We start from the raw sequence: 72,089 nt of genomic DNA on the forward strand, positions 1-72,089 counted from the left end.
ATGAAACTCAGCAAGTCCTAGTTCACAAAGGAGTACTCTAGTGTAAGCCTGTGTGAAGGTTGTTTGCCCAGGCGTTTTGTGCATCCTTGTACAGACAGCCGTGCACTTGCACAGCCCTGAACACCCTAACCACTGTCAAATTGAGACCAACAGCTGTATGTGTGCAGCAGCTGCATCCCAACTAACATGAATTGGGAAAACGCCTGTATGTCCACTGCATGGTTAACCACTCCAGCACCGGAAGATCTGGCTGCTCAATGACCAGAGCACTTTTTGCGATACTGCACTGCGTCCCTTTAACTGATAATTGCGCGGTCGTGCGACGCTGTACCCAAGCAAAACTAACATCCTTTTTTTCCCACAAATAGAGCTTTCTTTTGGTGGTATTTGATTATCTCTGTGGTTTTTATTTTTTGCGCTATAAACAAAAAAAAAGCGACAAAAAAACAAAAAAAAAAAAAACAAAAAAAAACTATTTTGTACTTTTTGCTATAATATCCCCAAATTTTGTTTAAAAAAAAAAAAAAAAGCCAATTTTTTTTTTCTCAGTTTAGGCCGATCTGTATTCTTCTACATATTTTTGGTAAAAAAAAAATAATTTACAAATCTACAAAATAGGGGATAGATTTATGGAATTTTATTTTTTTTTTTTTACTAGTAATGGCGGCGATCTGCAATTTTTATTGTGACTGCGACATTACGGCGGACACATTTTTGGGAAGATTGACAATTATACAGCGATCAGTGCTATAAAAATGCACAGATTACTGTATAAATGTCACTGGCAGGGAAGGGGTTAACACTAGGGGGCAATCATGGGGTTAACGGTGTTCCATCTGTAGGGGGAGGGGACTGACTAGAGGAGATGACAGATCATGGTTCCTAGCCATTAGGAACTCGCGATCTATTCTGTGAGGAGATGCAGAACACGTCCCTGTTCTGCCTCTCGTGCCCGCAGATTATAAGCATCGGCAACCCCCTGAGTGCAGGGGCTGTGTACGCGCACCTGCTATCCCGCTTAAAGGAGCCAACATATAGCTACGACGGCTCCTGCAGACTTGCCGCAGTATAATGACAGCAAGTGGTTAAACACAGCCCTTACATGGGTGTACACTTAATCTGTGTCAACAAGGCCTTAGACTGAACAGACTTGTGACTCATGTGTAGCTAGAAGATGATCTGGGATTTCCAGGTATAATTTGATAAGAAAAACACTAACCATACATGTTACGATTCTTGAGGATCTGAAGTTGGTTACAAAAAATAATTTGTATGCTGGATGAACATTCACAGCCTGGAGAGCAACTATAGGAAGGGACACAAGCCTGGCATTATGTGCAAAAAGATCAATAAAATGCTGGATACATTTCTTTAAGAATGTGAAGCCATCTATGGAAAGCAGGCCAGTTTACTTCACACAGCAATTCTGAATTACAGCTGTATTATAGCATAACATTCTAAAACAAGGCATGAAGACTGATGCAGAATTACAATGTATTATAAGTCGGCAGTATGAACAGAGCAAGCAAAAAAAAAAAAAAAAAACACAAGAGTCAAGAAAATATACTTACAGCTAGCAGGCTGTTCTCCATATCGTCGCATAATCTGATCATGAGTGAACTTCACAAAAGCATCATATTGCTCTAGAGAAAAAAAAAAAAAAGTAATTTGCCACTAAGATACAATTTGATGTGCTTTTCAAAAGAAGCAAAGCAAAATGGACATGTTATGTTATATGAACCATCTCCTACAGCAAGCAGGCAACTTCAACAAATGTTGAGGAAAAAAAAAAAATGATTTTTTTTGTCATACTTACCTGTAAAATCCTTTTCTTTGAGTACATCATGGGACACAAAGTCAGGCTAATGTTCATTACCTACTGGGACGTGCCAGAGCAATAGCCTTGAGGGGAGGGAGACACTCTGCCAAACAATAGCCATCAGAACTTACACAGGAGCCCGCAGTACACTGTGGCCAAAATCCGAATCCTTGGCTGCTCGAACATCCACTTGATAAAATTTTGTGAACCTATGCACCGAAGACCAGGTAGCAGCCTTACAAATCTGAGCCACAGATACCTGATGGCAAAAAGCCCAGGGGTTCCTACACCCCTGGTAGAATGAGCCCTCACCCTAAAGGGAGGAGCTTTAAGTTTCAGACCGTAGGCCTGAGTGACCAATTGACGGACCCAATTGGCCATGGAAGCTGCCTGTTCTTTCTTGGGTCCTTTTGGTAAAACAAAAAAATGAGTCTGATTCTCGGATCTCCGCTGATCTAGACAAATAAACCTTGACTGCCCGGACAACGTCCAAGGAGTTCAGTCATCTCTCTTCCGCTGAATGAGGCGGAGAAAAAAAAAGGCAAAATAACGTCCTGATTTAAATGAAAGGCCAACACCACTTTTGGCAAAGAGGATGGAACAGGTCGTAACACAACCATGTCGTGGTTAAGGATCAAGTACGGTTCCCTGCATGAAAGGGCTGCCAACTTTGACACCCTTCTAGCCATGGTGATAGCCATAAGGAAGGCTAGCTTGGGTGACAGCAAGTCTAATGAAATTTCCTTGATAGGTTCAAATAGTTGTTTCTGTAACACAGACAGCACCAAGTTAAAGTCCCAAGGACACATAGGTGACCTAATGGGGGAAGAGAGTTGCCCCCTGCATAAAGGTTCAGACCAGTAAAATGGGAGGCTAAAGGCCTTTGGAAGAATACTGATAGGGCCGAAACTTGACCTCTGATTGTACTCAAAGCCAATTTGATTTTCACAGCTGACTGTAAAAAAGAGAATTCTCCCAATCATGTATTTCCGAGGATGCCATTTTTTTGGCTTCACACCAAGCAATACAAGTCTTCCAGACCTTATGACAGATCTTCCTAGTGACAGCTTTTCTAGCATTCACTAGGGTAGACACCACTGGTCCCGAGATGCCACTGTCCTTTAACACCCTGGCTTCAATAGCCATGCCGGCAAATTTAGAGACTGTAAATTGGGGTGGAATATAGGACCATGAGACAGTAGATAGGGGTGATAGGAAGAGTCCATGGCCCATCTATTGTCAGTCTCACAATCTCCGGGAACCAGGGCATTCTGGGCCAGGCTGGTGCCACCATAATGACTGGAACTCCCTCTCTCCAAATCCTGCGCAACAAATGTGGAAGGAGAGGGATCGGAGGGAAAGCATAAACCAGGGGAGTACTGGCTCCATGGAACTACCAGAGCATCTGCTCCGATTGCCAGAGGATCTCTTGTTCAGGACACAAACTTCTGTAACTTCTTGTTGAACCTGGATGCCAGTAGGTCGACCTCTGGCCATCCCCAATGCTGGCAAATTTCCTGGAACACTCCCTGGGTGTAGGGACAATTACCCTGGGCAGATCTGCTGGTGGCTGAGATAATCTGCCTTCCAGTTCTCTACTCCCGGGATATGGACTGCCAAAAATATTGGCACGTGTCACTCTGCCCAGGCTAGTATGCGATTCACCTCCTTCAGAGCTGAACGACTCCTGGTACCTCCTTGGTGGTTTATATAGGCCACTGCAGTGGCATTGTCAGAGTGAACACCAATAGGGCAGTCCTGAAGCTCCACCGTCCATGACCGTGGGGCCAGTCGTGTACTGCCCGTAATTCCAGGACGTTGATGGGCAGGATCTGTTCTATCCTTGACCATTTCCCTTGAGCTGTGAGCCCCTCTAGGGTCACTCCCCAGCCTGAGAGACTGGCATCTGTAGTCAGTACTCTCCAAGTTACCGAGAGAAAGGGTCTTCCCTTTCACAGGTTCTGATCCTGGAACCACCAGTTTAGGCTTAAGCGTGCCCGAGGAGATAAGAACATTGGATAATCCAGGGCTTGTCCTCTCCTGTTCCAAGCCAACAAGATGTCCTGTTGTAGAGGCCTGGAATGGAACTGGGCATAGGGCACCACCTCGAAAGAGGATACCATCCTCCCTAGAAGACTCATACAGTGCCGAATGGAGGGTTGTCTGGTGCCCCCGATTCTTCAGGGCACAGATCCTTGCAGTTGGCAAGAACACTGTTGCTTGGACCCTATCTAGGATCAGACGTAAATCCTTTAGACCCTGAACTGGTTTCAAGGCTGACTTTTCGGTATTTATGAACCAGCCTAAGCTTTTCAAAGACTGCACTGTATTGTGCTCTGTTCTAGAGCCTGTAATGAGTGATCTGTGAGCAGGAGGTCATCCAGATACCCAAGCACCTGGATCCCTTTGGCCCTTAAAAGACCCAGTACTGGTGCTAGGACCTTTCTGAACACCCAGAGAGCTGTAGCAAGCCTGAAGAGTAGAGCCACAAACTGAAAATGATGTTCCTTTACTGCAAATCGCAGGAACCTCTGATAAGGCTGAAAGATAGGTACTTGTAAATATGCATCCTTTATATCGATGGAGGCTAAAAATTAATCCACCTGGAGCGAGGCTACAACTGAGCGGACAGACTCCACCCGAAAGGACTGGATTAGTAGATACTGGTTCAGGGATCTTGGGTCCAAAACTGGGCCCTGTGACCCAGTTTGGTTTTTAACTGTAAAACAGGTTCGCTCCTTCGTATACAGGAACCTGTACAATCACTCCTTGATGCACTAAATGATGTAGTGCCTGAAGCAATAAGTCTTTTGGAGGATCCAAGGGAATGCTGGTTCTTAAAAACCTGAGGGCCCAGAATTTCAGAACCAGGGCTTTTTCTGGCCCTGGCCTTGCAGCTTGCCCCTGGCCCTAGCGTCCTGTTGGCGGCTGAGACATTTGAGGAAGCAGTCCCTGAAGTTTTAAACGAGGGACACCTGGTGCTTTTCTTCACAGGAAGTAAAGAACTCTTCCCTCTGGAAATCTTTTGGATATATTCGTCCAAACTATCACCAATAAACGTTCCCCATGAAAAGGGAAACCTGTCAATAACGTTTCACTAGGAAGCTCGGCTGACCAGTTCATAAGCCACAAAAGTCGGTGCATATGTACAGACAAGAGAGCCAAATGAGAAACCTGCTGTGTAGAATCCTTTAAAGGTGTCAACAGCAAAACAAAGCTCTCGAGGAATATCAGTCTTATTTTCAGGCAGATCATCCTCCTGGTTAGGCCTATCAGACCGTTTGACCTGATCCTTTATGGACTGGCAGATACCAATTGCTGCAACAGCTGGCTGAATAGTTTAACTGGCCAAAGAAAAGGAAGCATTTACTAATGACTCCGATTTCTTGTCAACAGGGTCTTTCAAGCCATGTGCTTTATCTACCTGACAAGTTAAGTTCTCGTTTAAGGAAGAGATTGCTGCATCTATGGCTGGCATGCTCCTATTTTCTAATGAACTTTTCATCCATGGGATATAAAAAAGGGAAACCTCTTAAGAGGAACAAAATCCTGTCAGGATGTTCCCAATCAGCATGCACCGCCTGTTCCAGCAGGGGGTGTAGGGGGAAAGCCTGTGCGGCCTCAGGGATCCCAAGAGCACCAGGGGGGCTCAGTCACCTGTTAAAGCGGTTGTATACCCGCTGTCTTTTTTTTTTTCCTACACCTGCAAGGGAAAAGGCATAATGAGCTAGTATGCACCGCGAGGTTAGTCCAGCGATCTTCCCTGCTGAGCTATTGTGTTCTGACAGGGGACACTACGAACAGCGCTCTCTACTATTGGCTGAGAGCGCTGATCGGGAGTTGGTCGGTTGCTGGTTTTCCAGCATGCATGGCCAGCTTCTGTCGGACAGACCCACATACACACAGTCAGAATGTCGGTCGGTATTTTTTTGTACCAGAAAATGTCTCCCGACATTCTGCCCGTGTTTATGGGGCTTTAGTGTCATTTCTCTCTGGTGCTTTGCTCCTCTTATCAGGAGTCACTCCTGACATGTTTTCCCAACACAAGATCAATTTTCCACAAGGAGGAGAGCTTAGCACACAGCTTGTCTGGTCAGAACAAAGTTCTGCATGTTCCTTCTTGTGCGATGTGTGGAGGGGGTGTGTCCCTCCAATCACCTCTCATAGAGTATAAAAGCTGCAACTGCAGGTCTCCACCCTCTCCTAACAGATGCAGATGGATTTTTATCACAACTGTGCACTTTTGAAGGGATGTAGGGAAAAGATTTTCTGCAGATAAACAAGTAAAACCTATGTAGGAGGATTTATTTCATCTCTCCATCATGAGGCATGATAGACATATGTGGGGGTTTACAACCACTTTACTACCAAATGAAAGCTCTGTCTCAAAAAAAAAAAAATGATAAAAATTTCATTTGGGTACAGTGTTATATTACTGAGTAAATATCATACAAAAGTATGAGCACTGAAAAGCTGAATATTGGCCTGCACAGGATGGGGGTGCAAGTGTCCAGTCTTGAGATGGTTAAAAGGTTAAGGACACAAGTTCAGACACCGCTCTAAACCGGGTAATAGCAACAAGAAAGGCAACCTTACGGGAAGGGGGAGGGGAATAGGTTCAAAGGGCAGCTTTTGAAGAACTGATAACACCAGGTTGAGGTCCTGCAGAGTCAACAGAGCTAGCATAAGTAGTACTATGTGAGCAACCCTGTGAATAAAAAAACAAAAAGCAGCTCTGACCAAGGAAAGAGTAGTAGTTTCTGAAAAAGTACAGCCAAGGTGGAAACCTGACCCTTAAAAGATAAAAATTCATGGGAAAAAATTTTTTTTGCATGTGTATTTATAATAAAAAAATAAATTATATAAATGCGTTGATCGCCACCAAATAGTATATTAAAAATATAATATAATAGAAAATATATATATATATATATATATATATACACACACACACACATACACACACACATACATACCTAGTGTGTACACAAAACTTTCACGTAAACCAATCAATATACACTTATTGGGTTTTTGTTTTTATCAAAAACCATGTAACATGTACATTTTGGCCAAAATTTATGAAGAAATTAGATTTTTTAAAAAATAAATTGGATAGGTTTTATGGCAGAAACTTGTGGAAAAAAAAGGCACCCAAATGTTCATAACTACAAACTTTACATTAAAAACTAGAATTTTAACAATGATAACATTGACGTAGGCAGATCTTTCACAAGCAAACTAAAACGTACAGAAAGAGAACATACCCGCCAGTTTTGTGGTCAATATTTCTTCATATTCTTCACGAACTTTATCTTCCCTTTCTTTCAGAAGACGTTCACATATCATTCCAACTTGTCTTAGAGTAAACAAAGGCTGTTCTTTACGCAACTGTGATGACGATGTGGATGTGCCTACAAGACATTTTGATATTGAAAGTTTGAACATCATTTACTGAAACCGATAGAGTAAGTGATTGTTATAGCCAGTCAGATCCCCTCCCCCCCCTTTATCTTTGCTCCATTACAGAGATTTCCCTTCGCTTCCTGTCCCATAGCCAAGCTGGAGGGGGAGGGGATCCCTGCAAAATTAAAGCAAAGTTCCATCGAAAAGTGAAGCTCCACTGATCCCAAAATTTGGGATTTTCTTTTACTTTCATTAAATTATGGTAAACAGGACAAATGGAGAGAATTAAACTAAAAAGAAAAAAAGTTTGGTCTTTGGTTATACTTTAGGTTAGGGCCCCTACATGTACGTCCAGAAGTGAGCCAATCAGTTATTGGCCAATATGGATTAACACTGTTCATTTCTCATCAAGCAGAACTGTTGAGGGGAAAAAAAAAAAAAAACACACACAACAACCTACTTTTGCAATGTAATAATGAGGTTCCACTAATTTTTTGCCTCATGTGTAACTACTGCAAAGTAAATCTGTTCATTACTCCTGTATACTACAGTAAGAGCTAAAAGATCGGGTGCTGAAATTTTTCTGTAGTTTTCATAGCAGGTCACACACTCCGCCTCATCTCTTCATACATTTTGTATTTTCTTTTTCCCACTGAATAAAAGATGTTCTGTGATTTCATGAGGGAAGAACATGACCTTCATCCACCTCTCCAATCACAAACACCTTGTACTTCACTAAAGGTAATTAAAGCTTAAAGTAGAGTAGCAAAACTTTTTTTTTAGTTTAAGATAGAGTACAGAGGGAATTGAATGTTTGTCAGGTTTTTTTTTTTGCAGTCTGTGCCCCCATTAAGGAGAGTTACCCTTTGTTTTTCCTGTTTACTATTATCATTAAAAGTGAAAAAAGAACAAAATCGCAAATTTTGGGTTGCCACTAGAAAAGTAAGAGGGGAAATCTTCCAATGGGAACACTGGTTCTGGTGACTTAGGGGTCCACAAGGAATTGCCTTAAAGCAGAACTTCAGTCATTTTTCCATCTATTAAATCTTCTGCCCTTGTTGTTTTAACTTAGTGGTTCTCAACCTGGGGGTCGGGACCCCCTCGGGGGTCAAATGATGATTTGCCAGGGGTCACCAAATCCTTGGCTGTTCCTGAAGCCTGCACTGCTCTCCAAGCCTTTTTGCAGCCGCCCAGCAGGGCTGTCCCTGGAGCCCGCAGCTGCCCACTCAGTCTCATTGCAGCTGCCCATTCAGTTCACGGCATGACTGGGGGGCAGAGACTAGAGGGCAGCTGACTGGCGAGGAATGTGAAGTGGGAGGGGCTGGAAGAGACCCTATCTCCTGATTTCGGCATAGGTGTCACTGCTACGAGACACTACAAAGTCGGAGACACATTGAGTAACACTACCTGGGATTATAGTTGCCATTAAAACGGTCCCCACTACAGTTCTCAGATCAGCAGATGACCTTGATCAAGAGCACCTAAGTTGGCTGATCAGAACTCCCCGCTAACACTGCCACTTATCCCATTCCCCCTACCCCCCCCCCCCCCCCACCAAGGAGTAAGAGAAGGAATAAAAATAGAGAATACATGGAAGGAAGAGGAAAAGAGGGGAAGGAGAAAGAACAAGAAAGATGGCTAGAAAGGTAGGGGGGGGAGACAAGAAATTATGATAGTGAGAAATAAAAGGGAAAGAAAGGAGAACAAAGAGAAAGAGTGGTACATCCTAAAATGTACCATAAGGGGTTTTAATATTGTACGAGTTTTTAGGGACTCAGGGAGTGCTAAATGTCCATGTGTTAGGGGCGCAAATTACTTGTCTTGCCTTGGGTGCTGACAACCCACGCTATGAAAATAATTTTATGGTTGGGGGTCTTTATGAAAGGTTCACGGCACTAGAGAGGTTGAGAACCACTGTTTTAACTGGTTCCGGACCAGCCTCCGCAGTTATACTGCGGCAGGTTCGTCTGGGTGTGCGAAAAGTCGTAGCTATACATCGCGCTCGCAGCTGGCGGGTGGGCACGCGTGTCCCCGCCCCCCCTCCCCCACGACGATCGGATTTGATCCAGAACAGATCAATCTCAAGGCCCAGGCCAATGGTATCTGGCCTGGACCTGGTGATCGCTCCTGGTGAGTGAGATCCTTCCCCTGTCTGTGTAAGTGTAAACACTGACAGGGGAAGTGATGTCATCTCTCGTGTCAGTCTCTTCGTTCCAGACCGAGGAGGGGAGACATCTAATAGTAAGTGCACCAACACTACACTGACACCAATCCACGTAGGTACACTTGCCTCCCCCCAATCACCACCCCCCCCCAGTTAACCCCTTCACACTGTGTCACCCAGTGCAGCATTCAGATTTTTATTGTCATCGCTGTACTGGTGTCATTAGTGACAAAAATCAGTGTTAGGGTAATTAGTATTAGGCCCAGATAGTTCTAGGGACCCCCCCCCATAAAGGTTTAACCCTTTGATCACTGTATAAGTGTCACGGGTGACGCAGGTTAACTAGTTTATTTTTATTCTTTTATAGTGTCAGGGCACCCGCCGTATATTACCTACAGGTTTATAACCCCCTGATCACCCAGCGGGTGATAGAAGTTAGGTTTTAGCGTCAGTAAGGGTCTGCGTCGCCCCTGGCAGCGTCAGATTAGTGCCAGTAGCGCTAACACCCACGCACACACCATACAGGTCCCTTAGTAGTATAGTGTCTGAACGGATCAATATCTGATAGGAACCATATTAGCGTCCCCAGCAGTTTAGGCTTCCCAAAAACGCAACGTTAGCGGGATCAGGAAAAATACCTGCTAGCACCTGCGTTTAGCCCCTCAGCCCAGCCCACCCAAGTGCAGTATCAAATCGATCACTGTCACTTACAAAAACACGAAACCCATAACTGCAGTGTTTGCAGAGTCAGGCCTGATCCCTGCGAACGCTAATTTTTTTTTGGTAGCCTTTGAATCAGTCGCCGACAGTCAGGAGCTTTTTTTTCCTGTGAATCTCACTAGTGTACCAGTAAATTTAGAGACCAAAATGTCAAAAATCGAAGGTACACTAGTGAAGAGGCCTACATGTTTCTGCACATGACAGATAGTGAAGAGGAAGTCACTCATCTGTCAGATTCAGGCTCAGAATACGATCCTGTAGACAGATAGCTCTGACGACGGAGTTGTGGTCCCTGCCAAGGTCAGGTGTACCAGACCCCGATCTTCTACTGTCGTTGAGGTGCAAGAACCACAGGGTTCTTGTATGGAGCAGAGAGCCAGTACTAGTGCTACTCATCCTGGTGAACTGGCAGGCACCAGCGGCCTAATACATCCTGGTCATACATCCAGCACTGCAGTAATACTTGGTGACGTGGCGAGTCCCATAAGTGCAGTTCAAGCTGGCGAGGTGGCTAGCACGAGTAGTGTCCCGCTGCCACCAAGAAGAAGACAAACACAGGCCCGTCGAGCCCATAGTGCCTTTCCTGCTGCATTTGCCAATCTTAATTGGGAGCCCACCACTTCCCCCATTCGCTGGCCAACCTGGAATGCAGGTGGAAACAGTCGATTTTACGTCACTTGATTTTTATTTGCTGTTTTTCACCGACGATCACTATAGAACTATTGTGGACCAAAGCAATTTATATGCTGGCCAATTCATTGTGCATCTGACACCATGTGAAATTGCAACTGTGCAAAATAAAATAAAAAACGGAAATATGACATAAAAAATTGCGCAAAATCACTCAATGGATAAATTGCTAGAAAGTGCAAATAAGTGTAAAAGTTCCTAAACAATTGTTCAATACTGATAAATACCAGAAATCCCCATGGTGATCAGTACACAATCAGTGATAATAGTAATAAGAAGGAAATAATAAATGCCGATCTAGTGAATATATAATACAAATAAAATACAAATTATTAGGGAAATTGTTCAGCGGAGATAGACTAGTCCAGGAAATTAGCAAGATTAGCCCAGCATCCTTGAGAAAGTCACGTGGTCAGTGACGCAACGCGTGGGAGGAGCCTGGGGCGTTCACTGCTGTCTGACACATCGAGCTGAGCAGCAGCGGCTTTTTCAATAAGCCTCGTCCACAGCGGCTGACTGCGATCTGCATGCCTGTATGCCTTAATCAAACCGGGCACACGTGAGTGTATCACTGTGCTGTTTGCTTTTGTCCTTTTTTTCCCAGTTCATCACGCAATGATCTATTTCTTTGTTTTTCATAAATTATCCTGTGTTGAGAACCAAACTATCAACATTATGTCGGCTGAAACTGGATGTAGTTAAAGTCATGAGCAATAATTACTACAGAAATTAAATCGCCTTATTGCAATTAGGAATGAACTGCTGGGCTAATCTTACTAATTTCCTGGACTAGTCTATCTCCGCTGAACAATTTCCCTAATAATTGTATTTTATTTGTATTATATATTCACTAGATCGACATTTATTATTTCCTTCTTATTACTATTATCACTGATTGTGTACTGATCACCACGGGGATTTCTGGTATTTATCAGTATTGAACAATTGTTTAGGAACTTTTACACTTATTTGCACTTTCTAGCAATTTATCCATTGAGTGATTTTGCGCAATTTTTTATGTCATATTTCCATTTTTTATTTTATTTTGCACAGTTGCAATTTCACATGGTGTCAGATGCACATTGACTATTTATTAGAGCGCATCAATATATTTATATTTCTTTTATAATTTTATGGGATTCTGATCACTTTTTTAATTGATAGCAGCCTAATCTACATTGTTCAATCATTTTTTACATTCACAACATTTGTTTATATCACGTTTTATCCATTTCAGCGCTTGGTTTTATATTTATCACTGGCCAATTCATTGCTGCTAATCCCCAGCTGACCCTTGCCAGAGATTGGAAACCAATTACGGTTTCCAAATTTAAGACCTTCCTGGGCAGAACTAAAAAGAGTGAGTTGCGGTCATATTGGTCCACTGACCCAATTCACCATATGCCCATGTTCTCTGCCTCCATGACCAGGACACGATACAAACAGATCTTGCGGTTCATGAACTTCAGCGACAATGAACTCTGTCGTCCTCGGGGTGACCCCGGATTTGATCAGCCCTACAAAACTCGGCCCCCCTAAACCACTTCAACCAACACTTTGCAGCCTTGTTTACTCCCGATCAAGAGGTCTGCATTGATGAGTCCCTGATTAAGTTTTCTGGCCGCTTGTCTATCAAACAGCATCTTCCCAGCAAGCGTGCCAGATATGAGGTCAAGATGTATAAGTTCTGTGACAGGGCCACAGGCTATACATCTAGTTTTATGGTTTATGAGGGAAAAGATAGTCATGTAGAGCCGGAGAACTACCCAGACTACATAGGGAGCGCTGGTAAGGTTGTGTGGGACTTGGTGTCACCCTTATTTGGAAAGGGGTACCACTTGTATGTGGACATTGCATGAGCATACCACTTTTTAGTCATGGAATTGGCGCATGTGGCACCGTGCGATCTAATCACCAGGGCTTCCCCCAACGGCTTGTAGAATACAGACTTAGATGGGGGGAGAGAGCCTGCTTGAAGTGTAATAATTTGTTAGCAGTGAAGTGGAGGGATTCACAGAATGTTTTCGTTCTGTCATCCCTTCAAGCAGATACGACAGTCCAAATTCCTACGGCGACTGGTGTTGTGGAGAAACCCCTGAGTCCATAAATACAACCTTAATATGGTAGGGATGGACCTCAACAACCAGTTATTGGCGCCGTACCCAATTGCCCATAAGGCCAGACGCTGGTACAAAAAAAAAAGCGTCTGTATATTTATTTCAATTGACTCTGCTATACAAAGCTTCAGGAGGGACTGGGGCCTTATATACCCTATACGGCCCACTTCCTGTTTCTTGTCTGGAAAAAAGCCTGGGGGAGGGGGGTGAAGTCATGAGAGGGCCAATGAGAGCTGCAGAGCTGGAGGTGTGCCTCTGTGTAAATCCAGGAAGTGAACAGGCAGCAGCTTCAGCTACCCACAGTTAAAATGATTGCAGCCAGACTCAGTGGATGGAGATGTCTACAGCATATTTGGCAAGTACAGAATCACAGTATATATAAAATATGCAAAGTGGTTGGAGGGAAGCTTCAGAATGGCAAAGATGTTTTTATTACAAATTGTGTGCGCAGACTGTAGTTCCCCTTTCATTTGCAGGGGATTTCCTCACTTCCTGTTTTGCCATGGTACAGGAAGTGAAGGTAAATCTCCACAATGAGACCCAGCTGGCAGGAAACTATGTATGTATGATAGAATATATATATATATATATATATATTTATTTATTTTCACATATATACACACACACACACACACACACATAATACACCCCTCACATTTTGGTAAATACTTTCTTATATCTTTTCAGTGGTTTAGACATTAATGGCCGTGTGTTGAGTTATTTTGAGGGGGCAGCAAATTTAACCACTTGCTGCCCGCCTGCCATCATATGACGGCGGGACGGTGCAGCTGTTGTTCTGGGTCGCCGTCATATGATGGGCACAGCCTTCCAGGCAGCCCAGGGGGCGCGCATCGCTCGGGTCCCGGTGTCCGCCGGGCACCCGCGATTGCCCGGTAACCGAGCAGGACCGTGGATCTGTGTGTGTAAACACACAGATCCACGTCCTGTCAGATGGAAGGAGACCGATGGTGTGTTCCTTGTACAGAGGAACACCGATCGGTCTCCTCCCCCCACAGTTAGAATCACTCCCTAGCAACACATTAACCCCTACAGCGCCCCCCTACTGGTTAACCCCTTCATTGCCAGTCACATTTATACAGTAATCAATGCATTTTTATAGCACGGATCGCTGTATAAATGTGAATGGTCCCAAAAATGTGTCAAAATTGTCCGATGTGTCCGCCGCAATATCGCAGTCACGATAAAAATCGCAGATCGTCACCATTACTACTTAAAAAAAATAAAATAATAAAAATGCTATAAATCTATCCCCTTATTTTGTAGACGCTATAAGTTTTGCGCAAACCAATAAATATACGCTTATTGCGATATTTTTTACAAAAAATATGTAGAAGAATACGTATTGGCCTAAAATGAGGAAAAAATTTGTTTAAAAAAAAAAAATTTGGATTTTTATTATAGCAAAAAGTAAAACAGTGTTTTTTCAAACTTGTCACTCTTGTTTTGTTTATAGCACAAGAAATAAAAAACGCAGGGGTGATCATATACCACCAAAAGAAAGCTCTATTAGTGGGGAAAAAATGATAAAAATTTCATTTGGGTACAGTGTAGTATGACCGCGCAATTGTTATTCAAAGTGTGACAGCGCTGAAAGCTGAAAATTGGCTTGGGCAGGAAGGGGGTGAAAATGCCCGGTATGGAAGTAGTTAAACTATTAAACAAGCTGTACACTCACTACTTTACATTGTAGCAAAGTGTCATTTCTTCAGTGTTGTCACATGAAAAGATATAGTAAAATATTTACAAAAACGTGAGGGGTGTACTCACTTTTGTGAGATACTGTATAATATCACACAGGGATTACAAGCCTCCCTTGCTCCATCTAAATAGAAGTTTTACCTATAGTTCTACTTTGAGGATTATGCCCTAAAGGATAGGCATCCTCCTTTCCCTGTTAAGGACTCATTCACAAAGGATGTACAATATCATACACCCATACAGAATAGTGTTTACCAGCACAGGAATGAACATGTGTTCCATGCAGGCAATCCCACAGACACCGTGCCACAATAGGACATCCATGCTTGTGCAAGTTCCCAAATGCAGACAGCGTGTGTTCGACAACACGCAAATTACATTCACCGACATGGATGTCATATTGGGACAGCGTGTGCAGCTACTGTGTCCCAATAGACAATGGGGCTGTGGGGATTCACAGCCCTGCAGTGTCGTATGGTACTGTATGGAATGAAGCCTTAACAGGGAAAGGAAGATTCCCATTAAGGCATAAGCCTTAAAGTAAAACTTTAGTCAGAAAATTAAGGCCTGCTAGATTTGTTGAGGCTGGCCCCTTTTGCAAGTATAGCTATGTATTAAAACATTAAAAAATAAGTGTCTATACTGTTCAAAATCCAGTAATACATGGTCTCGCCCTGCTCTGCACATGCCAGTTTATCTCTAAATTTTAGGTACTGTACCAAAATTTGTAGAGGACAATCTGCTGAGAGCCTAAAGATTTACGGTTAAGAAGCTCTGGGATTCAGCAAAATGGCAGCTTCCAGCAAGAAGGAACAATGCTGGATGCAATTTACAGCACACCAATTATGGTAGCATAAATATTAACCACTTACGGACCGCAACACGCCGATATGTCCTAACATTGAAGAGGAATATCGTTATGGCAGCAGCTAGCTTAACCCTGGTATCCTCTTCTTCGTCCGGCGGTCCGCTTTCCAATAATAGTGGTCTCTACGGCGAATTCACCGCAAGATAATTTTTAATCGGCGGCGAGAGAGGGCCCACCCCCCTCACGCCGCTCTCCAGTGCCCTCCGCCGGAGGAGGCGATGGGATCTTCTCATTTGCTGGGTATGGAGACGAGCGAGGGGGAAGATGGCGTCCCCCACCGGTCTCCATACCATTGATGTCGCTTCCGCCCTGCAAAACGTCACTTCCACTCATAACTCTTAAAGGGCCATTTTTCTTTTTTTAAAATGACAAATTTTTTAATTTATTTTTTATTGCATTTTAGTGTAAAATACGATATCCAGAAACCTAATATTTAAAAGGTCCTGTCATGCTTTTTTTCTATTACAAGGGATGTTTACATTCCTTGTACAGTGGAACCTCGGATTACGAGCATAATGGGGAGGGGGGGGGGCGCGCCGGAGAGCCTCGGAAACGGCTGAAAGGGCCCAAAGACACTTCGGCTGACCTCGGCAAACCTCGGAAAGACTTCCTACTCGAGATTTGCTGAGGTCAGCCGTGCTGTCCTCGGGCCTTTCCGTGCCTTTGGCCTGAATCGTGCTCGTTTTGCAAACCGAGTTACGATTTTTAAAAATACTCGTATTGTGAAACGCTCGTTAACCGCGTTACTCGCAATCCGAAGTTCCACTGTAATAGGAATAAAAAAAGTGACAATTTTTTTTTTTAAAGAACAGTGTAAAAATAAAGAAAGGTTTAAAAAAAAAAAAAAATAATAATAATAATAATTTGGGCTAACTTTACTGTTGTCTTATTTTGTATTTTTTTTCTCCAAAAAAAAGTGCACTTGTAAGACCGCTGCGCAAATACGGTGTGACAAAGTATTGCAACGATCGCCATTTTATTCTCTAGGGTGTTAGGAAGAACAAAAAAAAGTATAATGTTTGGGGGTTCCAAGTCATTTTCTAGCAAAAAAAAAAAAAAAAAAACAAAAAAAACAAAACTGTTTTTAACTTGTAAACAAGTCTCCAAAAGAGGCTCGTTCCTTAAGTGGTTAATGTGGAATGCACGTTTCTTGCTAAAGAGCAAATTTTTATCAAGTTGATTTCTGAACAAACATTTATACGAACATTCTGATGGAGTACATTTGAGATCTTGATGAATTTCATTCAAAAGTACTTCAAAATGCAAAACCTATGCAGGTTGCAGTTTGCGGTTTTCAATACACGCTTTTGATCCATTGAAGTCTATGGGACCAAAAACCAGAAAAAAAGTTTCCATAAAATGCACAGATGTGAACCACACCCATAGGAAACCATGTTAAGTGGACTGTAATTTCTGCAAAACTGAAAACGCACCAAAAAAATGCATAGGTGTGAACCAGGCCTGAAAGGCATATGTATTTGGCGATTTGTGTATCCTAAGGGTGAGGAAATTGCTGCGGTGCACTAAGAGGTGATAGCTGGAAGATTAGCATGAAAATGCATGAAGACATTGTTTGCACTTTTGATTCATGGACACTTTTATATGTTCTTTCACATTGGTGGAGCACGTACAATTAATTTGTGGGTGGTGAGTATAATTCATTTAATTTTGTTTATTATTTATTTGTGCAGCCTAGAGGTTAAATTAACACTTAAAAGGAGAAGATTAGCCTGAGCTCGTTTGGCTGGGCTTCTCCTATGGGTCACAGGAGTGCAATTTGTTTTGCACTCCTGTGACCAGTTTCCGTCACAGAAATCAGTCCAGGCACTGCGTCATCACTACAATGAAGTCTGGCTCTGCCAGGTGCCTGGACTGATGCCCTTCTCAGCCAGCCACTGAGAGACAGACAGCCGGTCCTCACCCCTCCACAGCTCAGAGCTCCAATGAGCGTGGAGGAGCAGAGAGGAGAGCTGCCCATTGACAGTTAGCAGCTCTCCGCTCGGGGATCTGTGAGAACTAAGCCATTGGCGATGTTCGATCGCTTGGTTCTCAGTGCAGAGGCGGCGGGGAACCGATGCTGCATTCACCTAGGCAAGTATAAATGGGCCAAAAAAAAAAAAAAAAAAAAAAAACACCCATACTTTTCTTAAGATTTATTTTTTGGTTAACATAGGTTTGTCAACTTTAGTGAGGGTAGAATGACATGCAGGAGGGCCTTGCAAGAGCCCACAGGCAGGAAATCCAAAACGTGGAGTTTGGATGGATGCAGTGGCAGAGAAAACCCTAAAGAATGTCCTAAAGTGGATGTAAACCCTCACATATACCCAGTGAACAGCCTCAGATGATACACAGATGAAACAAATCCTCACAAGTTACACTTGTATATCTGCTGTCTTCAGCTTTCTACACTGTTTAGAAAGTGCACAGTGTTAAAATCTTGTTTCCTCATTCAGCAGTGGGAGGGGAGTCTGGGCATACACGGTGTGTGAGCTGATTGGAGAAAAGGCACAACCCCCCCCCCCCCCACACACACACACACACACACACACACACACACACAGGAATGAAGAAACTTACAGAGCTGCAAACTAAAAAGACAAGATCTCTGCTTATCTAGCTCTAAGCTTCCTCCCTCAGGCAAATTTCCAGCTGCTTTTATCTCTTGTGTCAGAGAACTTGTCAGAGGTTATGCTGATAACAGAGCAGCAGAAAGACATGACACAGAGCTTTGGAGAGAGATAAGTGAACACTACAGATATATGTGACTGGTCAGTTTTCATGAATGGGGTTTACAACCACTTTAAGGACGGAGGCTCGGGGATTCAAACCCACCTTGTCTTTATGAAGAACAAAAAATGTATTTACAGGATAAAACTGCTAGTTCTAATACTCTAAAGATGACCAGGAGATGTTGACAGGATGAAGGCGACTGAGTTAAATACATTATCCTCAGTTTATAGAAATGGAAAGGAAGTGGTATAATAAACAAGGCAGCAAGGTTAATAACCGACACCGAATGGAAATTTTGGTGGCGAAATCGAAAATGCAGGATGCACTTAGCCAAAAATTACAGTTTTTAAAAAATATTTTTTATAATTGTATTATATTCGAATTAATATCATCAAATTAAATATGAATTTATTTGTGGCCATTATTGGCACCTTTAGTGCAAGAAAAGCTCAAGAAAAATGCAGTCTCTGACCATCTCTTATATCATGTCTGCAATCTCTTACTTAACCACTACATGCCAGTGCTATAGCCGAAAGATGGCTACAGCACGGCGCTCAATTGCCGGGAGGGCATCCCTGGACGTCCTCCTGTTTACTTCCTCCCTGCGTGCCACCACGGGTGAGCATCGGGGGAAATCTGTGTTGACCATGTCCCTTGGACACAACCAATCACAGATTGTGCTAAATGGCCAATCACAGCGGCCATTTAGCACTCGATCTGAGTGTCCAATGGGAGATGATCTCATATGTAAGCATATGAGATCATCTCTCATTGCCGACTCTCCCTACTCATACAGAGACCGCGTGTGAGGAGGGAGAGCGACCTGCAGCGTAAGTGTTTGAACACTAACAGTGCCACACACACACACACACACAAACAAAGCCCACCCGTCCCCAGTGCCACCTGTTATCAGTGTCAGGTGTCTCAGTGCCAAGTATCAGTGCCACATCACTTTCACATGCCAACAGTGCCACGTGCCAAGTATCAGTGTCACGTGTCATTGTGCTCTAGGGCCTTCAAAAGTGTAATAGGTAGTCAACAAGTTAGATCTGTAATTTATGCTCCTAGAACACGTGATGGTGCTCCCTGCATGTTGGGCCTCTCTATGTGGCCAGGCTGTGAAAAAGTCCCACACATGTGGTATCGTAATACTCAGAAGTAGCAGAATGTATTTTGGGGCGTCATTTGTATACACATGCCATGTGAGAGCAATAACCTATTACAATGACAATTGTGGATAAAAAAAATCATTTTGCAAAGAATTGTGGGGAAAAAATATGACATCAAAAACCTCACCATGCCTCTTACTAAATACCTTGGAATGTCTACTTTCAAAAAAAAGGGGTAATTTGGGGGGTATTTGTACTTTTCTGGCTTGTTAGGGTAGCAAGAAATGATAGGCCACCAGTACATCAGGTGTGATCATTTTTTTTATGATTTGCACCATAGCTTGTAGACTCTAACGTTCACAAAGACCAAATATCCACTAATTTGGGTTATTTTTACCAAAGATATGTAAGCAGTATAAAATCGTGGCCAAAATTTATGAAGGAAAAAAAAATAAATAAAATTTGCAAAATTTTATCACAGAAACAAAGAAAAATACGTTTTTCTTCAAAATTTTCTGTCTTTTTTCATTTATAGAGCTAAAAAATAAAAACCCAGAGGTGATCATATACCACCAAAAGAAAGCTCTTTGTACGGAAAAAAAAAAAAAAGTCATTGTCAAAGTGTGAGAGCACTGAAAGCTTAAAATTGGTCTGGGCTGGAGGGGGGTTTAAGTGCCCAGTAGGGCAAGTGGTTAAAACACACTGCTAAAAGTATTAGCAAAATTTCCATTCAGTGCACCTCTAGCAGACATGATACCGGAGATGATCAGAGATTGCAGACATGATACAGATCGCTGCAGCCCCACCAGTGCCCGGGTCAATGCGGTGATCTCCCACTATGTCACGGAGCTGGATTTTAATTTCCCAGGCCGGACGGCCACAGTAACAATGTCCTGCCTCCTGTGATCTGTCACACTGATTCATTGTCCCAGCATTGGATCAGTGTGCCGTCTATCACAGGAGACGGTACATTGTTACTGCGGCTGCCCGGACAATTCAGCTCTGTGACACAGGGAGATCGCAGAGGGAATGACAAACTCACAACGTGCGGCTCCCAGGGCAGACCCCGCCCCCTTTTCTTTCGGTGCGCCTCTAATAACCATATACCAAAACGTACACTATTGTGGCTGACAGAAACCGGTGCCCAAAAAAATAAAATTTAAATGTAAATAAAGCACCAGTACCAGAAGGCTCACACGTGAAAGTTCTAAGAATTTAGCCATGTTTTAGCCAGACCATTATTCCTAATTCTGGCTGCACAAAGAAATGTCCCACTGGATCTCTAGGCTGACTGTGACTTGTACTCCTTCCAGAGTTTTAAAGCTGCACACTGTTATAACTCTTCAGCACTGGGGTCTTGTACTCACTTAACCACAGAGCTTGCCAGTGAGGTGCTGAGATGGCATTCATATACTGGCCGTTTCTGTGCATTTAAATGACAGCTTCTCAGTGTGCCAAGATGATCAGCGGAGAACCTGATCTTCGCTGATCATCTCAGTTTCATAAACAGACACCATTCTGCGAAGAAACAGAACTGGTCAAAAGTTTCAAAATGAATGGCAATTCCGGTTTTCATAAAATCTGATTGTGACACACACAGCAAATCCACCAAAACTTCTGCACTATGTAAAAATCCTTGCCCTTATGTGACCAGAATTTGTAGGTCTTCATGTGCAAAAACATTTAATCTGCCTCAACAGCAACTAGGCCACACATGACTACAGAACAATTTTGGAAGAAAATAGCAAGTGAGCGCTAGAAGAGCTGCAAACCCATATGCCTAGTAATTTAACCGATAGATGAAAACAGCCTGTTGCACGAGTCCTGTAGACAGGCGTTACAACACAGACCAACCTCAACATCCATGTCTAGCTGTCACCAGGAATGCAAATACAATAGAGGATATGACATCTTCACTCACCGGGTAAAGTAGGCCCAGAAGGCAGGAACGTGTGTGGTTGGCCTTCACTGGAACAGCAAGGTTCTGAAGTTTGCTGAAAGCTGCTTTCCAAATGTCTTCTCTTTTGCATGCGTTTATACTCTTGTTTGATGTTGTAAAGGATTTGTTCTGAAAAGATGATACACAAGCCAATTTAACATCAACCCATCTCATATTACCAAAGCCATGTTTAACTATTTAGAGAATTGGTAGGATTTAAAACACTACAGAAAGCGTTAAACTCATAAGCCAGGAACTTAGGAAACCTTACATATTTTATAAAAAACGAGAAATTCATTGAGACCACACAAAAAAGGCCAGATATTTATGCTCACAATGAAACATTAAGGTTTATTTAAACCCAAAAGTGCTGAAGCTCATCCAGTTTGTTACCCCAACATTTTGTATTCCTGATAAGTGCCTGCTGTACCATGTACTTGTATGAGAAAGTCTGTTTGCTTTGTATTGCTTCATGTGAAATCCCTGGTGTTCCTGCCATTCCCATAGCTTTCCTATTAAAAACTGACTACACTAAGCATGAGAGTACAGTATGGTCAGTTCTCTAGCTATGCTGGGAACTCAGCCTTCTCTCCTGCAATGATCAGACTTGTCCTGACACGCTCCATAGCCACAGGGAAGCTCAGTGTGCTGCTTCTCCTCCCCCAGCTCTTATGCAGCTGAGAACAGGGAATATGATCACTTATAATATTTTTTTTTATAAATTATAAAATATATATCTATATCTATATATCTTGTTTACAATCACTTTAAAATGATGTTCAGTTTCCCATTTTAAGCTTTCCCCTTACCTTTTTAAACCAGGTGACGCTGCAAAATATCACTTCTTAGTGTGAAAAGAGCAGTAAAAGAAGTGGCTGAGGTAGCAAATAGAACCAACGCGTTTCGTCCTCAGTCTTCTGCTGGGATACACCAGCAGAAGTCTGAGGACGAAACACGCGGGTCTATTTGCTACCCCAGCCACTTTTACTGCGCTTTTTAGTTCAATTGAACCACATTTTTACTGCCCATATTTGTATTGAATGTTGGAAAACTTTATTTCAATAAATCCTTTATCCTTGTTGGATTTACACTATGTGGAGGTTCTCTTTCCTTTATACCAGGGGTCTCAAACTGGCGGCCCTCCAGCTGTTGCGAAACTACAAGTCCCATGAGGCATTGCAAGGCTGACCGTTACAAGTATGACTCCCACAGGCAGAGGCATGATGGGAATTGTAGTTTCGCAACAGCTGGAGGGCCGCCAGTTTGAGACCCCTGCTTTATACCATGGGAACGGTCTTTGATTAAGCAGAGCTCGGTGGATGATTACAGCTAACTCGAGGACAGCAAATCAAGACAGCAGGAAGTCCAGGCTCAGTTCATCCCCTCCGGTGGCAAATAAGGCTCCAGGCTCCCCCTCTGTTAAGAACATCCCATCGGTTGGGATTGGCTCTACTCTCACCGCTTGGCGGTACAAGCACATTTGACTCATCGCTGATGGCCTGTGAGTCCACCACTTCTGGTAAGAGCATTTCATCTTTCTTTACTTGAAACTTTCTGCTGAAAAGACACTAGAGCTGCACAATTCTGGCTAAAATGAGAATCACAATTTTTTTGCTTAGAAGATAGATCACCATTCTCACGGCGTAACATCATCTTTCACAAAAAAAAAAAAAAAAAAAAAAAACTGGGCTAACTTTACTGTTTCGTTTTTTTTTTTCATTGAAGTGCATTTTTTCCCAAAAAATTGCATTTGAAAGACCGCTGGGCAAATACAGTTTGACATAAAATATTGCAGCAATTGCCGATTTATTCCCTAGGGTCTCTGCTAAAATATATATAATGTTTGGGGGTTCCAAAGTAATTTTCTAGCAAAAAATACTGATTTTAACTGATTTTAAGAAAGAAGTGTCAGAAAAAGATTTAGACTAAGGGCTCTTTCACATGGGGCGGATCCATGATGATCCGCCCCGTGAACATCCGATTGCTCAGCGGGGATCGCTCCACCGATCCCCGCTGAGCAGAAAGAGGACAGGTCCGTCGCTGCACACTGTGCAGCGACGGACCTGTCAGAGCGCCACTCTCCCCTATGGGGGATCGGGTGATGACGGACCATAGAGTCCGTCATCACCCGATCAGATCACGGATGGAAAAGTAGGTTTTTCCTCCGTTACACTTTTTTGGATCGGAGCGGGTCGGATGTCAGCAGACATGTCACCGCTGACATCCGACGCTCCATAGAGATCTATGGAGGGTCCGTTCAGTTCCGCCTAAAAAACTGATCGTTGGTGTGAAAGAGGCCTAAGTGGTTAAACTTCCTGCATTTACATGTTGTTAAAAACTTGTCAGACTGCCCAGCTTATTTATTTACACAGAAGTTCTTTCCCTTTGATCTAAGAAGGAAGCTTAGTTAAAATGTATCAAGTTAAAGACTTGGCAGAATGCCCCCATGCTTTCTTTTGACAGCTGAGTGAGCAGATAGTCTCTCCACCTGTTATATGAAAGAATCGGCAACCTCTGCAGGAGAGATCGTCAGGGGAGGTGAATCGAGAACACGATTTTTTAACGATTAATTGTGCAGCTCTAGAAGACACCACTCTATATGTCAGCACACTCCCAGCGTTCTCTGAGAAGCATATTTGAAGATTTGGAGTACCAACAGCATTAAAGCTTCAGTTTTATGAACCCTCATCTCGTATATTTACATGGACTTCTTATGTTAAATATTATGTCCATATGACATCATTTGTTTTACGTTTACGATACACATTATCTCGACATATTAGACAGGTGGTGGTGTTTTTTTTATGTACTTACTCACATCTGTATATTTTTTGGCACGTTGTGATTTTTTATGATCACCCATTCACGGTGTGTTAATCCTAATTTTTATTTGGTTTTTCACTGATGATGTGATATTCACTGCGATCTGCGGATATATTCCGGTCACTAATACCATTCACATTTATTTTTATACAGTTTATCAGTGAATATTTTGTTTATAGGTTACAGCGATTTCTGTGGCTAAAACTTGCCCATATAAATAGCATTAACACTTATAGATATGTTTCATTACATAAATTATTATTATTTTTCATTTTTGAGTGTCATCACGGTTTAGATACTATATACATGTAGATTTACATTTGGATCACTCTCCAATGTATTCAACTTTATCAGCGCTACACATTTTGTTTACATTTGGAGCAGAGTGCCCATAAAAACTGGGTATCTGCTCCTCCCCCCCTAGAAAATGCCATGCCAAATGTGGTATGTCAGGGGGTCACCATCACTTAAAGCGGAAGTTCCGTTTTTGGGTGGAACTCCGCTTTAAATGCCATAATATGCCCAAAAGCTAAGTAAACCTATATTGCAGGTACCTCCACATTACTATTTTATTTCTGTGCCCCAGACCATTAAATTATGGGCACTAAATTTCTAAATGGGAGCCTCCAACTGACCTACATTCTTTGAGTTAGGCCCCATGTACACAGGACGCTGCTAAATGTACGTTCAGAGGCAGTTGGGCGCTTTTTTCAACTGCCCCTGAAATCATTCAATGTTATCCTATGTGACCATGTACACAGTCTCGTTTATTGCCGTTTTTAGGCAGTTGCGTTTAACAGCGTTTCTCTGAAAGCAGAAAAATGGGTTCAGACGCCGAAGATTTCCACGTTTGGCGACTAAACGCGGTACTGGCATTTAGGCGCATTTTCATTTATAAGATGCCCGATATTTTTTACATTAAAAATCTCAAAAATGATGGGAAATGATGAAAAACCATTAATATTTTAAAGAATTGTAATTGCTTGCAATGAGTCATAGACTATTTATATAACCTAATGAGCCCTTGATCCAATCGAATACACCACTAGCATTACTGTTATCCGAAGTATAATTGGAATTTGACCCATATGTTGTTAGATTTGAACAAGCAACTTGTGGCACGTGATGTGGCAAGTGGACAATCCACAACTTGTGGCACGCTAAATACAAGTACACTGCTGCTCTCAGCTGCTGCTACTCACTCTGGTCTGACAAAATGGCTGAAATAGTTAAATACTGTTTTTTCAGCTTGGGGAGGGTCTTATGATGTTATCTTAACTAAACGCTTCTAAATGCAAACGCGGTAAAATGCAGCTAAACGTGGCATGCAAACGCGGCTAAACGGGCGTTTCAAACGCCGGTTTCAAGGTGTCAAAAAAAAATAATAATCTTTCAGAGGACTTTGCCTCAGCATCCCGTGTACATGGAACCTTAGTTCGTTGTGTATCTAATGAGCTCACAAACAAGCTGGGTATATATTGCAGCACTGCTATGCTAGAGGTTGAGATTAAAGCCTCATATATTTTCATCCAAAGAACCTTCGTACGAATTTCTACAGCTTATTCCGACCTTCTGAATGAAAATTTCCGAAGGGACAAGCTCCAAAATTTCTCTCATACAGGAACAGAACGAGCCATTTTTGCTTAATGTGTACCATTTACATACAATTTTAGGAAAGATTGCCCATTACAGAAACAAGCAACAAAAAAAAGCCTGTGTCAAAAGAAAATTTGTACGAAAATACTCGTACATCGGTTGCGGTTTGTTGTAAAACAATGGAGGAAAAAATCGGATGATCATTCGCCCGATTTTCTTATAGTGTGTGTACCCCACATTACACATACCGAGAAGCCCTGGATTACTAGCTCTCAGGTCCTCAAAGATAACAGGCAAGTGATGATGCATCCAAGGACTGGCTTTGTACTTTCACAAAACTATAACAAATGTTTGCATTCAGATGAACAGCCAAAATAACTTTTGCGATCTTTGTATTACTTGTATATTTTGGTATCAACCACAGCTTGTAATTATGTTGCTTTCCTTACCTGTGTCACTCCTCTAACCCTGGAACCTGCCATTAGCCAAATCACTGAGCCAGTGCTAGTTTAGGAACAGTGTGCCACCTACAGCGACAAGTCCTAGGAATTAGTACTGACAGGTTACAACACAGGTTCCGAGTACAGCAACTGCAGCTTTTTTTGTAGTCTGAGACATGTTGGGTAGGGTTAAAACCTGTCAGCTTATTGCTGCCTATGAGCCTGTTGGAGATTTCCCCTCCCCTCACTTTGGGGCCCAACAATGTTGTCATTGGCACAGGAAGCAAGGGAAATCTACCCTAAAGGGGCTACAGAGCACAGTAAAAGAGGTTGTTTTAACCCTTCCCCAAACCTTTTCCTTCTGAAAGCTTCAGAAGCATTTAGTGCCGGTTCACACAGGGGTGACTTGTCAGGTGACCTAGCCGCCTGACAAGTCGCCTCCCGTTCTGTACAATGGAACCGTTCTAATAGGAGCGACGCAAGTCGCTCCGACTTAGAAAAAGGTTCCTGTACTACTTTGGGGGCGACTTGCATAGACTTCTATACAGAAGTCGTTTTGCAAGTCGCCGTGGCAGTCGTGTGCAGGTCGCCTCAGTGAGGCGACCTGCAAGTCGTGCCGCCCCTGTGTGAACCGGGGCTTACTGTGTTGGTAAACAACTTGGCTATTCTAGTTGGATCAAAACGAGTCATGTGTTTATGGGCGCTCCTCTGCAGACACCTTCTGACCTACTGATTGCACACTATGGTCTTCATATCCTGGACCCGTCAGACACACACATCTCAAACCAAAATCATTTTTTGTTTTACCCCACACATGTGAAGGGTGCCTATCTTGAGTCAACCTACCAAGAAGTCTATTTTGAACTCTTAGCCATCTGGATCCCCAAAAACCAAAACCACTCTCACTACCAAAGAACAAAAGGCTTTACAGACTAGATCACAAAACCACAACGTCATCATAAAGTTTGCTGACAAAGGGGGTGGAATTGTAGTCCAAGATGGAGTCAGAGAGGGAGCGGTACGCTCTAACATACAAAAAAACAAACGAAAAAAAAAAAAACCACAAACACACTATAGATAAGAATGTAGCAGCCTCTCACTTCATTAAGGGCCCTTTCACACTGGTGCGGTTTGCAGGCGCTATTGCGCTAATAATAGCGCCTGCAAACCGACCTGAAAGTGCCGCTGCTTTGTCTCCAGTGTGAAAGCCCGAGGGCTTTCACACTGGAGCAGTGTGCTGGCAGGACAGGAAAAAAAGTCCTGCCAGCAGCATCTTTGGAGCGAGGAAGGAGCGGTGTATTCACCGCTCCTGCCCATTGAAATCAATGGGACAGCGCGGCTATACTGCCGGCAAAGCGCGCGCTTTGCGGTGGTTTTTAACCCTCTCAGCGGCTAGCGGGGGGTAAAACCGCCCCCCGCTATCGGCCGATTTACCGACGGTAAAGTGCCGCTAACAATAGCGCCTCTTTACCACCGACGCCGCCCCCACCCCAGTGTGAAAGGGGCCTAAGGCAGTTTAACAAACCCCTTACACCTCTACTATGTGTCCAAAATTTACAATTCCAGGCTTGAAAAAAAAGCATCGGCCTTAAAACATGTTGTGTCCCCCCAATCACTCTTCCTGTCCTTGCCTGTGCCACATCAATCCACACATTCTGCTTCTTGTCCTGGGGCTGCCTGGTCACCTCAGCTACCACACTCCACTCCTTGCAGCAGCAGCTCCATCTTGGGATCCTGGACTCCGCCAGCCCCCAGCTGCACCAATGACTAATGCTCAAGATCATCCACACACAGTTGCCAATTATTGTGTAGCAACCACCTCTCCACCTTGCTATTGCAGGTGCCATCCAGACCACATCCAGTGTATCCATTGTGACAGTTTCCTTGGTGTGTTTCCCAGCTGGAAATTCTTTTGAGAACCACAAGCAGCATAATTCGCCTTACTTTATGTGGAGTTACTAATTGTCATCATTCAATAAATGTTTTCAAAACCACTACACTGCGCACTTTCCTCTCTTTGCCATCCCCGGAGATCTCTTTAATCTCTCAGAAGTGCTACATCAAGTGTGCAGGATTGGATTCTTCAGTGGTTCATAAAGCCAAAGGATTGACACTGAGGATTTAGGCTGGGTTCACACTGGTGCGACACGACAGCCGTCCTACTTTGGATCCGACTTTGCCCTGCGACATGAAGCCGGCATGTGTCCGACTTTCAATGAACGGGGATCCGACTTGGATCCCCGCCAATGCCGGCACTGTGTTTGGTATGAATCTTTAGGGGGGAACTCCGCGCCAAATTTTAAATAAAAAACCGGCATGGGTTCCCCCTCCAGAGGCATACCAGGCCCTTGGGTCTGGTATGGACCTTGAGGGGAACCCCCTACGCCGAAAAAACGGCGTGGGGGGGGTCGCCCCCAATCCATACCAGACCCTTATCCGAGCACGCAGCCCGGCCGGACAGGAATGGGGGTGGGGACGAGCGAGCGCCCCCCCCCTCCTGAACCGTACCAGGCCGCATGCCCTCAACATGGGGGGTGGTGCCTTGGGGGAGGGGGGCGCGCTGCGGCCCCCCCACCCCAAAGCACCTTGTCCCCATGTTGATGAGGACAAGGGCCTCTTCCCGACAACCCTGGCCGTTGGTTGTCGGGGTCTGCGGGCGGGGGGCTTATCGGAATCCGGGAGCCCCCTTTAATAAGGGAGCCCCCAGATCCCGGCCCCCCACCCTATGTGAATGAGTATGGGGTACAGCGTACCCCTACCCATTCACCTAGGAAAAAAGTGTCAATTTAAAAAAAAAAAACACTACACAGATTTTTAAAGCATTTTATTAGACAGCTCCGGGGGTCTTCTTCCGACTTCGGGGGTCTCTCCGGTTCTTCTCCACGCTCTCCGGATCTTCTGCCGGGCTCCTCCACTCTCTTCCGCTCTTTTGCCGCTCTTTTGCTAAAGCGGAGGAGCCCGGTCTTCAATCTTCTGCCTTCTTCCTTCTTCCTTCTTCTCCTGATGTTGACACGACGCTCTCTGGGGCTAGAATGCTCTCTGTGCGCTCTGCTCTGACTTATATAGGCGGTGACCCCGCCCCCTTATGCCGTCACAGTCCCTGGGCATGCTGGGACTGTGACGTTTTAGGGGGCGTGGTCATCACCCGATGACCACGCCCCCTAAAACGTCACAGTCCCAGCATGCCCAGGGACTGTGACGGCATAAGGGGGCAGGGTCACCGCCTATATAAGTCAGAGCAGAGCGCACAGAGAGCATTCTAGCTCCAGAGAGCGTCGTGTCAACATCAGGAGAAGAGGGCAGAAGGCAGAAGGCAGAAGATTGAAGACCGGGCTCCTCCGCTTTAGCAAAAGAGCGGCAAAAGAGCAGAAGAGAGCGGAGGAGCCCGGCAGAAGATCCGGAGAGCGTGGAGAAGAACCGGAGAGACCACCGAAGTCGGAAGAAGACCCCCGGAGCTGTCTAATAAAATGCTTTAAAAATCTGTGTAGTGTTTTTTTTTTAAATTGACACTTTTTTCCTAGGTGAATGGGTAGGGGTACGCTGTACCCCATACTCATTCACATAGGGTGGGGGGCCGGGATCTGGGGGCTCCCTTATTAAAGGGGGCTCCCGGATTCCGATAAGCCCCCCCGCCCGCAGACCCCGACAACCAACGGCCAGGGTTGTCGGGAAGAGGCCCTTGTCCTCATCAACATGGGGACAAGGTGCTTTGGGGTGGGGGGCCGCAGCGCGCCCCCTCCCCCAAAGCACCAACCCCCCCATGTTGAGGGCATGCGGCCTGGTACGGCTCAGGAGGGGGGGGGGGCGCTCGCTCGTCCCCACCCCCATTCCTGTCCGGCGGGCTGCGTGCTCGGATAAGGGTCTGGTATGGATTGGGGGGGACCCCCACGCCGTTTTTATCGGCGTAGGGGGTTCCCCTCAAGGTCCATACCAGACCCAAGGGCCTGGTATGCTCTTGGAGGGGGAACCCATGCCGGTTTTTTATTTAAAATTTGGCGCGGAGTTCCCCCTCAAGAACATCTGAGCACAAGTCGCGTGCCAAAGTCGGATCATGCAAGACGGCGATCCGACTTCAATGATAGTCAATAGACTGAAGTAGGATCAAAGTCGGACCAAAGTAGTACAGGGAGCATTTCTAAAGTCGGAACGACTTGTGTCGGACCAGTTAGGACGGCTCCCATAGGGAAACATTAAATTTCACACGTCATGCGACATGAGCTCCCAATGTCGGAGCGTTTGTCGGACCAGTGTGAACCCAGCCTTAGACCACACTTACCTTTCCTTCAATATAATTGGTCTCAGTCCAGGCTGCACCCACTGTGCCATATTGACAATTTTTATCCATATAAAATATGCAGGTACACCCCTCTGCTACTGCTGCCTCAGTGTGCCCTTTCACATTGGGATCGGTTCTTTCCCTGTGTACCCTTCACAACCTGCTGTTACTGCCATTTGTGTGCCCTCCAATACCCACTTCTCTCCTCCAGCCTCTACCAGCAAATGGATCAGCATCCTGTCTCATCACTGGATTTTCTTTTCAGAATGGCAAGCGGGGAGATCGGGAAACATGTTTCACGACCACCAATCCTTTTAGTCTCTGAGTGAATAATGGAGTACACAGTACAGAGGTATATCTGGGTTCAGTAAGTGCCGGGCAGAGGAGATTGATAATAAAAAAAATAAAAAAAAAGTGAAGCCCCTGATATTTTCCCAAAGAGGACTGGTCACAGTTTGCATATATACAGAAAATAAAAAACACACACACACACCCAAACACGTGCACTACACACACTATGCTAATGCATGTTATATGTATTGGCACACTAAGAACACAACTGTGTGTGGCATTTCCATAAAGGGAAAATGTGTGGTTCTGGCCACACTGGGGAAGTTGTATCATAACACGTGTTGATATGCACATGGTAATGCAACAAACTGAAACCTGGCTTGAAAACTTTAGGCTGCTTCATTTTGTTGCATCACATTGTATTGCTATATGCATATTATGCCCTGTGTTACATGTAAATTACATTAAAGTGGCCTATTCATCTTTTATTCCAATGCAGAGCTACACAACTTACAGTGCCTTCAAAAGTATTCATACCCCTTGCAATTTTCCACATTTTGTCATGCTACAACCCCAAAAAAAAAAAAAAAAAAAAAAAAACGTATTGTGTCATAGAACACCAAGTGGCACATAATTGTGAAGTGAAAAGAAAATGCTAAATGGCTTTCAAAATGTTTTACAAATAAATATGTGAAAGGTGTGGTGTGCATTTGTATTCAGCCCCCCTGAGTCAATACTTTATAGAACCGCCTTTCACTGCAATTACAGATACAAGTCTTTTTGGGGATGTCTCTACCAGCTTTGCACATCTAGAGAGTGACTATTTTGCCCATTCTTCTTTGCAAAATAGCTCAAGCTCTATCAGATTGGATGGAGAGTGTCTAAACAGCAATTTTCACTTCTTGCCACAGATTCTCAATTGGATTTAGGTCTGGACTTTGACTGACCCATTCTAACACATTAATATTCTTTGATCTAAACCATTCCATTGTAGCTCTGGCTTTATGTTTAGGGTCGCTGTCCACCTGGAAGGTGAACCTCCACCCCAGTCTCAAGTCTTTTGCAGACTAACAGGTTTTCTCCTAAGATTGCCCTATATTTGGCTCCATCCATCTTCCTATCAAATCTGACCAGCTTCCCTGTCCCTGCTGAAGAAAAGCATCCTCACAACATGATGCTGCCACCATGTTTCATGGTGGGGGTGGTGTGTTCAGGGTGATGTGCAGTTAGTTTTCCGCCACACATAGCATTTGCTTTTAGGCCACAAAAAACAATTTTGGTCTCATTTGACCAGAGCACCTTCTTCCACACGTTTGCGGTATCCCCCACATGGCTTCTCGCAAACTGCAATTGGGACTTCTTATGGCTCTTTCAAAAAAAAAATGCTTTCTTCCTGCCAATTCCATAAAGCCCAGATTTATGGAGTGTACAACTAATGGTTGTCCTGCGGACAGATTCTCCAACCTGAGCTGTGGATCTCTGCAGCTCCTCTAGAGTTACAATGAGCCTCTTGGCTGCTTCTCTGATTAATGCTTTCCTTGCCCGGCCTGTCAGTTTGGACGGCCATGTCTTGGTAGGTTTGCAGTTGTGCCATACAGTAAGCTTTCCATCTTCAGAGGTTTCATAGTGCCCCAAGGGATGTTCAAAGCTTGGGATATTTTTTTTTTTTATATATAACCTAACCCTGCTTTAAACTTCTCCACAACTTTATCCCTGACCTGTCTATTGTGCTCATTGGCCTTCATAATGCTGTTTTAGTTAGGGGTATCAGAGTAGGGGGCTGAATACAAATGCACGCCACACTTTAGATATTTGTAAACAATTTGGAAAACCATTTATCATTTTCCTTTCACTTCACAATCATGTGCCAATTTGTGTTGGTCTATCACATAAAATACATTATATTTTTGGTTGTAACACGACAAAACGTGGAAAATTTCAAGGGGTGTGAATACTTTTACAAGGCACTGTACACACTGTGCACTGATGTGCTGCATTGTAGGTACATTGCACACTGTTCTACACCCTGTTGCAGCATCTAGGGGGGCATTGTACAAAATTTGAGAAAAAAAAAAAAATTTGTAAAACGCTATAAAAAAAAAAAAAAAAAAAAAGGGAACCTAGAGTTGGGACCTAAATTTGTACTGACTGTTTATATGCCTTTAGAGGACATTTCTACACCCATAAAAACTACAGCTACATTTTTTAAGGTCTCGTGCACACTGCTGCTCCTGAACTGGTATCTTTGGGGCTTTTGGCGTTTTCTGCCTAAGGGCTCTTTCACACGGACGATCCATATGTCGTTTTTCATCCTTGCGTTTTCGGATGAAAAACGGACATACATGTATCCCTATGGAATAGCGGATGCCAGCGGATGCTCCGAAAAAGTGTAACGGAGGAAAACCCTACTTTTCCATCCGTTTTCGGATCGGGTGATGACAGACTCTACGGTCCGTCATCATCCAATCCCCCATAGGGGAGAGCGGCGCTCTGACAGGTCCGTCTGCTGTCATCTTCCTGCTCAGCGGGGATCGGCGGAGCGATCCCTGCTGAGCAAGCGGGTGTTCACGGGGCGGATCATCACTGATCCGCCCCGTGTGAAAGAGCCCTAAACCGCTGAACTCTCACTCAATAAAAGCCTATGAAGGGTTTTTTTTAAAATTAAAACTGGCGCATGCTGTGCATAGTAACCGGTCAGCTTCCAGGTTTTATTGTCAAAGCCTAATTGAACAAGCTGAAGTTAGAAGCCAATTGGTTTCTTTGCACAGCTGCATCAGTTTTAATAAATCGCCCCCAGTGTATCCATGCACACACACAGGAGTTTAGGAGCAGCAGAGTTTAGAGACAGGCAAAGCTCTTTCTCCTGAATGGGGAGAGGAGCTTTTGGGCAGAAAAACGCCATTAAAATTCTTCTGCAGGTATGCAGATAGGGCAGCTCATTGAAATAAATGGGATGCCTACAAGCAGAATGCAGGTCGCACAAGTGTGAACCTAGCTCAAGTTGAGAGCAGGGCTTAGCAGTAAAAGTGTTAAAGCAAACCTTACTCCTAAAAATGCTCTATATTTTTAGACAATCCTCATAGTGTGCTCCTTTTTAACATTCACCAAAAGATCTACAATATTTGCCCAATCACTGCTCTGAGAGGAAAGACTTTGCAAAAAACTCACCCTTGAAATGTTTTCAGGGAGAGTCCTCTGACTGGAATATGAAGTCACATCACCCAACCACAGCTACAGCAGAGGCCACCTGCTCTACTCTACCTGCAAACATCAGTTATTTTCAAAGGCTCTGACAGGCAACAGAGTAAAAAGTGGTACAGGCATGAATGTTTATACTTTTTCAATTAGTATTCTTGCTTCTCTTTACTTTATTCAACACAGGTATGTTTGAACTTATCAACGTCCAGCCAAAAACTTAAGGCCCCGTTCACACTTGTACGACTTGCCCCACAATTTGGGACTGCAAAGTAGCATGACAAGTCGTTCCCCATGATTTCCAATGACAGCCATTCATATTAGTACAACTTCAAGTTGTGCCAACTTCAAAGTAGTCCCTGAACTACTTTGGTCCAACTTTGATGCGAGTCACACAGGCATTCCCTGAAATTGCGGTAAAATAGCGCAACTTTGAAGGCACAGTAGTGTGAAAGGGGCCTTCGTAAGGAAAACTGATAGTATGTGTTAATATACTGCTTGTTGCAAACTTTAAAAAAAAAGGAGTAATTTAGCAAAGACCACTATACTGTATATGGACAGAGATTGCATCTTACACAGATGTTTGGAACTGCAGTCATCAAGTATCAGCAGCTAATAAAGGACAGGCAGATTTCCCACCTCGAATCATGGTGAGATCTAACAAAAGGAAAGCCTTTAAGCTAACATCTTTACCATGTACCAAATACTTATTATGCTTGCTTTAGTTGCTGCTGAATACATACTACTGTAAATGATTGGCAGCCACTTTACCACCATGAAGATCGACATTTGCAGAAAATAACACTTAAAATTATCCTAAACCTAAAATGGTAGGATGATTTAGTGCTGGTAGAACAAAAGCTATTACCATTTTTCATTCACTAAACAGCTGATTACATTCCTTACATCCCAGAGAGGAGGCAAGTACATAGAAGTACTTCAGGCAATCACAACATACAAAGGAATATACGCCACCATGCTTACTAGTTACAAACCTGAGCAATATTTTTTTTTTAAACAAAAATGGAAGCAGGGACATAAACAGGATCACAGAGATCACAATCATTTAAATAGAAGCATATTATGTAGTCCTAAAACTGCATTATAAAATGGGAAAAAGCACTCACCCGGACACACAAAATCCAGCTGTTTATGTTGCTATGCAGCTAAATGTAACATCTGGCCATTGGCAAACATGACACAGTCTAGCCAGCAGTGCTAATAACAAAACACCACAGGGCTAGTGACGCCATGACTACCTGTCACCATTTCCAAAGACTGGCCAGAAAAAGGAAAAGATTTCCCTCAGCAATTATGGTTTCAGAGACACTGCAACTAAAAAGGTACTGATTTACAACATTACCAAGTGCTGATATTTTTAACAACTGACAGTGGCTGTGTAAAAGGTTTAGGCTGGGTTCAAACCTCCAATGGATGTGGCTCGCAGCAGGGGTCCGCTGCATCCCTGTTCTCCATTTCAAGGACGAACAGAGCCAAAGACGCACAGCGTTCCTGTGCAAGCTGCTCCTCAGCCGCAATGGAGATATGTGAACCGACTATATAAAGAGCCGGTCGCAATCTGTCATGCGAATTGGATGAGGGGGTTTTCCACATCCAACTTGCATAGGAGTGAACCCAGCCTTACCCATGTTATGACAGTGGGTTGTCACCTTATGCTGTACAAACGGAACTACTCGTCCTACAAAGAATACAACCAACAACCTGCATAAAAAAAAAAAAAAAAAAACAAAAAAAAACACAACACCTTAGACTTACCAGTAACGGTATTTCTACGAGTCTCAGGACAGCGCCTGGAGCTGCACTCTCTCCAGGTGCTGTCTGGAAAGAAGAGGTGAGAAAAAAAAAAATCATCTTTTACTAAAACTGCAACCAGGCCATTTCTTTGTATTGGTCTACTAGAGTTTAAAGAGATTAGAGTTGTCCCGATACCACTTTTTTAGGACCGAGTACAAGTACCGATACTTTTTTCAAGTACTCGCCGATACCGATTACCGATACTTTTTTCATAATGTCACGTGACAGTGTTTTTTTTTTTTTTTTTAACAGTGTTTTCTTTCTTTCTTTCTTTTTTTTTTGGGGGGGGGGGGGGGGGGGGGAGGGGGTGAACGGTGTATGTGTGTGTTTTTTTTTTTACAATTTTTATTTTTTACAATAATATTTTTTTTATTCTTTATATGTTTTTTTTTTTGTTTGTTTTTTAATCAGCCCTGTTGGGGGGCTTTGGTGAGATATCAGGGGTCTTAACAGACCACTGATATCTCCCCCTTGAGAGAGAGAAAGAGACAGAGGATAGAGATTCCCCAGTCCCTTTCTCTGCAGCCTTAGCTGCACTGAGAATGAATGGAGAGAAAACAGCTCCATTCATAAACTGACACATTGTAATCACAGCAGATTACAATGTTTCAGTTATGTGAATGGACAGAGTCAGCTGACTCTGTCCATTCACACAGCGGAGGGGGACAGCAGAACGGAGGGGACAGGGAAGGAGAGAGGAACGGAGGGGGACAGCGGAGAGACACAGGGAAGGAGAGAGGAACGGAGGGGGACAGCGGTGAGACACAGGGAAGGAGAGAGGAATGGAGGGGGACAGCAGAGGGGGACAGAGGAACGGAGGGGGCATGGAGGAGGATGCAGTGACAGTCAGCGGTGAGCGATCACCGCTGTATGTCACTAAAGCTGCTGAAAGCCGCTGGGGAAGAATCTTGTAACTCCCCCACGCGCCGATCACAGCTGTCCTCTAGGTATCGGGGGAAGCATCGGGAGCATTTGCCCCAGTACAAGTACTGGGGCAAATGCTCGGTTTCGGGACAACCCTAAAAGAGATTCACCAAAATAATAATGTCCATGCCTGTTCATTGACTGTGTAAGTCACAGGCAGTGTAAAGGGGTTAAAGCAGTATTAAACCTAAACGCAAGCTTACCAATTCATAGATGTGGTGGCTGCATTTAGGTTTTTTTTTTCCACCTGGTGATCTGGCTGGCAAGTCATTTTACAGAAGAAAAATCTCTCCTGAAAATGTATCAGTTAAAGCGGTAGTAAACCCGCTGTCTTTTTTTTTTTCCCTACACCTGTAAAGGGAAAAGGCATAATGAGCTAGTATGCACCGCTGTTCCACACCTCAGCATGAATTGGCATGCTGAAGTCATGTGGTTACTTTCCTGTCTTTTCACTGGATGTTAGAGATCATAGCAGAAGTTCAGTGTTAGAAATACACAGGAGAAAATGCATATTGACAAGGAGTGTAGAGGTGGGCGGGGAGTCTACTGACATCACGACTCCACCCACCGAGGCTCCAGACAACAGACCCACCCACAGAATATGCAGTTTTTCAGGTCTAATAACAGACAGAGGGGAGACATTTGACAGGTAAAGATACATGCAGGAGGCATGTATATCCTTATAGATAACCACTATGGCAGTAGTTTAGAAAGGATGACATTGGGTTTACATCCACTTTAAGACCGGAAGATGTGCTGTTCTCATGCACATCGTTGGATCGAAGGGGCACCCAGGTGTTTTTTTTTTTACCTTATGCATAGAATGCATTAAGGTAAAAAAAAAACCTTCAGCTTTTAGAACCACTTTAGAAAAGTTGAGGCAAACTATTTACCCCTGACAGGGGAGCTTACAATGACCAGCTTTTATTTATTCATGTAAAACCTTTTATCCCAAAAGAAAACAAAAATGAAAATGTTGCTGTAACTGCGAGCTGGAGTTTGGCTTCAATTTATTAGTGTGTCTAAATCTGCTAGTACATTGACACTCCCCTCTCCCCAGATCGATAATGCTGCTGTCTAAAGATGCCCTTGTGCTCATTCATACAGAGTGGGGGCACCAATACAGGTGGTGTGTTACTTGCCCAGATCACTCGGTAAAAAAAAAAAAAAAAAAAAAAAAAAAAAAAAACCACACACCACGCCTAAAAAGCCTAGAAAAAAAATAATGCAGCCATCACATCTTAGGATTGGAAAGCTGCAATATTACATTTTTGGTTTAATACCACTTTAATCCTCTATGAACCAATATTTTGGGTTTAGGCAAGGGTTAACCTTTTCATTATCAGAGCTACTTTTTTTATCCCCACTTTCATTAAAAATTACAGTTTATGCCAGGAGATTTAAAACCCCAAACCATTAGATATTTTCTCAAAGATGACAGTCTGGTACATAAAATGTAGCAGCTGCAATTTCTTTTTTGCAACACTACATCAGCATGACTGTTCAAATCAATGCTTTATGTCAGTAAAAATACACTTTAAGCGGAACTATACTCACCTTCAGTGCAGAGATATGGCGGCTCGGAGCTTCAGACTGGCCGCTGACATTCAAGCGGCCAGCTTCCGGATCTAGATTGCTGGCCGATTTCATTTGCCAGGCTGAAAGAACTTAATTCCTGTATAGTTGCAAGAGTCCAGTCAGCTTTAGCATTGTTGAATCTGTACAAAGATTTGTACGTGCGCAGTTGACTGTACAGGGCAGAAAGGCCGGTAAGTAACTTTAATGCATGTATCTTTTGCATTAAAAATCCTGCCTTTTAGGTTTTTTTTAATTGGAAAAGCTGAATTTTCTTATTGAAAAATTGTCATACAAGGACAAGAGATAAAATTACATTAAAATTAGGGTGCGCCAAATGGGTTTTTTGGTGCCAAAACCGATACCGAAAATGAAAAATACACTAGGCCGAAAACCGAAACCAAAACTGACTGTTTTAAAAAATAATTTTTATACAGGAGATGGTCAGAGACTGGGGACATGGCACAGGAGATGGACAGAGACTGCAGTTCCTATGGAGGTTAGTAGATAATGGCTGATCGGCCCTCTCACCTGACAGAGCAATACACCCCCAGGACAAACCAACCCCCCTCCATTAGTACAGACCCCCCCCCAGGACAACCCCCCCCGGACAACCCACCCCCATATTAGTACAGACCCCCCCCAGGACAACCCCCCCCCTCATATTAGTACAGACCCCCCCCAGGACAAACCCACCCCCACTCATATTAGTACAGACCCCCCCAGGACAAACCCACCCCCCCTCATATTAGTACAGACCCCCCCAGGACAAACCCACCCCCCCTCATATTAGTACAGACCCCCCCAGGACAACCCCCCCCCATATTAGTACAGACCCCCCCAGGACAACCCCCCCCCATATTAGTACAGACCCCCCAGGACAACCCCCCCTCCATATTAGTACAGACCCCCCCAGGACAAACCCCCCCTCCATATTAGTACAGACCCCCCCAGGACAAACCCCCCCTCCATTAGTACAGACCCCCCCAGGACAAACCTTCCCCCTCCATTAATACAGACCCCCGCCCAGGACAAACCTTCCCCCTCCATTAATACAGACCCCCCCCCAGGACAAACCTTCCCCCTCCATTAATACAGACCCCCCCCCAGGACAAACCTTCCCCCTCCATTAATACAGACCCCCCCCCCCAGGACAAACCTTCCCCCTCCATTAATACAGCCCCCCCCCCCCCAGGACAAACCTTCCCCCTCCATTAATACAGCCCCCCCCCCCCCAGGACAAACCTTCCCCCTCCATTAATACAGCCCCCCCAGGACAAACCTTCCCCCTCCATTAATACAGCCCCCCCAGGACAAACCTTCCCCCTCCATTAATACAGACCCCCCCCCCCAGGACAAACCTTCCCCCTCCATTAATACAGACCCCCCCCCCCAGGACAAACCTTCCCCCTCCATTAATACAGACCCCCCCCCCCCCAGGACAAACCTTCCCCCTCCATTAATACAGACCCCCCCCTAGGACAAACACCCTCCTCCATTAGTACAGACCCCCCAGGACAAACCAATCCCCCCCTCCTCCATTACGGTACATAAAAACAGATGGGAGAACAGATCATAGCAGATCGCAGCAGGCAGGAGTTAAGACAGAGGAGGAGGAGGAGAACACATGTCACTGCAGGCACGGACTGCCCCCTCAGCGACGTCACTGCGCGGCAAGTCTCTCACACAGAGACAGATGCTCCGATCTCCAGCTGCTTCATTCTCCTCCTCCGACAGGGGGAGGGAGGTGGGACGTGCTTGGGAGACACGGCGGCGACCGGCGGGGAGAACCACCTCTCGACGAGGAGGATAAAGGGGTGCACTCTGGCGCTTCAGTACCCCTTCTGTGGTGCCTGGGTGAACTGCACCCCCCCTAGGATCGGCCCTGATGACACCCCCGAAATGGGCGGCAACAGGGGCGTGATTTCTCTTTCGGCAAATTGCCAAAAAGGCCATTTTCGGCCGATATGTTTCTGTGGCTGAAATTTAGGTGCATCCCTAATTAAAATACAGTGTCAACCAATGACAGAAGTGGTGACACTTAGCGATTCAACAGAGGAACAGCGCCAAATGGCGGGAAAAAAAAAAAAAAAAAAAAACACAACACTTCATCAAATGTAAATGCTATATGACACACAGCGGAACAAAAAAAAAAAAAACACCAACACAGTATGGTCCTTGTGTAGCAGAGGAGGGGGGAGACTTTGGACTACAGTTATTAAAATCATGACAGAGTTTGTTCTCAGTATTCCTTGTACCTTACAAAGACATTCATCCATTTTTATTTTCCCCCCCATAAAGTTCCACTTTAACCCCTTCCCGACCAGCCACCGTTGTACTGTGGCAGGTTGGCTAACCTGGGCGAAAGGACGTAACTGTAGGTCGGTTCCCCTTTTGACCACCGTGGCGCAGCGGCCGATGCGAGTGCCGGGCGGGCGCGATATCTGCCGGGCACCCACAATCGCTCGTGGCAGAGCGAGAACCGGGATCTGCGAGTGTGTAAAACACACAGATCCCGATTCTCTCAGGGGAGAGGAGACAGATCATGTGTTCATACCAAGTATGAACACCAATCTCTCTCCTCCCCTAGTCAGTCCCATCCCCCTTACAGTTAGAACACAGTGAGGGAACACAGTTAACCCCTTGATCACCCCCTAGTGTTAACCCCTTCCCTGCCACATTTATACAGTAATCAGTGCATTTTATAGCACTGATCGCTGTATAATTGGCAATGGTCCCAAAAATGTGTCCAGTTTGGCCGCCATAATATCAGAGGAAAAAAAAAAAAAAAAAAAAACACAACGCAGCTCACTGCCATTATTAGTAAAAAAAAAATAAATAAATAAAAATGCCGTAAATCTATTCCCTATTTTGTAGATGCTATAACTTTTGCACAAACCAATATACGCTTATTGCAATTTTTTTACCAAAAATATGTAGAATATAACATCGGCCCAAAATGAGGAAAAAAATTGTTTGTTTTTTTAAAAATTGGAATATTTATTATAGCAAAAGTAAAAGATAGTGTTTTTTTTTTCAAAATTGTCGCTCTTTTGTTTATAGCGCAAAAAAATGAAAACCACAGAGGTGATCAAATACCACCAAAACTATTTGTGGGAAAAAAAGGACGTAAATTTTGTTTGGGTACAGCGTTCCACGACCGCACAATTGTCAGTTAAAACGACGCAGTGCCGCATCACAAAAAATGGCGTGGTCTGAAGTGGTTAAAGAGACATCAGGGGTATCTTTGTCCCTAATGTTCCTCTGTTGAAACTAATTGGGAATATACTGTACTCAGCTTCTTTCCAGAGTGGCTGATGCTTGACATGTCTGAACCATGTAGTGCTCACTTCCGGGTTCAAGCTACCTACAGGAGATCTGAGAATCACTTCTGAATGTCTTTGTTTAACCGCTTCAGCCCCGGAAGATTTTACCCCCTTCCTGACCAGAGCACTTTTTGCGATTCGGCACTGCGTCGCTTTAACTGACAATTGCGCAGTCGTGCGACGTTGCACCCGAACAAAATAGAAGTCTTTTTTTCCTACAAATCGAGCTTTCTTTTGGTGATATTTGATCACCTCTGCGGTTTTTATTTTTTGCGCTCTAAACAAAAAAAAAAAAACAAAAAAAAGGGATATTTTTACATTTTGCTATAAACATCCCCCAAAAATATATAAAAAAAAAAACTATTTTTTTCCTCAGTTTAGGCCGATATGCATTCTTCTACATATTTTTGTAAAAAAAAAAAAAAACAAAAAAAAAAAAAAACGCAATAAGTGTATATTGATTGGTTTGGGCAAAAGTTATAGCATCCACAAAAAAGGGGATAGATTTATAGCATTTTTATTATTTTTTTTTTTTTTTTTTACTAGTAATGGCAGCAATCTGCGATTTTTTCCGTGACTGCAACATTATGGCGGCCACGTTGGACAATTTTGAAACATTTTTTGGGACCATTGGCATTAATACAACGATCAGCGCGATTAAAAACTGCAATGATTACTGTAAAAATGTCACTGGCAGTGAAGGGGTTAAGTGTGTCCTAGGGAGTGTTCTAACTGAAGGGGGAGGGGACTGTTTAGGGAAGATAACAGATCTCCGTTTATACTCTGCATGAACAGACGATCTGTCACTTCTCCCCTCAGAGAACCGGAAACTGTGTGTTTACACACACACACACACACACACACACACACACACACAGTTCCTGGTTCTCCGCAGCGATCAAGACTGCCGGGCACACGCATCGGCTCAGGGTGTGAGTGGGGGGCGCGCTTTTTTTTTTTTTTTAGATAAAAACTTTATTGAAATGTCACAGACACCTCCATGCTGCGCAAATACTGTACGCACATTTTAAGCCCTCACCATCTGAACACAGTGGCTTGAACTAGTCCAATAAGGAAACATGGCCTTTTACTTTATTTTGCGGTGGGACTGCGCTGGAATGACAGCCCAACCAAGACCCACCACATCTGGTGTGAACATACCCTCATAACCTATTGTCGGGTTGGGTGACAGCAGGGTGGCGGGAGGACTAGGAGGGTAAGTGAGGGCAGGAGACGGAGCAAGGAAAATGAAAGGTCATTGGTTGTTAAAAACGCGGTGGCGCCGCTTCTTAACCACTTTCGGACCAGCTCACGCCGATATACGCCGCCACTTTGAAGAGGGATACTGTTATGGCAGCAGGTAGCTGCCATAACTCCGGTAGACTCTTCTTTGGTGAGTGGTCCGGTTTCTAACAGTGGTCCCTGCGGCAGATTCGCCGCGAGATCACCTTTATCGGAGGAGGCAATCAGATCCTTCTCAGTGTTAGGTATGGGGAAGAGTGAGGGGTAAGATGGCCCGCACCCGTCTCCATACCTTTGCAGGGTGGAAGTGACATCAAAACATCACTTCCGCTCATAGCTCTTAAAAGCGACATATTTTTTTCAAAACAACAACTTTTTTTTTATTGCATTTTAGTGTAAATATGAGATCTGAGGTCTTTTTGACCCCAGATTTAAGAGGTCCTGTCATGCTTTTTTTTTCTATTACAAGGGATGTTTACAACTCCATGACTGTTCTTGAATGGCCCAGCCAGAGCCCTGACTTAAACCCAATTGAGCAACTCTGAGAGACCTAAAAATGGCTGTACACCAACGTTTACCATCCAATCTGACAGAACTGGAGAGGATCTGCAAGGAGGAATGGCAGAGGATCCCCAAATCCAGGTGTGAAAAACTTGTTACATCTTTCCCCAAAAGACTCATAGCTGTATTAGATCAAAAGGGTGCTTCTACTAAATACTGAGCAAAGGGTCTGAATACTTAGGACCATGTGATATTTCAGTTTTTCTTTAATAAATCTGCAAAAAATGTCAACAATTGTGTTTTTCTGTCAATATGGGGTGCTGTGTGTACATTAATGAGGAAAAAATGAACTTAAATGGCAGCAATATAACAAAGTGAAAAATTTAAGGGGGTCTGAATACTTTATTATAGAGAGAGAGATATATATATATATATATATTCTATCACATACACAACCAGTATTTGTCAGCATTCTTTTCTTTACATTTCAGCTGTTAGCAGGGAAATCCTGCTGACAGCTGAAAGAACTTGGGTATTGGTTTTAAGTATTGGTGAATTTGCACGAGTACCGATAACCGTGCAAATGGCTGGTATCAGTGCAACCCTAATTACAATCAAATTTAGATGTACCAAAAACTATGCAAAGATGACCTCCTTGATGACCTGCAGCTGTTCAGTGGTTCCTCTCCGTTGTAGCTGCGGACCAGCTCAGCAGGGAGAGAATGCCTGTTCACAACAGAACACATCTGCAAATAAGATGCATTTACATAGAAGATAGTGTGCTTGCAATTCGCACCGCAATGCCCAGAAAACACACACTTTTTTTGGGCAATGCAGAGTGCGAATGCAACGCAGATATATGAACCAGCCTCATTCAAATGAACGACATGACATCGGCGCAAGAGTATATGGTAAATATCTCCTATACCATGCAGGTTTAGGAGATATTTCCAGTACCTTCAGGTAAACCTCATTATAGGCTTACCTGTAGGTAAAAGTGTTTTTAACTTAAAAGTGGCGTTACACCTTTAACCACTTCAGCCCCAGAAGATTTGGCTGCTCAATAACCAGGCCATTTTTTGCGATACGGCACTGCATTGCTTTAACTGACAATTGCGCAGTCGTGCGACGTTGTACCCAAACAAAATTGACGTCTTTTCCCCCCCACAAATAGGAGGTTTCTTTTGGTGGTATTTGATCACCTCTGTGGTTTTTTTTTTCTTTGCGCTATAAACAAAAGAGCGACAATTTTGAAAAAACACACAATATCTTACTTTTTGCTATAATAAATATCCCACATATATTTTTTTTCAAAAAAAAAAAAAAAAAAAAATTTTCCTCAGTTTAGGCCAATATGTATTCTTCTACATATTTTTGTTAAAAATTGCAATAAGCATATATTGATTGGTTTGCGCAAAAGTTATAGTGTCTACAAAATAGGGGAAAGATTTATGCCATTTTTATTATTTTTTTTACTAGTAATGGCGGCGATCTGCAATTTTTAATCGGGACTGCGATATTGTGGCGGGCAAATTGGACACTTGACACATTGGTTATACTTAGTAAGAACACACAATCTGTCTCTACTCCCCAGAGAGAACTGGGATTCGTGCGTTTACACACACAGATCTCGGTTCTGGCTCTGTCACGAATGATCACATGTGCCCGGCGGTCATCGCGCCCACCAGGCACACACTGCGGGCGCCCTAGTGACCAAAAGGCAAAGCAATGTAAGGCAACATCGTTTCTCCCAGCCGTGCCATTCTGCCACAGTAAAATGGCGGCGGCTGGTCGGCAAGGAAGTTAAAGAGGATCTTCAGTCCACCCCACCAAAAAATTGAAAGCCAACGGCTACAAATCCTGTAGCTGCTGACTTTTAACCCTTTGACACCAGTGTGGCTTTGAAGTCGTGCTACTTCAGCGTGACTTCAAAGCCGACTATCAGTGTAATTTCACATGCCGCTTGCTGACATCTATGCAACTTCATTCAACAGATGTCAATGCAAGTAGCACTGAAATCGCACAGAAATAGTGCAGAAACCTTCTTAAAAGTCACTACAGCTTAAGTTGAGTTCCATTGCTGCAAATAGGGTGCAACTTGTCATGTGACTTTGAACTAACTGTCCAGTTCACCCAGTCTTTGGGTTCCTGGCATATTTGCTAAGGGCAGGTAGTGCTGGCTTCCCACTGTGCATGCGTGAGCTGCACTTAGTGAATGGTGCTGCAGCCTGTTTCCCAGAAGGCTGTGAGCAATGCTGTGTGTGGCAACCCCCCCCAAACAAAAAAGTGTCCAGAAGTGGTGAATCTAATCCATCCAATGAAAGGAATACCAGTAGTTATAGATGTGTTTCTGTCTCTTACATAAGCCTGAGACCATGATAGTGTAAGACAGTGTTGCCACCCTAGCTACTGAGAAGGCTAATAGTGGCAGGAACCCCAGTTCTACAAAAGATAAGAGGAAGCAGAGTGAGTGAGTGTGTGTGTGTGTGTGTGGGGGGGGGGGGGTGGTGAGCAGCCATTAGATGGTTAAAGTCAGTCATTTTTTTCATCTATTAAATCTTCTACCCTTGCTGTTTTAACTTTGGATAGTAAAACGTTTTTTCTGACAGTAAATACCTTATATAAGGTATTAAGAGGGCCAATAGTATGCCAGGAAGGGGGGGGGGGGTGGGGTTACATGAGGGCCAATGAGAGCTGCAGAGCTGATGTGCCTCTGTGTAAATCCAGGAAGTGAACAGGCAGCAGCTTCAGCTGCCCACAGTTAAAATGGCTGCAGCCAGACTTGGTAGAGGAGATTTCTGCAGCATATTTGGTAAGTACAGTATAAAATAATATAATATAAAATATGCAAAGTGGTGGGAGGGAAGCTTCGGAATGGCAAAGATGTTTTTATTACAAAATGATGTGAGCAGATTGCAGTTCCTCTTTAACACACACCCAGCAGTAGAATACATTCCAGGACCTTTAGCAGTTCTCCCATGGCTAAGGTTCCAGCACAACCATCACAAGGTGGTCTCAGCCTTTAGATTTCTAGATTGACATTACAAAATAAAAAAGAAAATGCAGCAAGAAGAGTGAGACTTGGCAGTAGGCGTGCAGAGAAGATCCTGGCTTGGATGGAAGTCCCAGCAGGTGTGAGATTCCAGCATAGGGATAGCCAAGCCTTAGCACCATCGTCCTTTTCCCCCCCCATCTCCTGGCACTGAGTACAAGGACAGCCCCCCTCCCCCCACCGTCAGTGACTGGCCTCTTACCTGCAGTGAGCCGGGAGGACACCTCTCCGAAGGGAGACGGCTCCATGCGGAGGTATTTCTGTGGGGAAGGGCCGGAGGGGGAGAGGGGGGCACATCTCCTTCTCTTCGGGGAGGCGGCCGGGCTGTGGAGGGGGTCGAAGTCGATAGTCCTTTTGAGCGTGGCTCCGCAGGCCATGTCCTGAGCTGTGGGCCCTGCCCCAGGGACAACGTTATTACAGCAGCGGCGACGGCGGCACCTCTAGTGGGCTTCCCAGTGGGCTCCTCTCCCAGGAATTGTGCGCTTCCTGCCTCTCCCTCTCAGCTAATACCGAGGCCGCCGGCTTCTCCACAACGCCTCACACACTGCGGGGGTGTCCGGGGAGTTCCGGGCTCCTCTACCGGATAGGATGGCTCTGGATACCCTTCACCGCTCGCTCTAATCCCGTGCCTGGACCAGCAACCACCGCACTCCCTCAGCTCGCAATATGGCGTTAATAACAACGCCACTGATTCATTCTCACGCAGACACTCAAAGGCAGCGCTAGGTGGCTGCTGGGAAACGTAGTCCTCTCCGCCTACTCGGCTGCTGCTGGAAGGCGACCAATAGACTACAGGACCGTCGTGCATTGCGCTCAGGCCGTTACTTCCGTGTTTGAATTTAAATCCCTCACTAGTTGTTTTCACATCGCTGGGAGGAAGTGGTTGTGCGGCTGGCTATGCATGCAGATTTGTGTCATAGATGGTTAGTTTAACAGGGTAAAAGTACAACTGAGGACAACACTTTTATATGTTTTGGATAGAGTGGAGAGGGATTAGATCCCCCTGTTAGATTTGTATTGTTGCCTGTGTCCTTATTATCCACTTAAGGACCGAGCCTCTTTCTGAGATTTGTTGTTTACAAGTTAAAAACAGTTTTTTTTCCGCTAGAAAATTACTTAGAACCCCCAAACGTTATATATTTTTTATGCTAACACCCTAGAGAATAAAATGGTGGTTGTTGCAATACTTTCTATCACACCGTATTTGCGCAGTGTTCTTACAAGCACCCTTTTTTATGGAAAGAATACACTTTTTTGAATTAAAAAATAAGGCAGCAGTAAAGTTGGCCCAGATTTTTTTTATATTGTTATGCAGAATAAATCGATACCCAACATATCACGCTTCAAAATTGCGCCCGCTCGTGGAATGGCAACAAACTTTTACCCTTAAAAATCTCTATAGGCGACGTTGAAAAAATTCTACAGGTTGCATGTTTTGAGTTACAGAGGAGGTCTAGGGCTAGAATTATTGCTCTCGCTCTACCGATCGCGGTGATACTTCACATGTGTGGTTTGACCACCGTTTTCATATGCGGGTGCTAGTCACGTATGCATTCGCTTCTGCACACGAGCTCGTCGGGGCGGGGTAAAAAAAAAGTTTTCTTATTTATTTTACTTTTTATTTGTACACTGTTTTTTTTTGTTTTTTTTAATTTTTGTTATTTTTTTCCTATTACAAAGAATGTAAATATCCCTTGTAATAGAAAAAAAAGCATGACAGGACCTCTTAAATATGAGATCTGGGGTCAAAAAGACCTCAGATCTCACTCATATTTACACTAAAATGCAATAAAAAAAAATTGTCATTTAAAAAAAATGGCTCTTTAAGAGCTATGGTCGGAAGTGACGTTTTGACGTCGCTTCCGCCCTGCAATGTCATGGAGATGGGTGGGGGCCATCTTCCTGCTGCAGACGGCTCTGGTAAGCGGTGGAGAGCACGCCGATAAAAGAGATCTAGTGGCAAATCCACTACAAAGACCACTTTTATCTTGTAGCCGCCCGACCGCCGAATATGAGGATACCAGGGTTATGGCAGCTAGCTGCTGCCATAATAACGATATCAGTCCTCAAAGTTAGGACGTATATTGGCGTGCGCTTGTCAGCAAGTGGTTGTAAACCCTGATGCCGCGTACACACGATCGGACTTTACGGCATACTTGGTCCGGCGTACCGGATTTCGTCGGACATTTCGATCGTGTGTGGGCTCCAGTTGACTTTGTTTTCTCAAAAGTTGGATGGACTTGGATTTGAAACATGTTTCAAATCTATCCAACGGACTCGAGTCTGGTCGAAAAGTCCGCTCGTCTGTATGCTAGTTCGACGGAAAAAAAGCCACGCTAGGGCAGCTATTGGCTACTGGCTATGAACTTCCTTATTTAAGTCCAGTCGTATGTCATCACGTACGAATTCATCGGACTTTGGTTGATTGTGTGTAGGCAAGTCCGTTCATTCAGAAAGTCAGTCGAAAAGTCGACCGGGCAAAGTCTGCCGTAAAGTCCGCTCGTGTGTACGCGGCATTACAGACCACTTTTTACTACAGGTAAGCCTATAATAAGGCTTACCTGTAGCTACCCCGGATATCTCCTAAACCTGCACGGTTTAGGAGATATCCCCTGTATTTGCATGTGCCGACGTCATCAGCACATGCGCACTGAAGCAATGGCACGTATCTGCTGTTTGCTTCAGTGAGTGTGCCGTTACCGGCGGCTCTTGCGCACATGCACAGGAGTGACATCATCGCGACTCTGGCCACTCACAGCACTGGATACCCGGAAGTAACCCCCGTGAGTGATGTCGGCGGCCGGTGCTGTATATGGGCACCAATCTCAGGTAAGTATTACATAATGAGCTAGTATGCTATGCATACTAGCTCATTATGCCTTTGTCTTGCAGGTGTTCGTTTTACAACCACTTTAACCACTTCAGCCCCGGAAGGATTTGCCCCCTTAATGACCAAGCCATTTTTTGCGATACGGTACTGTGTTGCTTTAAAAGAGAAATATGGGTTTTCCTTTTTTATATATTTATACTTACCTAGGTAGATACAGCATCAGACCGAATCGCATGCTTTATTGCAAAAAATGGTCTGGTTATTAAGGGGGCAAATCCTTCCGGGGCTGAAGTGGTTAAAACGACAAGGGCAAAAAATGTAATAGATGGAAAGATGAAAAAATGACTGAAGTTCCGCTTTAAGGAGACTCATCTTCTTTGTTTGTCCTGGCGACCATTATCACCAGTAGTGAATATATAATAAAAAAAGAAAATCCCACATTTCAGGTTATCACCACAACAGGAAAAGAGGGGAAATCTTCCAATGGGGACACTAGTTCGGATAACCCCTTTGAGGTATTACCCTTTTCTTGTTGTGGCTATGGGACAGAAAGTAAGGCTTTATTCACACGTGATCACCCGATTCCACCCCACAATTTTAAATAGCTGCAGGACGCGTTTGCGATGACATTACTTCTAATGGCACCCCAATTGCGCTGTAAATCGCAATGCAGTCACCCAAAAGAAGCTCATGTTCCTTTTTCGAAGGACAAGAGTTGCAATTGCAGCACAATTTAACGCGGCGTGATTAAGGTGCCATTAAAAGTAATGGCATTGCAAACGCGCCCTGTGTTTTGCAGCCATTTGAAGTCATGGAGAGGAATTGCGGCAATTCCGCCTGCAATCATGTGTGAATGCAGCCCTAAATGAGCAAGCTCCACAATGGAACACAGGTAAAAACTCCCTTAACCACTTGCCTACTGGGCCCTTACACCCCCTTCCTGCCCAGGCTAATGTTCAGCTTTCAGCGCTGTCGCACTTTAAATGACAATTGTGCGATCATGCAACGCTGTACCCCAATGATGAGGCGGAGGTGGCTCTCTGTGTGAGGGACCAATGTCCCTCTGACAGTAGCCGGTGATCGGGTTTTTTTTCTCTCCTTATGCTGTCAGCATGATAGCCAATTACCGTCTCTGTTTACATCACGTCATTGGCTGACAGCTGATCACGTGATAAGGGCTCGGGATGGGCCTCTTACTTCTTAAATCGCTTATCACAGAGCGTGCTGTGCGTGCCTCGCAGGGGGTTTACAGGCCGCTCGTACATAGACGTCCTTCCGGCAATTTAGGCCTGCACTGTAGCCGTCTTTTGGCTATAGCACGGGCGGGAAGGGGTTTAAGTGGCACTTTAGCCTAAGGAAGTGGTCTCCAAACTGCAGCCTGCGTGCTATTTCTTCTACTGACATCAATAATGAGGCATCATTCTTTCCCACTGACACCAATAATGAGGCACTATTCCTCCCACTGACACCAACAATGGGGCACTAATGTTGCAGTCCCTTGAAAAATCGCTCATCACTGATATTACTAGTAAAAAAATAGATAAAAATAAAAAGTCCCTAATTCTATCCCATAGATTGTAGACGCTATAACGTTTGCGTAAGCCAATCAAATATACGCTTATTGAGATTTTTTTTTTACCAAAAATATGTAGCAGAATACAGATTGGCCTAAATTTAGGAAGAAATTTGATTTTTCTATTGGAAATGTTTTATAGCAGAAAGTAAAAAATATTGTTTTTTTTTTCCAAACTTGTCGGTATATTTTTGTTTAGAGCGCAAAAAATAAAAACCGCAGAGGTGATGAAATACCACCAAAAGAAATCTCTATTTGTGAGAAAAAAAAGACATACATTTTATTTGGATACAGTGTCGTACGACCGCGCAATTATTAGTTAAAGTAACGCAGTGCCGTTTTGCAAAAAATGGCTTGGTTAGGAAGGGGGTAAAACCTCCCGGAGCTGCAGTGGTTAAGTTCGTGTCGGCTGTTTGCTCCTTAACAACCATGTTGTTTACTGGTTGTTAAGGACACCGAAACTGCAGAAACTGATCAAAAGCAACTGCTAGGGTTGCCACCTGTCCTGGATTCACCTGGACAGTCCAGGTTTTGAATCATGTGTCCAGGTTTCAGTGCGCTTGAAACCCGGACACGATATTCAGACAGGAATGGGACTCGGATCAGGGCCTGACAGGAGGGTGAGGAGGCACTATACAAGCCACATTACTATTCTCTTTGAAGCGCCCAAAGGTGTCCCAGGTCTGTTACAATCCTATAGTGTATGCTAAAAAAAAATAATTACTGTGCGCCGCTAAAGTGTTCGGGTTTGACTTGAAGAAAAAGTGGCAACTCTAGCAACTGCATGTTCATGTGGTATTTACCAAGCGTTTTCAGCATTTTGCGGTAAATACTGCAGAATGGTATAGTAAATTCACAGTTTCAGGATCGCATTTGGTATTTAGGGAAAATGTGTCTGGGCACCTGCATACCACATGCAATTTGGTTCTGTTAATGGAGCCCATTGCATTTTATTCTTCTCTCCCTCTACTGAGATACTGATATGCTGATGTTATGCTGCACCACCCTCCTCAGCAGCCATTGGAGGGGGGGGGGAGCTAAAGCCAAGCAAGCCCATAGACTTCTATGCAGAGTGCTGGGAGTCCTGGGGGTGGTAGTTTGAGATGGAAGCCATATATTGTGATGAATGGAATCTTTACAATACAAATCCCAAAAGGTTCTGTGCAGTAGGAGGAGTGGGGAGATGATTTTTATTAAACTGTCCGGGAAAGCTCTTCCTCTAGGCACTGTGCTCTGGCGGCAGCGTTCCAGCACTAGGTAGATTAAAGCATTTGTTACCCCCAACATTTCATATTCCTGATGTGTGCCTGCTGTACCATGTGCTTGTATGAGAAAGTATCCTGTTCTCTTTGTATTGCTTACTTTGTGTGAAATCCCTGGTGTTCCTGCCAGTCCCTCTGGTTTCCTATTAAAAACTGACCACACTAAGCAGGAGAGCACATTGTGGTCAAATCTCTAGCTATGCTGGGAACTCAGTGTGCTCCTCCAATGATGGCAGTATGAGGAGGTAATTGGGGGGGGGGGGGGGGGGGTGGTAGGGTGAGGAGACAGTGGGGGAATTGTGTGATAGGTTGAGGAGATAATGGAGAATGAGAAAATGGGGTGGGGAGATAGTGGAGGGACACTGCGGGGGGGGGGGATCTCCTATACATGGCTGCACAGTGAGGATATTTTTCAGACATTGAGTAAATTGTGTATTAGGTGTGAGAATTGTGTTATTTATCTGGAAGTTTCCTCTCCGTGTCTCCTCCTCACATGGAGCTCTCAGTGGATTTTTTTTCTCCTGCATTGTGTGGGATGAATATTGTAGATCTAAAACTCATACAGATAAATGAGTGAATTGAACCCTCTTTGTGTCCTGTGACCCAAATCTGTGTTCACTGTCTCATTTCATTAAATGCTTGCCAACGACTCCCTTACAAGTATGGCGGAAAAGTGGCCCTTCTGCTCTGGATCAAGTATCTGATACGTGATCCAGCACCTCTGGGTAGGGGACGCACGCACTCACGCCCGCCGCCCCAACTGTGCTGTGGTTAGTTACAGCACAAGCCGATCAGTAGGTGTTGGCCAATGTCTGGGCGCTGGCACCCGCTGATTGGCTCCGTCATTCAGGGAAGGGAGCTCTGTGCTGTAAACAACACAGCGCTCCGAATACTGACAGGCAATCTTGCTGTTTTTTTATGTTATTAAAAGCAGGGGGAAAAACAGAAAGATCGCTTAGTAAAAGAATCACGTAACACACATTACACAGATAGGCGCACATTTAACCCCTTGATCGCACCTTAACCCCTCCCCAGCCAGTGTCATTAGTACAGTGACAGTGTATAGTATTATCACTGATCACTCTATTAGTGTCACTATTAATGTCAGTGGCAGTTAGCCAGTTTGTAGGGTTGCACCGATATAAGTTTTTTAGACCGAGTACGAGTACCGATACTTTTCCTCAAGTACTTGCCGATTCCAATTACTGATACATACTTTTACATTTTATTTATTTATTTTTATTTACACTTTTATAACTTTAACTCTTTTTTTGGTGGGGAGGGGTGTTATTGTTTAGGGTGGAGAGGTGGGGAGGGGTGTTATTGTTTAGGGTGGGGAGGGGATTTATTGTTTAGGGTGGAGAGGCAGGGAGGGGATTTATTGTTTAGGGTGGAGAGGCATGGAGGGGATTTATTGTTTAGGGTGGAGAGGCTGGGAGGGGGTTATTGTTTAGGGTGAAGAGGCTGGGAGGGGGTTATTGTTTAGGGTGGAGAGGCTGGGATTGGGTTATTGTTTAGGGTGGAGAGAAGCAAAATGATACCCCAGCTCCACTGCCAATATGATGATCTATGAACTGTGATCTGGTGCTCTAGCCAGGACGTTCAGGCCCCAAAATGCAGTACTTGAATCAGAAAAGGGCTGGCGACTCGGACGCTCTTGAATAAAAGTCCTTTATTGGGTTACATGGGTACACGGGTACAGGCTACGCTGACGCGTTTCGGCTGGAAGCCTTCATCAAAGCATACATGTTTGATTTAAAAACTGATATTTATAACAGAGTAAGCACTCCAAATAGGGCGGGTGCATCCTAATCAGAGCATTCAAAACAATTAAAAACACATGGAGAAAAGAAAGAGGAGCACAGCAGGCATATGAGAAACATATCATGAACAAATAAAGCATATTCAAAATGGTGCGATAAATGTATCAAACAATGCGACTATGTTGAAAAATGCGATTATGTTATTGTTTAGGGTGGGGGGGTTATTGTTTAGGGTGGAGAGGTGGGGAGGGGGTTATTCTTTAGGGTAGAGAGGCGGGGAGGGATGTTATTGTTTAGAGTGGAAAGATAGGGAGGGTTGTTATTGTTTAGGGTGGAGAGGCAGGGAGTGGATTTATTGTTTAGGGTGGAGAGGCAGGGAGGGGGTTATTGTTTAGGGTGGAGAGGCTGGGAGGGGGTTATTGTTTAGGGTGGCGAGGCTGGGAGGGGGTTATTGTTTAGGGTGGCGAGGCTGGGAGGGGGTTATTGTTTAGGGTGGGGAGGGGGTTATTGTTTAGGGTGATGAGGTGGGGAGGTGGTTATTGTTTAGGGTGATGAGGTGGGGAGGGGGGTTGTTGTTTAGGGTAGAGAGGGGGGGTTATTATTTAGAGTGGAGAGGCGGGGAGGGGGTTATTGTTTATGGTGGAGAGGTAGGGAGGGGTGTTATTGTTTAGCGTGGAGAGATAGGGAGGGTTGTTATTGTTTAGGGTGGAGAGGCAGGGAGGGGATTTATTGTTTAGGGTGGAGAGGCAGGGAGGGAGTTATTGTTTAGGGTGGAGAGGCAGGGAAGGGATTTATTGTTTAGGGTGGAGAGGCAGGGAGGGGGTTATTGTTTAGAGTGGAGAGGCTGGGAAGGGGGTTATTGTTTAGGGTGAAGAGGCGGGAGGGGATTATTGTTTAGGGTGAGAGAGCAGAAAATAAAAAAAAAATTTTTTCAAAAAAAACTTTTTTAGTTTATTTCACAAAAAAATAATAAAAAAACACTGGTGATCAAATACAGGCGGTCCCCAGGTTACAAACATCCGACTTACAAACAACTCCTACTTACAAACGGAGGGAGACAACAGGAAGTGAGAGGAAATCTACCTCTAGGAAGGGAAATTCTCTCCTGTAAGAGTTATTATGGGGAAAAAGGTACCTCCACTGATGTTTTATCACCAATCCTTGTTTCCACAACACCCCAAAACTTTCAAAATCCAATTGTCATTGGGACAGAAAGTGAGGTGAAATCTTCTGAACAGGGGCACAGACAGCAAAACAAATGATATAGGAGTGTTAACCCTTCCTTATGCTATGCAAAAAATGTCAAAATATTTTTTTTGGCTGGAGCTACACTTAAAAAATGTACCTGTTCCGACTTGCGAACAAATTCGACTTAAGAACAAACCTACAGACCCCATCTTGTTTGTAACCCAGAGACTGCCTTACCACCAAAAGAAAGCTCTATTTGTGTGAAAAAGAAATGGCATAAGTTTTATTTTGGGTACAGTGTTAAAGTAGTAGTAGTAGTGCGGTGAAGAATAGCAAAAAAATGTTCAGGTCATTAAGGAGGAAAAATCTTCTGGAGGTCAAGTGGTTAAGGTAATTTGGTTTATTTTTTTGCTATTGCTTTCGAAAATTTGAATATAGTTTGTCAGATTGAAAAGACCTATATGTGGTTTTTTTGTTCTCTTTTAAAGTCTGCAATTTAATTTTTCCCCAAATGTTTATTTTTGTTCCTAAATTGTGTTCAGATTTTTAATACTGTATCTTGAGGCTCAATCCAAATTTTATATTTTTGGTACATTTTGGAAATGTACAATAGTTGCACTTTCTGTAATGCAAGTTTTGTTTTTCTTTATTTTCTTAACTTGTTAAACATTTATTTTGAACATAGTGTAGAGAAATTTTGTGATAAACAAATGTAATGTTGGGAATGCAATATGTAGGTGGGGCTTTGAGTGGGTGTGGCTTGAGTAAGGGCGGGGACACAGGGGACCCCATGATCTCCTATTGGCCGGGGGCCCCATGAGTTGTCAGTCCGCCCCCTGCGCATGGGTGTGAGCACTCATGCAATACGATTCTGGTGTGGACCAAAAAAAGCGTCCTGCATGACTCTGGGCCGAATGCAATGCTAATTCCGCCATACAATCTGTATGGCGGAATTCGCACTGCACAGACATCGCATGTGATTTGCAGTGCGGTGCGAATCGCGTGCGATATCGCACAGCGCACCAGTGTGAACCCAGCTTTATACAAGAAAGGACTTTGCTCACTTTGGAAACTGCAGCTTGGCATTGCATGCCATTATTAAAGCGGAGTTCCACCCAAAAAAATAAACTTTACATTATTGTGCAGCAATTAACATATAAAAACTGAATTCACCAGACAATAGTAGGGATGAATAGTGGAGCTAACCCCCAAATGGTGGGGATACACCAGACACTCCTATATACACCAATAAATTGCAGTGACTACAGAAGTGTACTAGATAAACATATAATACACCTATAGTGAATTAATAAAGCATGGGTGAGGTGACATTCCCTATTACCCAAAATTTGAATATATTACATAGTGAAATGAAATAAAAATAAAGATGAAAAAATAAATAATAATAAAATAATAATATATAAAATAAATTACAACATAACACCCCGTGACAGTAGTGTAGAATGGAAATAACAGTATGATGCTAAATTGATATCAACAAGAAAAATATCTTGATTGTGGAAAAATACAAAATCCAATCAAATATAGATACAAGCATGTGAAAAAAATTCAAAATCCAATCAAAAATAGATGCAAGCTTGTAAATATATATATATCCATATATATATATATATATATATATATATATATATATATATATATATATATATATATATATATATATATATATATATCCAAAAGATCATTTAGAGTCTGAATCATTAACCACTACTACTACTGAATACTTTTACAATACAATTACAAACTGACTTTTCCAACCCTGTAGATTTTACCTTACACATGTGCCATGTGTGGAGAACTGTGTCAAAAGCTTTTCCAAATTCCAAGTATACTACGTCCACAGTCACTCCTTTCTCGAAGGTTTTACTTACCTTCTCATAAAAAGAAATCAGATTTGTCTGACAACTTCTGCCTTTCACGAATCCATGCTGTCTGTTGCTTAAAATATTTTTTGTTCCAGCAAGAACTCATCTACTGTATGTGGTCTTTTAATCAACCCTCCAGTATCTTCCCCACGATAGAAGTTAAACTAACAGGTCTACATACCCCCCAACATTTGAACTTCAGAATGAGGGACACTGGAGGAGGAAAAATATCTGCGGTGCACGCAGCGCCGTGGTAAAATGTGGGGGTGGCCAAGCACTTAGCAGTGGGAGTGGCTTCAGGGATGTGGTTAAACAAAACCCAGATTTCCTTGTACCTATAAAATATGCTTTGATTGCTTTGTCTATGCCTACCTTAACCACTTCCCACCCAGCCACTGCACATTCATTCATTAACGTCCCTCAGAAGGAGGGGGATTGCCCCGTACACACGGTTGGATTTTCCAACGGAAAATGTGTGATAGGACCTTGTTGTCGGAAATTCCGACCGTGTGTAGGCTCCATCACACATTTTCCATCGGATTTTCCGACACACAAAGTTTGAGAGCAGGCTATAAAATTTTTCGACAACAAAATCCGTTATTGGAATTTCCGATCGTGTGTACACAAATCCGACGCACAAAGTGCCATGCATGCTCAGAATAAATAAAGAGATGAAAGCTATTGGCTACTGCCCCATTTATAGTCCCGACGTACGTGTTTTACGTCACGGCGTTCAGAATGATCGGATTTTCCGATAACTTTGTGTGACCGTGTGTATGCAAGACAAGTTTGAGCCAACATCCGTCTGAAAAAATCCTAGGATTTTGTTGTTGGAATGTCCGATCAATGTCCGACCGTGTGTACGGGGCATATTTGTGTGAACAAAATGATAAAAATGTAATTTGGGTACAGTGTTGCATGACCGCGCAATTCTTATTGAAAGTGCAAGAGTGCTGAAAGCTGAAAATTGGCCTGGGCAGAAAGGGGGTGAAAGTGCCTAGTATTGTAGTGGTTAGAGAAGAAATTCATTAAAATAGTAAGGGACTGCATAGCAACCAGTAACTGTTGAGACAATTAAGACTTTGGTGAGAAGTATATAATTTATTTTATTTTATATAATTTATATAATTACAGTTTTGTGTATATACTGCAGGAGTGTGTAAAGCAGAGCACAGGGGTTGGGGAGTGCTGCAGTCAGTGTCGGGTTTAGGATGCATAACACAGAGTGCAGGGGTCCAGGGTGTGTAATGCAGTGTGTTCAAGGATCAAGAGAATGTAACACACTGAGGGCTGTAGTCAGTGCTGAGTTTTTAGGAGCACATGATACACACAGAGAGCATGGTCCAGGAGTTTGTTACATAGTAGGTGAGGCTAAAAAAAGACACAAGTCCATCAAGTCCAACCTATGTGTATGATTATATGTCAGTATTACATTCTATAACCCTGTATATTGCGGTCATTCAGGTGCTTATCTAATAGTTTTTTTAAATCTTTTGAAATTTTGAAATTATCGATGCTCCCCGCTGAGACCACCACCTGTGGAAGGGAATTCCACATCCTTGCCGCTCTTACAGTAAAGAACCCTCCACGTAGTTTAAGGTTAAACCTCTTTCTAATGTACAGAATACAGGGGACAGGAGAATGTAATGTAAGAATGCAAGGGACAGGAGTATGTAATGTACAGAATACAGGGGACAGGAGTTTGTAATGTACAGAATGCAGGGGACAGGAGTATGTAATGTACAGAATACAGGGGACGGCTCCATCCATTCCCCCAATCCCATCCCGGCTCCATCCATTCCCCCCGATTCCATCCACCAACCTGATTCAATCCCGGCTCCATCCACCTCCCTGATCCAATCCTGGCTCCATCCATCCCCCGATTCCATACCTGCTCCATCCACCTCCCTGATCCAATCCTGGCTCCATTCATCCCCCGATCCCGTCCCGGCTCCACCCTACCCCCCGATCCCATCCTGGCTCCATCCACCACCCTAATCCTATCTCAACTATATACATTCATTGATTCCATCCCAACTCTATCCATTCCCCCCACCCCGGCTCCCTCCATCCCCCAATCCCATCCCGGCTACATCCATCCCCCCGATCCCACCTCGGCTGCATCCATCCCCCTGATCTCATCTCAGCTCTACCCATCCCCTGATCCCATCCCGACTCCATCCTACCCTCGATCCCATCCATCCCATGTCCATCCACCAGCCTTATCCTATCCCAACTCTATCCATTCACCAATTCCATCCCAACTCCATCCATCCCCCAATCCCATCTTGGTTCTATCCAATCCCATCCTGGCTCCACCCATCCCCGATCCCATCCCAGGTCCATCCACCACCCTGATCCCATCCCAACTCTATCCATTCCCCCATCGCATCCCGGCTCCATCCATACATCATTCCCATCCCGGCTCCATCCTTACCACGGTCCCATCCCAACTCCATCTACCCCCTTGATCCAATCCCAGCTCCATCCACCTCCCTGATTTGACCCCACCCCAGTTCCATCCACCCCCCCTGATCTCATTCCAGCTCCATCCACCCCCCTGATTCCACCCCAGCTCCATCCATCCCCCTGATTCCACCCCAGCTCCATCCATCCCCCTGATCCTATCCCAACTCCATCTACCCCCTTGATCCCATCCTAGCTCCATCTACCCCCCTGATCTGACCCCATCCCAGCTCCATCCATCTCCCTGATCCCATCCCAGCCCCATTCACCCCCCTGATCCTATCCCAACTCCATCCACCCCCCTTATCCTATCCCAGCCCCAACGGGACTCAGGAATGGTTGGGAGGTATGGGTCTATAGTTACTTGGTAAAGACTTTGAAACCTTTTTAACCAAGCCTATTTTTGAAACTTGATGTTTACAAGTTAAAATCAGAATTAAAATTAGAACCCCCCATTATATATATATATTTTTTAGCAGAGTCCATAAAGAATAAAATGGCGGTCATTGCAATATTTTGTCACACAGTATTTGCACAGCCGTCTTTCAAACACAATTTTTTTTAAAAAATACACTTTACTGAATTTAAAAAAACAAAACAGTAAAGTTAGCCAAATTTTTTTGTACATTGTGAAAGATGATGTTACGTTTTGTAAATAGATACCTAACATGGTAAAGTTTAACCACTTCAGCCCCGGAAGGTTTTCCCCCCTTCCTGACCAGAGCACTTTTTACAATTTGGCACTGCGTCACTTTAACTGCTAATTGCGCGATCATGCAATGTTGTACCCAAACTAAATGTGTGTCCTTTTTTTCCCACAAATAGAGCTTCTTTTGATGGTATTTGATCACCTCTGCGGTTTTTATTTTTTGCGCTATAAACGGAAAAAGACTGAAAATTTTGAAAAAACTGATATTTTCTATTTTTTGTTATAAAAAAAATCCAAAAAACTAAATTTTAGTCATACATTTAGGCCAAAATGTATTCAGTCACATGTCTTTGGTAAAAAAAAAAGTCAATAAGCGTATATTTATTGGTTTGCGCAAAAGTTATAGTGTCTACAACCTAGGGTACATTTTCTGTAATTTACACAGCTTTTAGTTTATGACTGCCTCATCTCATTCCTTGAGGTGCTAAAATGGCAGGGCAGTACAACCCCCCCAAATGACCCCATTTTGGAAAGTAGACACCCCAAGGAAATTGCTGAGAGGCATGTTGAGCCCATTGAATAATTTATTTCTTTGTCCCAAGTGATTGAATAATGACGCAAAAAAAATATTTTACAAAAAGTTGTCACTAAATGATATATTGCTCACACATGCCATGGTTATATGTGGAATTGCACCCCAAACTACATTTTGCTGCTTCTCCTGAGTACAGGGATACCACATGTGTGGGACTTTTTGGGAGCCTAGCCGCGTACGGGGCCCCCCGAAAACCAATCACTGCCTTCAGGATTTCTAAGGGCGTAAATTTTTGATTTCACTCCTCACTACCTATCACAGTTTGAAGGCCATAAAATGCCAAGATGGCACAACCCCCCCCCCCCCCAATGACCCCATTTTGGAAAGTAGACACCCCAAGCTATTTGCTGAGAGGCATGTTGAGTCCATGGAATATTTTACATTTTGCCACAAGTTGCGGGAAAATGACAAACTTTTTTTTTTTTGCACAAAGTTGTCACTAAATGATATATTGCTCAAACATGCCATGGGCATATGTGGAATTTCACCCTAAAATACATTCTGCTGCTTCTCCTGAGTACGGGGATACCACATGTGTGGGACTTCTTGGGAGCCTAGCTGCGTACGGGGCCCCGAAAACCAAGCACCGCCTTCAGGATTTCTAAGGTCGTACATTTTTGATTTCACTCTTCACTACCTATCACAGTTTTGAAGGCCATAAAATGCCCAGATGGCACAAAACCCCCCCAAATGACCCCATTTTGGAAAGTAGACACCCCAAGCTATTTGCTGAGAGGCATGTTGAGTCCATGGAATATTTTATATTTTGCCACAAGTTGCGGGAAAATGACAAACTACTCACCATGCCTTTCAGCAAATAGCTTGGGCTGTCTACTTTCCAAAATGGGGTCATTTGGGGGGGGGGGGGGGGGGTTGTGCCTTCTTGGCATTTTATGGCCTTCAACTGTGATAGGTAGTGAGGAGTGAAATAAAAAATATCCTAAAGGCGGTGATTGGTTTTCGGGGCCCCGTACGCAGCTAGGCTCCCAAAAAGTCCCACACGTGGTATCCCCATACTCAGGAGAAGCAGCAGAATGTATTTTGGGGTGTAATTCCACATGTGCCCATGGCATGTTTGAGCAATATATCATTTAGTGACAACTTTGTGCAAGAAAAAAAAAATTAGTATTTTCCCTGCAACTTGTGTCACAATATAAAATATTCCATGGACTCGACATGCCTCTCAGCAAATAGCTTGGGGTGAAATGTGTAAATTACTAAAGCGCTGAAATGATATTTGAAATAAATAGGGACTGAAAAATAACTAAATAATTAAGCTGCAATCATTCTAAAGTGGTCAGACACCCTAAAATAAATAGTGTAAAAATGTAATGATGCGCTCTAATTAACCTTTCAATCAGTGCACAGATCCTATAATAAATAAATATTCTATGTGAAATACAACAAACGTGTGCAAACTCCAAATCACATGTTAAAATAAATAATTCCACCTCTGTGAAGATGCAACCAAACCAAAAATAAAAAATTAAATAAATAACCTATGAGATGTCTAAATGTGTTGGATAGTGATATTATTGGGTGAATTTGATCACTAGCATATCTCATGAGATGTTACTACAACTTCAAACAACAAACTCTTGCGATATCAATTGTATGATGATACCACAGCCAGGGCCGTAACTAGAAATAGCAGGGCCCCATAGCAAAATGTTGTATGGGGCCCCCCTGCAAACGGCACCACCCCCCCACAGCTGCCCTAGTGTCAATGCAGCGTGACCTGTGCCACATATAGTGTGACCTGTGCCCAATACAGCGTGACCTGTGCCCAATACAGCGTGACCTTTGCCCCATACAGCGTGACCTATGCCCAATACAGCCTGGTCTGACTGTGCCCCATACAGCCCCACCTATGCAGAGGAAGAGGCAAGCCACCAGGATCAGCAGAGAGCAGGATTGCCCACTGTAATAGCTTTCATTTGAATTTCCTGTCTTCCCGGGGCTCATCGTCACATAGCCCCACCTCTTGGCCCGATGCCTTTGATGACGTCACATGTCCTGCATTGGATCGGCGTTCTGTCTATCAAAGGCACCGGGCCAAAAGGTGGAACTATGTGACATGAGCCCCGGGAACACTGGAAGTTCTAATGAAAGCTCTTACATCGGGCAATTCAGCTCTCTGCTGATACGGACAGCTTGCCTCTTCCTTTCCTCTCTCTTCCCCTGGCTGGGAGACTGTGCCAGCGGTGCTCTTATCCTCACTGGGCCCCACTCGGCTGCGGGCCCCATAGCGTCCGCATGGGTCGCTATGGTGGTAGTTACACCCCTGACCACAGCCAGGTGCTTGCAATTTATATGCCAATATTGATATTATATGTCCAATTTCAACTTATAGTGCAGGTCCGTTTAAATCTTGCAAATCATTCTGATGTGTTTCTTGGACTATTGACCGCTTACAGGTGTCAGTTGATTCATGCAATATAAAGAATACACATCATTGCGCAATGATAAAAATTTGCAAGGGCTAATGCACAATAAAGAATGCACTAACATATCTCTGGAGACTAAGCACTTATTGAAAACAATCAACGGCTCTTTGCGTGACTCCTCAACCCGCTGCTATCGTGCTGACAGTCAGCCTCGATAGTACTCGTCACTGGCTCCTCCTACGTGTTGCGTCACAAGACACGTGACTTTTTCAAGGACTTTTTCAATTTTTTATTTTTGGTTTGGTTGCATCTTCACAGAGGTGGAATTATTTATTTTAACACATTTATTTGCACACGTTTGTTGGATTTCACATAGAGTATTTATTTATTATAGGATTTGTGCACTGATTGAAAGGTTAATTAGAGTGCATCACTAAATAGCTTGGGGTGTCTACTTTCCAAAATGGGGTCATTTGGGGGGGTTTGAACTTTCCTGGCATTTTATGCACAACATTTAGAAGCTTATGTCACACATCACCCACTCTTCTAACCACTTGAAGACTAAGCCCTTTCTGATAATTTTTGTTTACATGAAAAAAAAAATTTTTTTGCAAGAAAATTACTTTGAACCCCCAAACATTATATATTTTTTTAAAGCAAATGCCCTACAGATTATAATGGTGGGTGTTTCATTTTTTTTTCACACAGTATCTACACAGCGATTTTTCAAACGCATTTTTTTGGGAAAAAACACTTTTTAAAATTATAATGCACTAAAACACACTATATTGCCCAAATGTTTGATGAAATAAAAAAGATGATCTTAGGCCGAGTACATGGATACCAAACATGACATGCTTTAAAATTGCGCACAAACGTGCAGTGGCGACAAACTACATACATTTTTAAAAGCCTTTACAGGTTACCACTTTAGATTTACAGAGGAGGTCTACTGCTAAAATTACTGCCCTCGATCTGACCTTCGCGGTGATACTTCACATGCATGGTGCAATGGCTGTTTACATTTGACGCCATGCTGAAGCTTGTGTTCGCCTTTGCGCGAGAGCAGGGGGGGGGGGGGTGCTTTTTTTTTTTTTTTTTTTTTTTTAATTTATTTTTTTTGCATTTTTATCTTATTTTTAAACTGTTCCTTTCATTTTTTTAAATCATTTTTATTGTTATCTCGGGGAATGTAAATATCCCCTATGATAGCAATAGGTAGTGACAGGTACTCTTTTTTGAGAAAATTGGGGTCTATTAGACCCTAGATCTCTCCTCTGCCCTCAGAGCATCTGCCCACACCAAGATCGGTGTGATAAAATTCTTTTCCAATTTCCCAATGGCGCTGTTTACATCCGGCGAAATCTAAATCATGAAATGCTCGTAGCTTCCGGTTTCTTAGGCCACAGAGATGATTGGAGCCATTCTGGTCTCTGATCAGCTCTGTGGTCAGCTGGCCGAATCACCGGCTGCATTCTCGGGTTCCCTGTTGGAACAGGAGAGCCAGAGAAAACCATGGAAGACAGGGGGAGGGGGGGACATTCCCTCCCACTCATTGTAAAAGCAGTCTAGAAGCTAATTAGCTGCTAGGATTGCTTTTACATGAAAGCCGACCGCTGGCTGAAAAGAATGATACCAAGATGATACCTAAACCTGCAGGCATCATTCTGGTATAACCACTCGAAGTCCAGCAACATACCTGTACGTTGCTGGTCCTTGTTGGGCATATATTGTAATCTTTTTTTTCATGCAGCCTGTGGGCTGAATGAAAAAAAGAGATTGATTGGTGGATATGCCCACCATTAGAATACCTCCCTTCATCCACCCACTTCTAATGATGGGCATACATGCACCATTTATATATAGCGAAGCATGGGGGTATCCGCCCCAAAAGTTAGGAGCAAATCGCTCCTCCGCCCCTGCTGCCCCCATGCTTCGGCATATATGCTCTTTTTTTAACTGTGGTGGTGAAATCACCCCCTACAACGCTGAAGTCACGGCTTTATGTATCGTGGGAGCAAACGCTGTTGCTGTCAAGATAAAAAAATCCGCGCTGCAACTGAATGGCGTACCTGCTAAGCAAATGATGGTTAACAATAAAACAAAGTAACATTACAGTATAACAGTAAGACATACCATACCTGCAAAGCAAATACAAAAAAAAAAGTAAAAAATAAAACATTTTTTAACGCAACCCGTGCCTAAAATATATATATGCCGAAGCATGGGGGCATCCACCCGCAAAAGGTAGGCGCAAATCGCTTCTCCGACCCTGCTGCCCCCATGCTTCGGCATATATGCTCTTTTTTTTAACTGTGGTGGTGAAATCACCTCCGACAGCACTGGAGTCATGACTTTATGTATCGTGGGAGCAAACGCTGTTGCTGTCAAGATAAATAAATCCGCGCTGCAGCTGAACGGCGTACCTGAAAACAAAAAAATGGTTAACAATAAAACACAGTAAACAGTAAAGTATAAAAAAATTACATACCTGAAAAGCAAACATGATAAAACATAATAACAATAAAACATTGCAGAATAGAATACAGTAAAAAACAGCAGAACAATAGAGAGAGAATAGAGAGAGAGAGAACAATAAAACGACAACTATTTTTGTTTTTTTTATTTTATATTTTTTTGTGTGCTTTTTTTTGCTCTTTTTTACACTTTTTTTTGTAACTGTAACCGGTTCCAGGTTCAGGTCTCTCAAAATGCGATGGCATCTTGGGAGACCCTGTGAAAGTGTGCCTAGTCTGTGCAATGCTGTACCCTACACTAAAACTCAACTAGTGTATGGTAGCGCTCAAAACATTCACCAATGCAAAGACCAGGATTGTCAGGACAGGAGGGACAATAATAGCGGGTGTCACTCCTATATCTGCGCTTTCTACAGACACAACATTTTCTTTGGGGGGCTCGTTGGGTAGGGGTACTTAGGAGGACATAAGGAAAATGCCTCTCATGCCGGCTTACTGCATTTGGTTGGGGAAGGTGAGGTGGAGCACCGTCTGGAAACAGAAGGGCTCTGACGATCTCTTCCTGGAATTTAAGGAAGGATCCAGTCCGTCCTGAAGCTCTGTATAGCACATGAGTGTTCAGCAAAGCCAATTGAAATAAGTATACAGACACTTTTTTATACCGGCGTCTGGCCTTACGGGCAACTAGGTACGGCGCCAACAACTGGTCGTTGAGGTCCACCCCTCCCATATTTTGGTTATATTCGTGGACACAGAGGGGTTTCTCCACAACACCAGTCGCCGTAGTAATTTGGACAGTCGTGTCTGCATGAAGTTATGTAAGAACGAAAACATTCTTATTATCCCTCCACTTCATAGTGAGCAAGTTATTACACTTCAAGCAAACTCTCTCCCCCAGCCTAAGACGGGAATCTGCAAGCCGATGGGGAAAGCCCCGGTGATTAGATTGCACGGTGCCACATGCTCCAATCTGATGATCAAACAAGTGACTAAAAAGTGGCACGCTCATGTAATAATTGTCCACGTACAAGTGGTACCCCTTTCCGAATAAGGGTGACACCAAGTCCCACACAATCTTGCCAGCGCTTCCTATGTAGTCAGGGCAGTTTGTCGGCTCTACGTGACTATCTCTTCCCTCGTAAACCATAAAACAACATGTATAGCCTGTGGCCCTGTCACAGAGCTTATACATCTTGACCCCGTATCTGGCACGCTTGCTGGGAAGGTACTGTTTGAATGACAAGCGGCCAGAAAACTTAATCTGGGACTCATCAACACAGACAACTTGATGGGGAGTAAACAAGTCTGCAAAACGTTGGTTGAAGTGGTTTACGAGGGGCCGAATTTTGTAGAGCCGATCGTATCCAGGGTCTCCATGGGGACGACAGAGTGCATGAACCGCAAAATCTGCTGGTATCGTGCCCTGGCCATGGAAGCAGAGAACACGGGCATATGGTGAATTGGGTCAGTGGACCAATATGACCGCAACTCACTCTTTTTGGTTATGCCCATGAGGAGGGATAGGCCCAGAAAGATCTTAAATTCAGAAACCGTAATTGGTTTCCAATCTCTGGCAAGGGAGGACTGGGGAATAGTGGCGATTTGTTGACTAGCGTACAAATTGCTTTGGTCCACAATAGATCTATAGAGATCTTTGGTGAAAAACAGTAAATACAAATCAAGTGACGTAAAATCAACTGTTTCTACCTGAATGCCGGGTTGGCCAGTAAATGGGGGAAGTACGGGTGCTGCAGAAGTGGTGAGTTCCCAATTAGGATTGGCAAATGCAGCAGGAATGGCCCTATGGGCACAACGGGCCTGTGTTCGTCTTCTTGGTGGCAGTGGGACACTACTTGTGCTTGCCACCTCACCAGCTTGAACTGCACTTATGGGACTCGCCACGTCACCAAGTGTTACTGCAGTGCTGGATGTACGACCAGGGTGTACTAGGCCGCTGGTGCTTGCCAGTTCACCTGAAGAAATAGCGGCGCTAGTACTTCTCTGCTCCATACGAGAGCCCTGCGGTTCTTGCACCTCAACAGCAGAAGAAGATTGGGGTCTGGTACGCCTGACCTTGGCAGGGACCACAACTCTGTTGTCAGAGCTATCTGTCATGGAGCCGCTGCTGTCTACAGGTTCGTATTCTGAGCCTGAATCTGACAGATGAGTGACTTCCTCTTCACTATCTGTCATGCTCAGAAACGTGTAGGCCTCTTTACTACTGTACCTTCGATTTGCCATTTTGGGCTCTAAATTTAGTGGTACAGTAGTGAGACTCACAGGTAAAAAAGTTCCTGACTGTTAGCGACTGTATCAAAACGCTACCAAAAAACTGTTCGCAGAGTCAGGCCTGATCCCTGAGATCGCTAACGCTGCAGTTATGTGTTTAGTGTTTTGTAAGTGACAACGATCAATCGATACTTCACTTGGGTGGGCTGGGCTGGGCGGAGAGGCAAAATGCAGGTGCTAGCAGGTATCTGGGCTGATCCGGCTAATACTGCGTTTTTGGGAACCCTAAACTGCTGGGGACGCTAGTATAGATCTGATTGGATCAGATATTGATCCGTTCAGATACTATACCACTAAGGGAGGTGTATGCTGCGTGCGTGGGTGTTAGCGGTACTGGCACTAACCTGACGCTGCCTGGGGCGACGCAGACCCTATCTGATCCTAAAACCTAACTTATCTCACCCGCCAGGCGATTAGGGGGTTAAATCTTTATTAGGTAATTAACGGCGGGAGCCCTGACACTATAAAAAACTAACTAACCAGCGTCACCCGTAACAGTTATACGGTGATCACTGGTGAAAGGTTTAACTAGGGGGCAATCAGGGGGTTAAAACCTTTACTAGGTAGAATATAGGGGTACTTGACGCTTTAAACACCTGACGGCGAACCTAAATACTTACCTGCCTAACTAGCATCACCTATGACACTAATACAGCGATCAGATAAACGATCTCTTAGTGACACTGGCGACGGGGGGTGATCAAGGGGTTAAAACTTTATTAGGGGGGGTTAGGGGGGTACCCTAGACCTAAAGGGGCCTACCACTAACTGCCCTACCACTTATAACTGTCAAAATGACACCAATGCAATAATCAGAAAAAAAAAAAAAACTGCTATTGGTGTCACTGTGACAGGGGGTACGGGGGGGGTGATCGGGGGTGATTGGGGGGTGAAAAGTGTGCCTGCGTGTTCTACTGTTAGTGTAGTGTTTGGTGCAAACTTACTTGATGTCTTCTCTCCTCGGAAGCCGGAACGAAAGGCTTCACGGGGAGCGATGACATCACTTCCTCCGCTTCTGTTTACAGTTCAGAAGCCGAGGAAGCCTGTCATTCGCCATGAGCGATCGTGAGGGGGTGGCCATGAATCAGTGGCCTCCCCCTCAGCTCAGATCACTCCTTACGCTAATCCGACCGCCGCAGTCAGGGACGTACAGGTAAGCCCTTATGCCTGCCCGTGCCATTGTGCCGACGTACATCGGCGTGCAGCGTTCGGCAACTGGTTAAAATTGTGCACACTCGTGGAATGGCAACAAACTACAGTACTTAAAAGTCTCCATAGGCGACACTTTAAATATTTTTAATGGTTACCATTTAAGAGTTACAGAGAAGGTCTAGAAATATTGCTCTCGCTCTGACGACCGCATCGATACCTCACATGTGTGATTTGAACACTGTTTATGTTTGCGAGCAGAACTTGCGTATATGTTTTCTTTGCTGCGTGGGGACGGGGGCGCTTTAATTAATTAATTTATTTTTTCTTATTTATTTTATTTAATTTTTTTACACTGTCTCTTTAAAAAAAAAAATCTAATCACTTTTATTGCTGTCACAAGGGATGTAAACATCCCTTGTGACAGTAATAGGCGGTGACAGGTACTCTTTATGGAGGGATCTGGGGTCTAAAAGACCCCAGATCCTCCTTTGCACTTAAAAGCATTCAAAACGCCAAAATCGGCGTTTTGGAATGTGATGGACTCCGGACACCCTGTTGGGTATCTCCGCCAAGTAACTGCTTCCCAAGTCCTGGAACATGAGACCAATGGCTCTGGCTATAGTAACCCCAAGAACCAGGCAACACCAGTTTTGAAGTACACCAGAAATATAACTGTTTATTTAAACAAAGGCACACAGAGATATACACTCAAGGGACAACCCCCCCTCTTTGCATAATGACACAGGGCGGGGTAAACTTTGCCTCCTCCGGCACAGGTGTATTCAACTTTCCAATAGTAGACTGTCTTTGGGAGGGGCTGCTGGAGAAATCCCCCCCCCCGCTCCCCTCTCACAGCTAATCCACATAGACATATACTGTACATCCCATAATAGATAGGTTGCTCCCAGGGCAGACTCAAACAATAGAACAATGGGATACAGGCACTTAACAAACACATAGCAACCCCCACCCCACCTCAAACCATCTAGCAATGGTCTCTGACGAAAGGTGGTCTTTATCTTCATATATTCTTGGGGGATATTGTTCAGAAATATTAATGTCTCAAGTGAAAGAGCCCCTTCATCCCTTCAATACAAACCACATATATAGAACCCCCGAAGCCGGTTGCTCCATCTCCCAGACTCCTGGACTCCCCCTGTGGAGCGAGGATGACTTCCTTTGCTCCTAATTCACTACACTGCTGTTGTGGCAGGAGGACGAACACCCCCTCTCCCTTCTCCCCCTGGATCCCGATCTGCTGCTGGGGAGTGACTGTCACCTTCTCACCCTGGGCCTCCGGAACTGCTGCAGGTGTTGGGCAGAGGTCTTGGACCCTCTTTCCAGTTGCCAGCGCTTCAGCTATAGACATTTCTTGTAACTCCACAGATGCTGCTGGCAGGAAATCCCATGTCCCTGTCAGTGGTGTAGGTGAAAGGCCGACTGCCTTTTCTCTCAGGAAAGCCGAAGCCACTGTTGGTGCTGTGCAGAGCTCAGTGATGTTTGGCCCTGATTCCAGCTCTTCTGCTGAAGGCTCACCAGGTTGTTTTTCCTCAGCGGAAATGTCTATTAAATCCCCAGTCTCTGGAACTGGTGTCTGGGGATAGAGGTTCACCATCTCCTGTCTGTAGAACGAAGAGGATGTTACCGATGCTGGGCAGAGGTTAGCAGAGCTCTGCCTTGTCAGCACGTCATCTTTGGGGACAGCCATCTCTGGAGTTTCCGCTGCCGATTCTGGGGCATGCTGCTGAACGTGTTCTAGCAGTTTCCTGTATGCCCTTTTCAGATGCTGTTCTTTCCTTCGCAAATATTCCAGATCAGGTTTAAGCTCTGAGACCCCTACAAGACCGAGCATAGCCTCTCTGTATTCTTGCAGGTCCTCAAGGGTAGGTTCCCCTTCATCACCAAACACAAAAACCTTTGTAAGGTTCTCCCATAGCAATCCAGGGCCACCAAAGTCATATCCCTCCGGAGAGCATTCTGTTGTCTCCCCTAAATATCTCTGCTCTGCATGCCATTGCAGAGCCCGATATTGATTGTCCAGCTCTATGTCCTGCTGGACCAGCCTGTCCAACACAGTCACCCATTGCTCCTGGGACCGCTCTCCCAGGAATGGCATCTGCAAATCCCATTGGTCGCTGGCTTGTTGCTCTGGGGTTGGAAAGCACTTGCCCTGCTGTATACCAGCAACCTGGAGGGCTCCAATTCATATCCCTACTCAATTCAACTTTCCAATAGTAGACCGTCTTTGGGAGGAGGGGCTGCTGGAGAAACCCCCCCCCCACAGCTAATCCACATAGACATATACATCCCATAATAGGTTGCTCCCAGGGCAGAGACAAACGATAGAACAATGGGATAGAGGCACTTAACAAACACATAGCAACCCCCACCCCACCTCAAACCATCTAGCAATGGTCTCTGATTAAAGGTGGACTTTGTCTTCATATATTCTTGAGTGATATTGTTCAGAAATATTAATGTCCCAAATGAAAGAGCCACTTCATTCCTTCAACACAAACCACACATATAGAACCCTGGATAACAGGGGTAAAAGGAAATGCTGAGTCCGGTGTGGTTATGCGGTGAGCCTGATTAGTGCAGATCAGACTGGGGTTCTCGGTCACCCTGTGCCCCTAATAGACACAGGGTAACTTACACATAAGAGGGGGTGGGGGAGCTGGACAAGGAGTTTCTAGAGCTCTCCAAGGTAAACTGGGTTCCACAAGCCCCCCCCACCCAAAGTGACTCCCGCCACATGGGATACTAGGGATTTTTTTAAATCGGCGACAATTGGCAGCCGAGTAAACCGGAAGTGACGTTGTGACATCACTTCCAGGGTACTAGATCGGAGACCCTATCAAACTCGATTCTGGCTTTGTTCGGACGTGCTGGCTGGATGCTCGGGTCTTCCGGTGGGACGGGAGAACCGGGCTGCTGCTGAGCCGCATCAGTTGTTATAAGAGAGCTGACCGCCAACTTCAAAAAATGATACTGGGGTGAAGCCTGTAGCTGCAGGCTACACCCCGTTACAACCACTTCCTCAAAATGACATACAGGTACATCGTTTTGTGTGAAGTGGTTAAATATAGGCACCACATTGGCCTTACGCTAATCCAGTGGTACTACTCCAGTCCTTAAAGTGTCCCTAAAAATGAGAAACAATGGGGTTTATTTACCAAAGGCAAATCCACTGTGGACTACAAGTTCACTGCAAGTGCACTTGGAAGTGCAGTCACTG

At 44.2% G+C, this 72,089-nt stretch overlaps 1 protein-coding gene across 1 annotated transcript; it reads right to left on the bottom strand.

The window, feature by feature from the left end:
• Positions 1-1,571: 1,571 nt before the first annotated feature.
• AKIRIN2 (akirin 2) lies at positions 1,572-47,088 on the bottom strand (the record flags this gene model as incomplete). Its single annotated transcript, XM_073626917.1, is given in 4 exon segments — positions 1,572-1,643; positions 7,084-7,230; positions 21,261-21,407; positions 46,537-47,088. Coding segments are annotated over 4 exon segments (541 nt in total), but the record flags the coding sequence as incomplete, so codon positions are not given.
• Positions 47,089-72,089: the final 25,001 nt, after the last annotated feature.

Source organism: Aquarana catesbeiana, linkage group LG04 (genome assembly GCF_042186555.1).
Source record: "Aquarana catesbeiana isolate 2022-GZ linkage group LG04, ASM4218655v1, whole genome shotgun sequence".
Taxonomy (NCBI): Eukaryota; Metazoa; Chordata; class Amphibia; order Anura; family Ranidae; genus Aquarana; species Aquarana catesbeiana.